Here is a 56,620-nt window from a genome sequence, read left to right as displayed (position 1 = left end):
TTCCTCAGAAGGGAATAGGGAAATCATAAACCTTAAATGATTTTAAACGAACTCAAGAACAAGGCTGAAATGCTCCCCCGAGTTTACAAAAAAGATTTTAAAACCTAAATGGCAAATTTTAGACATAGCCCTGTTTAAAGAATAGTAATAAGGAGTTGAGGACTCGGCTGTGAAAACTCTAGTATTGCCTTTACAAAAAGGTTTTAAAATCCTACATAGCATAAATTCAAAGAAAGGAATATAAAATAAGCTATTTTAGATTTTAAACTCAAGAACAAGGCGGAAACGCTCCTTTGCTCTAGATGTTACTGCTGATGTTAATCTAGGTTTTTCCAATTTTTTCCTTAAACTTTCTGATTTTTGTTATTTAGTTTAATTGTATTAAGATGATATTTCTAGTCGATTACTTCTCGTTTCAGGGATTTTCCAATTTTTTCCTTAAACTTTCTGATTTTTGTTACTTGGTTTAATTCTATAAGATAATATTTCTAGTCAATTACTTCTCGTTTCAGGGATTTTCGCGGCAATTCATTTGTTTTGTGTAATCCCCTTTTCCTAAGCAGGGATTTGAAGGGCATGGGCGTCTGCCTGGCATGCAGAAGGGCCCAGGGCCAATGTCCAAGCTGGATGGATCTATAGCGCGATCCGGCAAAAGGCCACTTCCTGTAACCCTTGGTTTGAAACCATGAGGACTAGCTGCTTGCTTCGTTTTCAAGGGAACGGCCGTAGCTCAGTAGGAGGAGGACAGCTGCTTGGCGTGAAGAAGGTCCCAATGGGGATTCCCTTCCTGAAACCTGCTGCCCGTGGCCTCGCTCGGTCCAGAAGGACTGTTTTGGGGGGACAGGGGGTGGGCAGGTGTGGAGGACTCCCTGGTCCTGAATGGGGTGACTGTGCCCCTGAAGGACCAGGTGCGCAGCCTGGGAGTCATTTTGGACTCACCGCTGTCCATGGAGGCGCAGGTCAGTTCTGTGTCCAGGGCAGCTGTCTACCAGCTCCATCTGGTATGCAGGATGAGACCCTCCCTGCCCGCAGACTGTCTCGCCAGAGTGGTGCATGCTCTGGTTATCTCCCGCTTGGACGACTGCAATGCGTTCTACGTGGGGCTACCTTTGAAGGTGACCCGGAAACTGCAATTAATCCAGAATGCGGCAGCTAGACTGGTGACTGGGAGACCATATAACACCGGTCTTGAAAGACCTCCATTGGCTCCCAGTACATTGCAGAGCACAATTCAAAGTGTTGGTGCTGACCTTGAAAGCCCTAAACGGCCTCAAAGGCCCAGTAGACCTGAAGGAGCATCTCCACTCCCATCGTTCTGCCCGGACACTGAGGTCCAGCTCCAAGGGCCTTCTGGCGGTTCCCTCCCTGCGAGAAGCAAAGCTACAGGGAACCAGGCAGAGGGCCTTCTCGGTGGTGGCACCCGCCCTGTGGAACGCCCTCCCTTCAGATGTGAAGGAAATAAACAACTACCAGACTTTTAGAAGACAGCTGAAGGCAGCCCTTTTCAGGGAATCTTTTAACGTTTGATGCATTACTGGGAGGGGTATAAATAATAAATTTATTATTATTATTATTATTATTTCTGCTCTGTATGGGCAGTTCCCTGTGCTTCTATCCCCCTTAAAACTTCCAGCCATCTTTGCAGCTACAGGTTTCCAGGCACATCCAGACTTCCTCAGAAATTTCGCGGAATTTTCATGTTGGACGGGATCCCACAAGGTCATCCAGCCCAACCCGCTTCAACGCACAAAGCACAGCAACCCGGACACATGGCCAGCCGTGAACTTCCCCGGGAAGTTGTGGTCCAAGGCAACCGAGGGGCACTATTTTGCTGCTCCATAGCGTCCCGGATGAAATTCCTGCCTTGCGGGGTCCGGGGTTGGTCTAGATGATATTTGGAGGTCCCTTTTCCAACTCTACAATTTGCCAAGAGCCTGCAAGCACACCCCCCTCACCATTGCATCCCACAAAACCGAGGTCTTTCACACAAACAGCTTTTATTCCTTTTTTTTAATATAAAAACTTGTTAAAAAAAGTAGTTAGCAAAATATAACCCCCCACCCAAACGAGGAATCCCTGCTAGCAGGAATTGGGACCCACCCACCCCCACCCACCCTTAAGAGTTTCCAGTTTCCTTCATTTCTTAAGGTAAAAAAAGAAAAAAAATGTCCTGTACAAATCTTCCCACTTCAATATACGCAAGACACAAACTTCTGCACAAGTGAAATTTAAGTTTATCCCCTTTTGCACAAAGCTGGGGAAATAAAACAGCCCCCAAACCAACACCCCCCCCCAAAAAAACCCAAATTAAATCAGTCTTTTCTCCGCCACCTTCAAACCAGTTAAAGGTGGGTCAGCGGAGGTGTGTTGCTGAACCCCAAGTAGGGGTGCTGGGAAATGCAGTATTGGGGCGCCCCGTCCGCAGCAGCATCGCATGCCTGCAGGGAATAAGCTGTCATCACGTCGTGGAAATCGCCGAAGGAGTGGTGAAACTGCTGCAAGCCGCCTTCTTGTTTAATCATTGTGGTCATCACCGGGGAGGGCTGGGCGCCGTACGTCAGGGTGCTGCGGAAACAAAGAGAGGGTGTTGGGAGTTGTAGCATCACCTGCTAGGATCGCCTTGCAAGCACGAAACCGCACCGTTGCAAGGGGACAACTGCCCCAAAGGTCATCCATCCCAACCCGCACATTTAAAGCACGCCCGGTGCGCACAAACTCCCCCACGGAGACTCGGGAGCTGTAGTTTCCCCCTACAATTCCCAGCAGCCGGCACAAACACCGACCAATCTTCCCCAGCCCAGCTCACACTTCTGAAATGAAAGAATATTCATACACGTACTTGACACCAGCAGGACTCCCGGGTCCCCCAAACACAGGGGAGGCAGGACTCCTGGGTCCCTGAAACAGGGGAGCCTGACACACAAAATATTTTTTTACAAAGTGCCCCCATGCGCCCAAAAAAGTGGTTTTTGGGAGAGGAGTATTGCCGCCTCCATCCTGGCTAGTAGACCTCTCTTCCTCCGTGGATGGCTCCTCTTTTAAAGCCATCGAGATTATTAGTGGGCACTGTGGCAGGGAGTTCCGCAGTCTGTGCTGCATGAATAAGGACTTTCTCCAGTCTCGAAATCTGTAAATCTCAAGGATCCTGTTTTAACAGGAGGAGGAGCAGGCGAGAACAACATCCGCAGAGGCTCCCAGTGGCCAACTAACCACCCAAGGAACCCCAGATGCCAGTCCCCTACCCCATATACACTATGGGTATTCAGAAATAGAACCTCCATTCTCGGGAATAGTCTACCGCGGCTCTGCTGGCAGGCCTGGTTTTTTTAGTAAATCTTTATTGCTTTAAAATATAAACGTACAACGAAGGTAAGTACATTTTCCTTTGTATTTACTCCATTAATAATAATAATAATAATAATAATAATAATAATACAGTAATAATTTATTTATACCCCGCCCATCTGGCTGGGCTTCCCCAGCCACTCTGGGCGGCTTCCAAAAAAATGTTAAAATACAGTAATGCCTCAAACATCGAAAGCTTCCCTAAACAGGGGCTGCCTTCAGATGTCTTCTAAAAGACTATAATCACTTCTTATAAAGTGATTTCCTCATCCCATGGCTCAAAAATCCCTTGCGGACCTTCACCTTCTCATATATTAGATTATCTATCTAATATAGGCCTGGTTTTCTTATTGCACGGGCCTTCGAAACCCCGGCGATTAAGCGGTCTCGGGCTGCGTGGTGCAATGGTTAAAGGCAGGCATAGAGGCAAACTCAGCCCTCCAGATGTTTTGGGACTACAACTCCCATCATCCCTAGCTATCAGGACCGGTGGTCAGGGATGATGGGAATTGTAGTCCCAAAACATCTGGAGGGCAGAAGTTTGCCTAGGCCTGGTTAAGAGCGTCGGGGGCTTCGATCTGGGGGCGGGGAAGAGACCCGCGTTCGAATTTCACACACTGCCATGAACCTCAACTGGATGTGACCCGGGAGAAGCATTCATAGCACAGCCTGAGCTCCCGGGAGGAAAAAGCCGCTATAACAAATGAAATAATATTAATATATGTAAATAACCTGAGCCCTGAAGCCAAACCAGACAGCAAATTCTTGTTACATCTCCAATATTCTTCTCCAAATGAGCAAGTTTCCCTAATTTGGATATGGCAGAATATATTAAAAATGAATTTAAGGAAATGCAGAAAGGGGGGGAAGGAAGTTTTAAAATGTTCAAATGAATGTAAAATCAGTGAAATGTATATATCTGAAAACTATATTTAAAAAAATAAATCTAATATTGTAAAAAATTGGAGGGGAACTTCTCCAGTTTGTGTGGGAAGGCAACGATGTGGTTTTTTTAAATTAAATTTGTGTATCACCCCATCGCCACGGATCTATATAGTATTGGATGTATTTATTCACTAATTATTATTATTATTACAAGAGCCAGCATGTCAAACCAGGCCCTCGCAAAGACCTGGGTTCAAATCTCCCCACTCGACCCTGAAGCTCGCTGTCGCTGCCTCTCAGCGCCTGTCCTACCTCACAGGTCTGTTGTGATGAAGAAAGTTATACGGCGGAACTCCCTGCCACCAGAGGCAGTGTGGCCATGAACTAGGCTATAAAGGTAAAAAAATAAATAAATGGAACAATCCTCTTTTATAGCCTAGTTCATGGCCACACTGCCTCTGGTGGCAGGGAGTTCCGCCGTCTAGCTTTCTTTCGCCTGCCCTAAATCGGCCAACCGACGGGGTTGGGCTGGATGACCTTTGAGGGACCCCTTCCCAATGCTCACAATCCGGGAGTGTTGTGTTGTGCGCTAGGCTGTGAGGTGGCCATAACCCCAGGAGAGCACCTGCCGGGCCCAGCCCTTCGCCACCTGCGGGGAGAGAGAGAAAGCTAATCCCCCGGGGCCTGTGGGGCGGGACTGCATTCCACGCCAGCCTGTTCTTCCAGTTTTGGCTGAGATCCCCCAAACCTGTCCGGACCTGCCGGCCTGCCTGCCAGCCCCTCCTCACCCAGCAGCCTCCCAGCAGCCTCCCCAGGGGTCCCCGGAATCCGGACCACCACTCTCCATCCTCAAACCTCTGCCCTCTGTTTGTGGGACCCAGGAGTCCTGCCCTTCCTCTGTTTCGGGGACCCAGGAGTCCTGCCTCCCTCTGTTTAGGGGACCCAGGAGTCCTGCCCTCCCTCTGTTTGGGGGACCCAAGAGTCCTGGCTCTCCCCCACGGCACCCGCAAGGCTTGCCTCTCCCATGCCTCCTCCTCCCTCCCCACCCCACATGCCAAGCGGCTCGGGCGCGAGTGCGAGTTAGGCCACCCTCGGTCACGACCTCGGGGGCAGGGCTCCCCTTTGCGTGTCTGGCGCAGGGCAGGGCGATGATGCACCCTGGAGAGCACCCAAGGAGCTGGCAACCCCCCGGGTGGGGGTGGGGGGGCCGCACCCAGATTGCCAGGGCCAGCACCCACCCAGCGTTTCCGGGGCATGACGCTGAGACAGATCTGGGGCAGCAAGCCAGGGCGCTGGGGATCTCTCCAGGAAGGAAGGAGGGCAGCCCCGGGGGGGAAGGCAGGGCTCCTGGGTCCCCCAAACAGAGGGGAGCAGGACTCCTGGGTGACACCAACACAAGGGGGGCAGGACTCCTGGGTCCCCTGAACACAAATGGGCAGGGTTTTATTTCTTTGTAAAGGGACATTGGGCAATCTGGGTTCTCAACTAGGGTGGCAGCAAAGGCGGCGCATGGAATTTTAAATCATCTTTTGTAGTCTATTGTTATTTCAACTTGTTTAAAGTTTCGAATCACAGTTCTTTTTCTGGCTTGATCTCCGCTTTCAGGTTGCTTTGGGGCTGTATCTTTTTTAAACAAACAATCTAGTGTTTAAATTTTATCATTTAAGGTGGGTAGGGACTCTGCAAAAAATCCCTTCGTTCTCCCCACAAAAAACCCACAGAAGTTTTTACCTTGCCCTAGAAATCTGGAAGCAGATGTGCGGAAAGGCCCCTCCCTCCTCTCCCCCCTCCGGAGAACCCAGGTGTCCTGCTCTTGTAACACAATCAGCAGCTGAAAAGCTTATCTCCATAGATGACACTTAAGCCAATTCCGGAAAATCTGCCCCCAGCACAGATCTCAGAACTGAATCCTGGACCGCAGGAATTTAGCAGCCAATTGCAGCAGCCTCTGGGCAGGCCCAGCTCTAGTGAGGAACTGCAGCAAGGAGTTCCCCTGTTCCCCATTCCAGATAGAGACGCAATTTAAAGAAAAAAAATCACATTTTTTTGGTGATGCGAAAAGGGGCGCTTAATTTGGAAAAACACAAAACCTGATTTATGAGCCGGTGGTGGTGCACAGTGGTTAGAGCGCAGGACTAGGACCTGGGAGAAGACCCAGATATAAATGAAACTAAATAAATAAACGGGAGGTTGTTTGTTGCACACGTTAAAACATGCCTGCAAATCGGAACACGGGATGGGATTTCTGGCTGGATAGGAAACCAAACAGGGAGATTTTCTCTTTTTCTCCCCCTCCTTCCCTTCGGTGCTTTTGTAAAGCCAGAGGAAGGCTCTCTCGCACGTTCAGCTGAAGGCAAATCCAGGAAGTCCGTTTCGTGAGAAGCAGAAAATGGTCCCGATCCACCAAGCTTCCTCCGCAAGGAAGCACGCACAGGATCGCAGCCCCCACCCACCCACAAAGCTGGAAAGGACACTGCGGAGCTTACTCGCGAGTAAGCACGCACAGGATCGCCTGCGAGGAGTTTAGAAGGGAGGGAAGGTTTTCGCCACGAGAAGCTCCAAATGTGGTCCAAATTATTTATTGCGTTATTAGTCGCCCTCATTGCGATGCATCAAACCAAGCCTTGATCCGAGTAGACCTACTGAAAGTAACCGAACCATTTTCATTATTTTTAATGGGTCTACTCTGAGCAGAAGCGACTGCTTGATACAACCCAGGGTGGTGAACTGGCGTTGCTGCCACTCGAAGTCCAAGTGCTTCCGTGAGTCTACTTTTGAGTAGAGACAGCACTGCACGCAGCCCCTTGAAACTGGACATCGCTACCCCCGAGGCCTCAGAGTTTCAATGGGTTTACTCCGAGGAGACCTTCCCAAACTTCTCGCTGAAATGAGACCAAATCTCGCTCCGAGCAGGACTAATTGCGCATAGAACCCATTGACATTAAAGGACACCACTAACTCCCTAGGTGCAAGAGCTTCAATGCGCCTACTCCAGAGTAGGGCTCACCTCCAACCCACTGCAGTCTACGGACGTTTCTACCCTAAATCTAAATAGCTTCCTACTCACGAGTAGGACTCACCCACAACCCCACTGAAATCTAGGACATCGCTACCTGGGGTCTAATGTTCCCACGTGTTTACTCCGCTTTAATCAAAAGTTTTTTTAAAAAAACGCGTCTACTCCGAGTAGGACTCACCTACAGCCCATTGAAGTTAACGGACGTTGTTTCCCAGGGTGTAAAAATCCAATGCGCCTCCTCCCGAGTAGGGCTCGCCTCCAACCCGCGGAAACCTACGGACGCGGCGACGCAAGGTCTACAGTTTCCACGCGCTTACTCCGGAGTAGAGCTCACCTACCACCCAGTGGACGTCGTACGCCCCTTCCAACCTCCAGAGGGTCTACTCGCGAGCAGGACCGAACTCGAAACGTCCCTCCCTGCGCTCAAAGCGTCCCGAGGGGTCTCCTCCGAGCATTACGCACCACCACCATCCCCAAGCCGCCCATCCCCGCCGCGCGCCGTCGGGGCTGCTCTTCTTGCTCACCTGTAGGGCGCCGGGGATCCGGCCCCGTAGCCTCCTCCTCCTCCGCCTCCGGGTGCTCCTTGGGCGAGCTCGTAGGGGTAGCAGGCGCCCCTGCCGTCGGGGGTCCCTCCTGGCGCGGCGGCGGCGGCGTATGCGCTCCAGGCGCGCGTCTCGGCCGTCGGGGCGCACGGAAAGGCTGCTGGCGAGGCTGCTGCCGGTGCGCCCTTGTCCCGTGCGCGCCCGGATCCGCCCTTGCGCCGGGGCCGGTACTTGTAATCGGGGTAGTCCTTCATGTGCAGAGCCCGGAGGCGCTTGGCCTCGTCCACGAAGGGCCGCTTCTCGGCGTCGGGCAGCAGTTTCCAAGCGGCGCCCAGGCGCTTGGAGATCTCCGAGTTGTGCATCTTGGGGTGTTCCTGTGCCATCTTGCGCCGTTGCGCGCTCGACCACACCATGAAGGCGTTCATGGGGCGCTTGACTTTCTCCAGGGGGTCCTCGGGGGCAGGAGGAGGAGGAAGAGCCCGAGGGGCAGCAGCAGGGATCGGGGCCCCTCCGGGCTCTTGCTGCAGCGGAGCTTCCGCGGGGAAAACGGCGAACATCTCCTCCTCCTTTGATGGGGGCGCGCCGACTAGAGGACCTCGGGGGAAGCCCGCCGGCCGGGGTAGAAGCTGCAAACAAGACGGCATGGACAAAGCGCAGCGCCGGGGCTTATATAAGGGAGGAGGGCGGGGCTTATATAAGGGAGGAGGGCGGGGCATAGTGGGAGACACGCCCCCCTCAGCATCGGCCACGCCCCTCCCGGTTTTAACTCCTCGCTCGCCCTCCAATTTGGGAAGCTCCATCCGTTGAACTGTTTTTAGAATGAATTGATTTTAGAATGCTGTATTATTTTACTGTTGTTAGCCGCTCTGAGCCCGGCTTTGGCTGGGGAGGGCGGGATATAAATAATAATAATAATAATAATAATAATAATAATAATAATAATAATTAGGAGGCTTTGTCCTAGCGCGGAACCTCTGTTTCTCTGAAATAGGAGCGAATGTGGGGGTGGGCAAGAGTGCCTCTGAGCACGTGCAGAGAGAGAATGAGAATGAGGCGGTTCCCAAGCGCGCACAAGCTGGCGGATCAGGCCAAAATAGCAAATGAAGTTCGCAGGCTGCATTTCATTGATTGATTGATTGCATAATTATTTAGTTGGGTTTTTTCCCTTCCAAAAAGAACTCAAAGCGACTTCTCTTTGGGGCCGTAATTGTTGGCGATCTTCTTTTTTAGCGACTGGTGTTTTGTTTGACTGCATGCTGTGGTCAGACGCCTGGGGCAGTGCTTTTATTTCGATAAAAGGAAAGCAGCCGAGAAATTATTGAAATGGCAATGATTGAGAAATAAGCGTGCCCAGGACTGCAGTCATTTTTGTAGGATTAGAGAGGGAGGGAAAAATCTTCCTATTCCGCAGGGGGTTGGACTAGATGGTCGCTGGGGTCCCTTCCAGCTACACCTTTCTATAACTCCCTCTCTCTTTACATCCCTTGGAACTAGCAGGTCTGGATTTTTTTAGGGGGGGAAAAGGGGGAGAGAGAAATTGTTTGCCGCCTCCCAAAATCCACAGCAGGCCAATTCCTTTACTAAGCCAACCAAGGAAGAGAAAAAACTCTGCCTGGGTGTTAAAAAGTCATAAAAGTCTGTGCACTGGTCTGTCTTAAAAGGGAGCGTAGGAAGAGATAGAGGCCTTAATTGATTTGGCCTCTTGGAGGTGCCAGGAGGGTTCGGATTTCACCCAGGGATGAAGATAAAAGCAAAAATCTAATTCCCCCCTTTTAAAATAAAATAAAATCCTGGCAGCATCTTCTGCCTTAAGAGAAAAAGGCAGGTTACCTGTAGCAGAGGATAACAGTATGTTGTTGTTGTTTAGTCGTTTAGTCGTGTCCGACTCTTCGTGACCCCCTGGACCAGAGCACGCCAGGCCCTCCTGTCTTCCACAGTTTGGTCAAACTCATGCTGGTGGCTTCAAGAACACTGTCCCACCATCTCGTCCTCCGTCGTCCCCTTCTCCTTGCGCCCTCCATCTTTCCCAACATCAGGGTCTTTTCCAGGGAGTCTTCTCTTCTCATGAGGTGGCCAAAATCTTGGAGCCTCAGCTTCAGGATCTGTCCTTCCAGTGAGCACTCAGGGCTGATTTCCTTCAGAATGGAGAGGTTGGATCTCCTTGCAGTCCATGGGACTCTCCAGAGTCTCCTCCAGCACCAGAATTCAAAAGCATCCATTCTTCGGCGATCGGCCTTCTTTATGGTCCAGCTCTCACTTCCATACATCACTACTGGGAAAACCAGAGATTTTATTATACGGACCTTTGTTGGCAAGATGATGTCTCTACATTATAGAGTAAAACAAAGCCATTTTCTTTTTTTCTTTCTTTCCCCCCTTTTTTCTGTCTCAAATCCTTTATTATTTTATTCACATAATATACATTATTAACAACGTACAACTCCAAAATAAGCAGACAACAAAATCGTATGTAACAAAACCATAAGTCTCATGTTTTCATTTACACTGATCTCCCCTCCAATACCTTTACTTGATATTTCTTGCTGTTTTCTGCTTTCCTTATAGAATCTTTATAAAAATTTAAATCTCTTAAATCCTATACCAGTCTTTAACCATTTCAATTAACCCCTTCACCTCCCTCCCCCGCAACCCAGTACTTCCCTCCACCTGTGTGAGATCTCTATCTACTATTATTTTTGTTATTATTGCATTATTCACTTTGTTATTCCATCCTTGATATATTAATATCCTATCTCCTTTTAAACTTTTAAAAGCCATTTTCATATTAGCGAAGTCAGAGATTGATTTTAGTTACGTTTCGAAACTCATGAGGTAGCTTCGCCTAGTGGTTGGAGGCAACGCTCCCTCGAGAGAATCGATCCCCGAGTCCAAGCGGTATAAAACCTCCTGATCCAGCTCTGCATCAGGAAGAACTTCCTGAAAGTAAGAGCTGTTTGGCGGACTCTCCTTCCTCGGAGGTTTTTAAGCAGAGATTGAACCCTCATCTACCAGGGGGTTGGGCTAGATAGCCTTTGGGGGTCCCTTCCGACTCTATGATTCTGTGATGCAGCTGGGGCAAAGGCCTCCAGTTTTGCTGCTACAGGTGCATAATGGTGTTTCTCCTCTCTGTAGTGCTCTCACCAGTCTCTCTTCCTCTGGTTGTTCGTTTGGTGTGGGCCTGTTTTCCTTTTGCACATTTTGAACGGAAGGGCACCACATTCCGCAAGTCGTCTTCTTCTTCTTCTTCTTCTTCTTCTTCTTCTTCTTCTTCTTCTTCGGCCATCCCTCGTAGCCGAGTAAGATTGTCTTCCATAAACACAGTTTTAACAATCAGTCTGTAAGTGACTGTGAAGACCAATTCTGGACCCACACATCCTTCCACAGTGGGGACATTGGTTTCCGGGCGGGAGTCCATTACGGTGTGGATTTGCCAAGCGTGCCTTCCTCTTAGCACGTTTCTCCCTTGCGTCCTGCGTTCGAGTGTCTTCAAAGCCCATGACACCTTTGGTAAAGGCTGTTCTCCAACTGGAGCGCTCGCAGGCCAGTGTTTCCCAGTTGTCGGCGTTTATACTACATTTTTTTAGACTTGCCTTGAGAGAGGCTTTAAACCTCTTTTGTTGACCGCCAGCATTGCACTTTCCATTTTTAAGTTCGGAATAGAGTAGTTGCTTTGGGAGACGATAATCAGGCATCCACACAACATGACCAGTCCAACGAAGTTGATGTTGAAGAATCATTGCTTCGACACCAGTGATCTTTGCTTCATCCAGTACGCTGGCATTAGTTCACGTGTCTTCCCAAGGGATGTGTAAAAATTTTCAGAGACACTGTTGATGGAATATTTTGAGGAGTTGGAGATGGCGTTTATAAGTGGTCCATGTTTCACAAGCAGACAGTAAGGTTGGTAAAAAAAAATCCACTAGCACCTTAGAGACAAACTAAGTTTTTATAAGGGACGCAGGTGGCGCTGTGGGTTAAACCACAGAGCCTAGGACTTGCTGATCAGAAGGTCGGCAGTTCAAATCCCCGCACCGCACGTCAAAGTGCAAGTAGATCAATAGGTACCGCTCCGGCGGGAAGGTAAACGGCGTTTCCGTGCGCTGCTCTGGTTCGCCAGAAGCGGCTTAGTCCTGCTGGCCACATGACCCGGAAGCTGTACGCCGGCTCCCTCCGTCAATAAAGCGAGATGAGCGCCGCAAGCCCAGAGTCAGCCACGACTGGACCTCATGGTCAGGGATCCCTTTACCTAAGTTTCTTATTGGTATGAGCTTTCATGTGTGTACACACTTCTTCACAGATACACAGGTTGGTAGTACAACTGCTTTGTAAGCAAGCATTTGGGTTTCCCTGCACACCCGCCGCTTCAGTCAGGAGAAAGCCGCACTCGCAGAGCTCAGGCGATGCTGGATTTTGGCATCAGTGTCGGCCCTTGTGGAAAGATAACTGCCCAGGTAGGAGATGTGATCAACATTTTCCAATGTTACACCATTGAGTTGGATTTGTGGGTAGACATCACCGAGGATAATGGCCTTATTTGTGAGTCTTTCGCTTTAAGGTCTCCTCCACCTGCAGGCCTGATGCCATGAAATCTTCATTCTCTTCCCCCCTCAGGGCGAGTTCACAGGGACATCAGGAAGAAATTACCTTGCAAATGGAAGTGAATAGCCTCCCTGGAGCCAGCTGTTAGGGACAAAAGCCGGGCATTTGAGCAAACTGCAGCCTGAAGGAGGAATGTCCACAACCGAACCCTTTCCCAGTTTGGGGGTGGAGATGGGAGGCGGAAGGGAAAGACTCTGGGCAGAGTAAAATGGGAGAAGCTTTTTGCTAGATTCCCTTTAAAAATCAACAAAAACTCTCAGATAAACAATTAAAAATATTTTTTCCTTCCAGTAGCACCTTAAAGACCAACTAAGTTAGTTCTTGGTATGAGCTTTCGTGTGCATGCACACTTCTTCAGATACCTGAAGATATCTGAAGAAGTGTGCATGCACACGAAAGCTCATACCAAGAACTAACTTAGTTGGTCTTTAAGGTGCTACTGGAAGGAAAAAATATTTTTTGTTTTGACTATGGCAGACCAACACGGCTACCTATCTGTAATTAAAAATATATTATTATTATTATTATGGGAAGACTTTATAATTTATCTTAGAGACCACTGTAAGCAGATGGAAACATAAGCAGGATTGCAGTAACACTTTTAATGTAGCAAGTACTATGGAGACAATGAGGGTTATATAATATAGATTTATTATTGGGAAAGATGCAGTAGAAAAGGTTTAATAAAAGGACCCATGCAGGGGAGGGATCTGAAGGAATCTGTAAATGCGGATGTGAATGCTAGTGTTGTTATAATTATATACTTGTAAAACCAAATACAAACTATCTGTCTCATATATATATATAATTATTATGTTATTTAATATAAATTTATACATTCCTTGATTGCAAAAAGAATAGACCCACAAACCTCAAAGCGGTTTGCAAAAAGATAGAAGAAGAAAAAAATTTGCAACAATACTTTAAAATGTACAGAAAGTTAAAATTACTGCAACGGATCAAGCAGATGGGTAGGCTTGTCTAAACAATAATGTTTTTTAGCAGGGGCTGAATAGAGTGCCCTTGATATCAACAGGCAGGGAGTTCCATAGTGCAACTGCCTCAAAGTTAGATTTCCAATCTCTTATACGCAGCCCCAGAACCAATATATCAAAACAGATCTGCTTCCTTGGCCAATTCACTGAGAAGTTCAACTGCAGTGAACTTTTGCTGTAGCTTCTAGCCAGACCACTGGACACCGGTTTTGTCATTTATTTATTTTTGGATCTGAGAGCGGTACCTGCCCCTTCCAGCTTTCAATCAATAGCACCACCTGCCTTTGCTCCAGATTCCCTTTGCAAACCAAGAAGCAACGGCGACCCCTCTGAGCATGTCTAGAGTGCATTTTGCTCATCCAGTGTGGCGTAAGAGTTGGAGTTCGGCTAGGACTGAGCAGGGACGCGGGTGGCGCTGTGGGTTAAACCACCGAGCCTAGGACTTGCCGATCAGAAGGTCGGCGGTTCGAATCCCTGCGACGGGGTGAGCTCCCGTTGCTCGGTCCCTGCTCCTGCCAACCTAGCAGTTTGAAAGCACGTCAAAGTGCAAGTAGATAAATAGGTACCGCTCCGGCGGGAAGGTAAACGGCGTTTCCGTGCGCTGCTCTGGTTCGCCAGAAGCGGCTTAGTCATGCTGGCCACATGACCCGGAAGCTGTACGCCGGCTCCCTTGGCCAATAAAGCGAGATGAGCGCCACAACCCCAGAGTCGGCCACGACTGGACCTAACAGTCAAGGGTCCCTTTATCTTTTTAGGACTGAGCAGACGCACCCTGCTGCCCCAAGGAAGGCAGCTCGCTTTGGGCTCAGTCCCTCCCAGCCTGAACTCATCCTGCGTACCAGATGGAGCTAGTAGACAGCAGCCCTGGACACAGAATTAACCTGCGACTCCATGGACAGAAGTCGGGCGACCATCTGTCAAGGACACTTTAGCTGCGATTCCTGCATTGCAGCGGGTTGGACTAGATGGCCACTGGGGTGCCCTCTCCAACTCAACAGTTCTCTGCTTCTGTGAATAGTGTTAGATCTGACATCCTTCCCAGGCACCAGCTGGACAGGGAAGCCTCATTGGCCGTATAATCTGCTCCCAGCTGCCCTGCTGCACTTTAAATTGCATTTTAACCTGTATTTTAATCCCCCCCATCTCTCTTTCCCCCCTATTATGTTTTTACTGTGATTTTATTGGTGTTAGCCACCCTCTGGCCGCGGAGGGCGGGGTATAAATAAAATTTATTATTATGCAATGGCCGCAGCTCAGACTTTGGTGGCAAAGGGGTGGAAGGAACAAGAAGCCCCGACAATAACAGACTGATATTACGAGCTGCAAGAATTTGCTGAAATGGCGCAGTTAACAAATACCCTGGGAGGCAATTCAAAACAAAAATCTATGGGAAAATGGGATAGATATAAAACACATGTTCAAAAACACAGTAAAGGATCGCTGTCTATGCCAGCATTTGATTGACGTTGGAGTGAGACTGAGTTGAGAAACAAGAGCACATATTGATATAGGAATGTATTAGATAACATGTAAAGAAATATAAAATAATAAGAGCACATTCATTTGTAAAAAAGGAATATACAACTGGAAAGACAGGAAGTCTAGTGTGTTGGTATGTATATGATTTTTGGAAAAATTTGTTGTTTTTTCTTCTTTGTTCTTACTTTTTTTTGTTTCATTTTCTTTCTAGGTATATAAAATTTGTCTATAATTTTTGTATACGCGTTGGAAATTATATTATAGTAAGTCCTGTAATGTAATATGACAAGGTTTACCGATGTAATATAAGAATGTTAATAAAGAAGGCTGATCGCTGAAGAATGGATGCTTTTGAATTCTGGTGCTGGAGGAGACTCTTGAGAGTCCCATGGACTGCAAGAAGATCCAACCTCTCCATTCTGAAGGAAATCAGCCCTGAGTGCTCACTGGAAGGACAGATCTTGAAGCTGAGACTCCAAGACTTTGGCCACCTCATGAGAAGAGAAGACTCCCTGGAAAAGACTCTGGGAAAGATGGAGGGCACAAGGAGAAGGGGACGACAGAGGACGAGGTGGTGGGACAGTGTTCTCGAAGCTACCAGCATGAGTTTGACCAAACTGCGGGAGGCAGTGGAAGACAGGAGTGCCTGGCGTGCTCAGGTCCAGGGGGTCACGAAGAGTCGGACATGACTAAACGACTAAACAACAACAACAACAACAATAAAAAAATAAAATGCTGGGGGGGGAATTATTATTATTATTAGGCAGGCAAGATGGTCTCTGCCTGCAACTTGGAACTCAAAGCAGCCATCAGTAGGCAGAGCATGACGGCAGTTGCAGTCCGTCCGTCCCCCCCCATAAAAAACCTGCAGGACAGGCCTAGTGCATCCTGCTGTTGCTTCAAACATTGATGGAGATTTCCTCCCCTTTCCCAAAAATGTTCCACCTGTTTACACCTGCCTAGTTTTTCCTCCCGCCCCAAACTCCAGGAGTGCTGTAATCCTCTCAAAAGCCCTGATAGGGGAGTGTTTGAATATTCATTTTTGCTGCAAGGGCTTAACAGCCTCATTAGCAAGTGAAGAGAAGGTCGTTCCCAGGGGTCTGGCCCACCTGTCTTAAGTTTGATGAGCCATAGGCTTTTTTTTTGGAAGGGCTGGGGGTTGATTTTAAGCCCTGACTTTGAGGAGGAAATGCCTTTCCTGTCTATGCGATGCAATCGGAAATCTTCCACCCGCTGGAAAAAAAAACACCCCTGAGATTATTATCATTTTATTGCATTTCGTAGAATCTTAGAAGTGAAGATTTGGAATGCAGGAATCTCCACCGCCTTACAAAGGGGGTCCATTCCAGGGTCAAAGATCTCTCAGCATCAGAAAGCTTTTTCTAATGTTTAGTCGGACTCTCCTTTCTTGTCCTCTGATTCTGTGGTTTGGGTCCTGTCCTATGGACACGGGTGGCGCTGTGGGTTAAACCTCAGAGCATACGACTTGCTGATCATAAGGTCGGCGGTTCGAATCCCCGCGATGTTGCTCAGTCCGTGCTCCTGCCAACTTAGCAGTTCGAAAGCATGTCGAAGTCGTAAAGGTAAAGGGACCCCTGACTATTAGGTCCAGTTGTGGCCGACTCTGGGGTTGCGGCGCTCATCTCGCTTTACTGGCCGAGGGAGCCAGCGTACAGCTTCCGGGTCACGTGGCCAGCAGGACTAAGCCGCTTCTGGCGAACCAGAGCAGTGCACGGAAACGCCGTTTACCTTCCCGCCGGAGCTCCTGGTGGAATACAGGGTCAGATTTAAGGTGCTGGTTTTGATCTTTAAAGCCCTTTACGGCCTAGGACCCTCGTACCTACGGGATCGCCTCTCCCGGTCTGCCCCACGGAGAGCCTCAAGGTCCATAAACAGCAACACCCTAGAGGTCCCGGGCCCCAAGGAAGTCAGATTAGCTTCAACCAGAGCCAGGGCCTTTTCAACTCTGGCCCCGGCCTGGTGGAACTCTCTGCCTCATGAGACCAGGGCCCTGCAGGATCTGATTTCTTTCCGCAGGGCCTGTAAGACAGAGTTGTTCCGCCTGGCCTTTGGCTTGGAATCAGTTTGATTCCCTCCCCCTCTTTCTTTTTTCCTTTCTCCTCCTGTGATGAGGCTGCATTTTAAAGCATTTTAATCTTGTTTTTAAGTTGTATTCATTCAAGTTGTTTTTATTATTGCTTGTTAGCTGCTGTCACCATCTGCAATGATCATGGAGCCCCAGAAAGTCAAATCTCTCACTGCCTCCATTTCTTCCCCTTCTATTTGCCAGGAGGTGATGGGCCCAGTGGCCACGATCTTCGTGTTTTTGATGTTGAGCTTCAGACCATATTTTGCGCTCTCCTCTTTCACCCTCATTAAAAGGTTCTTTAATTCCTCCTCACTTTCTGCCATCAAGGTTGGGTCATCTGCATATCTGAGGTTGTTGATATTTCTTCCGGCAATCTTAATTCCGTCTTGGGATTCATCCAGCCCAGCCTTTCGCATGATGAATTCTGCATGTAAGTTAAATAAGCAGGGAGACAATATACAGCCTTGTCGTACTCCTTTCCCAATTCTGAATTTTACCCAATTTTACTCTCATTAGCCTTTTACAATAAAGCAGTTTCAGGGGGGGGGGCGAGTGGAGAGAAAGAGCCCAGCCAAGGATCAGAATCTGCCCCAAAGGTGAGTCATTCAGGTGGTACCAGGAACTCCACCCCCCAAAAATAACATGTCCCTCCACCCCACCTGCAGTTTCTGTCTTCTGAATGCGCATTTCTGTGATACTGGAGAGACTGGGGTGGGAAGAAGGGAAAGGGTGGGTCTAGCCCCTTTCTCCTTTACCTGCAGACTTACCTGTGGAAGGGGGGGGGAGAAAGGAAGCTGGGAGACTTGCAGGCCAGAAGGCTGATCACCGAAGAATGGATGCTTTTGAATTATGGTAAAAAGGTAAAGGGACCCCGACCATTAGGTCCAGTCGTGGACGACTCTGGGGTTGAAGCGCTCAACTCGCTTTATTGGCCGAGGGAGCCGGCATACAGCTTCCGGGTCATGTGGCCAGCATGACTAAACCGCTTCTGGCGAACCAGAGCAGCGCACGGAAATGCCGTTTACCTTCCCGCCAAAGTGGTACCTATTGATCTACTTGCACTTTGAGGTGCTTTTGAACTGCTAGGTTGGCAGGAGCAGGGACCGAGCAACGGGAGCTCATCCCGTCACGGGGATTTGAACTGCCGACCTGGAGGATAATTGGGTGAACTCTCCCTACCTTGGATCAAATCTACGCTTCCAGGTGCCATAAGAAAGCTGCAGAGATAGCGCAGGATAGTGCGCACCCTGGAAATGATCTCTTTCAGCTTCTGCCTTCTGGAAGAAGGTACAGGGCTATAAAGACTAGGACTAGCCACCCGAGACCTTGCCAACAAAGGTCCGTATAGTTAAAGCTATGGTTTTCCCAGTAGTGATGTATGGAAGTGAGAGCTGGACCATAAAGAAGGCTGATGGCCGAAGAATGGATGCTTTTGAATTCCGGTGCTGGAGGAGACTCTTGGGAGTCCCATGGACTGCAAGATCCAACCTCTCCATTCTGAAGGAAATCAGCCCTGAGTGCTCACTGGAAGGACAGATCCTGAAGCTGAGGCTCCAAGACTTTGGCCACCTCATGAGAAGAGAAGACTCCCTGGAAAAGACCCTGATGTTGGGAAAGATGGAGGGCACAAGGAGAAGGGGACGACAGAGGACGAGATGGTGGGACGGTGTTCTTGAAGCTACCAGCATGAGTTTGACCAAACTGCGGGAGGCAGTGGAAGACAGGAGGGCCTGGCGCGCTCTGGTCCAGGGGGTCACGAAGAGGCGGACACGACTAAACAACAACGAGCCAGAGTGATGTATTCCAAGCCCCGTCCACTCTTTCGCACCTGTGTAAAATCTGCCGCGATTCCAGCAGACAGGACCCGAACCCATGGATTCAACTGAGATTCAGGCAAAGCATTAGGGCAGGGGTCAGCAAACATTTTCAGCAGGGGGCCAGTCCACTGTCCCTCAGACCTTGTGGGGGGCCAGACTATATTTTGGGGGAAAAAAGAACGAATTCCTATGCCCCACAAATAACCCAGAGATGCATTTTAAATAAAATAACACATTCTACTCATTTAAAAACACCAGGCAGGCCCCACAAAGAACCCAGAGATGCATTTTAAATAAAAGGACACTTTCTATTCATGTAAAAACATGCTGATTCCAGGACCGTCCGCAGGCCGGATTGAGGAGGCGATTGGGCTGGATCAATCCCCCCCGGGGCCTTAGGGTGCCTACCCATGCATTAGGACTTTGCTTTCAGACAGCAAGAGCCTTTGGGTGGGCTCTCCATCAGGGATTCTTCCAATTCTGGAGTTCTAGGTGTGTCAGGATGACAGCGGAGCAAAGGATCTTTCCAAGACAGCGCCAGGATGAGCCCACCCAGACTGTCTCATTGATTTGTTAATATGTGTACCAGAGATATTTTCCAGCTAGAGGGCCGCCCCCCCCTGCTTTCCTCCCCTCCTTAGGCAAAGGAGCACCACCTGCAAATCTTACCTTTGTAAAGGCACCGGCAGGTGCAATTTGAGCCCCGCAAGAGTGTCAGTTTTGGGACACCAGCCAGGGAAAAGCAGAAAAGCACCCCAGGAAAGGCAGAGATGAAGGAACGTCTCCGAGGGCTGCACAAAAGCAGCCCATCCTGCCTTGTGTGTCGGACTAGGACCTGGGAGGTCTGGGTTCGAATTCTGACCCTCAGCCGGGAAGCTCCCAGTGGATGACTGCCTGCCTCGTGTGATTGTTGTCTATATTTCTATGATCCTTTCCAATTCTACGATTCTGAACGTCAGCCATGGGGCCCTCCTTCCCAGACAGCACTCGTTCCAGAAACCACCAAATTTGGTCCTTCCGCAGGTAAGCCGTTAAGTTAGCCAGACTTCTCGTCCACCTAGCTTGGGGAATAGCCTCTGTCCCTCGCACAAATATCCACTGGAATGCCAGGAGCCGCTGGGCGTGCGCAGGATGAAGGCTGGGCCGGGACCCCTTCCAAACACTCCCCCCCCATCTCACCCCCATATCCCCATTCCGTGTGCAGAGGCTGTAGACGTCGGACAAAACCGCACCACCAACTTTGGCAAGACTCGTCGCATTTTATTGAAGGCCTGAGCAGCAGGAGTCACCGGCCGAGGGGGGCTTCGTTCTCCGTAAGCCGCCCCCCACCGGGCAGAGAGAGAAGAGAGACAGAGAGAACATGGCAGGCAGGACAGAAAGCAACCTTGGTATTTAGGCGTTGTTGTTTTTTTCAAGAGTTGGGTTTTTTATTCTCTTTTTAAATACTGTACAGTGAAAAATAAATAGTCTCAACCGTCACAGATCAAATCCCCCCTTTTCCCCCACACACAAACACACAAACTCAAGGCAAGCCGCGCCAGGAGCGACGTTGCCACGTCAGCTTGCGCCCTCAAAGCCTGGCGTTTTCCTCTCTTTTTGCTGTTGTCTTCCACAGTGTTTTTAGAATCAAAGGGGGGGGGAATTAAGAAAAGGATTACTGGTCTGGGGTGGGCCTACAAAGCAGGTGCCTCGCGTCTCCCGTTTCTCCCTAGCAGAGCACCTCCTCGCCCGTCTCCTGGTTTGCAGAAGAGGGCCCTACCTCTCCGTGGCCAGAACCCCCCCTTTGGGGTGGGGAAAGGGGCGCACAGCCCAAAACAACCTCAGGACCCCTCTCTGTGCCCTGGGCGGGCCAGACTCCCTGCTTCGCTCTCCCGGACGTGACCTCGCCTTTGATTTTTCACTAGTCAAAGAGGAAAGGGAACCAAAAAACACAAGAGCACTCTTGTGCTCTTGTGGTGTGTGTGTCTGTGTGTGTGTGTGTGTGCATCGTCACTAGAAGGCACAGGTTTCTCTCCCCCCTCTCCTTTCTCCAGTTTTGAAAAGCCAGTTATTTTTTTATTTTCTCTCTTCACATTTTTGTTTCTAAACAGAAAAAAACTCTTATAAGTCACCAAAAACAGATGCATGTTAAGTCATAGTAGTTTTCCCCCCTACACTGTGTGCGCCTCTAAGAAAAGGGAAGGGGGTACGAGCTCAGGTAGCGTCAGAGATCCCCCACCCCTTTGACATAACAAGAGGGCAGAAAAGAAAAGAGAGGGGTTTTGTTTTGAATTTTTCACTGCCCTGTCTGGCTGCCACTGCTGAAAGCTTAACCAGGATGTGTTAAGAGCTGTGGTAAAGAAGAGTATCCCATCTTTGGCAAGCTTTTAACGAGCGCTAGATCATCATTACCTTGGGATTCGGGTTGATTTGTTTCGTTTCGCTTTTTTTTTTAAATAATGGTTTTGTTCTTAAACAAGAGACTGGTGTGGTGTTTATTTCGTTTTCTCTTTAAGATGTTGCAAGCAGGTGGAAAGTAGGGATTGTTTTCGTTTCAGAGGAGGGTTCGGCCGGCTGCGACTTGGGGCAAAGGCCCCGCACGCATGCGAGATTAGGATACGCCGTTCACCAGGGCAGCCACCTCCTCGCTGGCGGCGGCATGCTCGCCGTTCTCCGTGGGGCCGTTGACAACCTTGCTGGTGGTCTCAACCTGGAAGAGAAGCCACAAAACGCAAACCAGTGACCCCCTTAGCAGGCCCAGCAAACATGGGAGAACCGGCCTAAATCGGTTTATCATTTCCAGCAAGAAATACAGTGGTACCTCAGGTTACAGGCACTTCAGGTTACATTCACTTCAGGTTACAGACTCCCCTAACCCAGGGCAGCTGTTTATCAGCTCCACCTGGTACGCAGGTTAAGACCCTACCAGAGTGGTGCATGCTCTAGTTATCTCCCGCTTGGACTACTGCCATGCGCTCTACGTGGGGCTACCTTTGAAGGTGAACCAGAAACTGCAATTAATCCAGAATGCGGCAGTTAGACTGGTGACTGGGAGCGGCCGCCGGGACCGCATAACACCGGTTCTGAGAGATCTGCATTGGCTCCCAGTACGTTTCCGAGCACAATTCAAAGTGTTGGTGCTGACCTTGAAAGCCCTAAACGGCCTCGGTCCTGTATACCTGAAGGAGCGTCTTCACCCCATCGTTCAGCCCGGACACTGAGCTCCAGCGCCGAGGGCCTTCTGGCGGTTCCCTCATTGCGAGAAGTGAGGTTACAGGGTACCAGACAGAGGGCCTTCTCGGTAGTGGCGCCCACCCTGTGGAACACCCTCCCTTCAGATATGAAGGAAATAAGCAGCTATCCTATCTTTAGAAGACATATGAAGGCGGCACTGTTCATGGAAGTTTTTAATATTTAACGCTGTACTGTTTTTAACACTTGATTAGGAGCCGCCCAGAGTGGCTGGGGAGACTCAGCCAGATGGGCGGGGTATAAATAAATTATTATTATTATTATTATTGTTAACTTTGCTTCAGGATGAGAACAGAAATCTTGCTCCGGCAGCAGTGGGAGGCCCCATTAGCTAAAGTGGTGCTTCAGGTTAAGAACAGTTTCAGGTTAAGAATGGACCTCCAGAACGAATTAAGTTCTTAACCTGAGGTACCACTGTAGTATCTTTATATTTCTTTCATGGTGACAATTTTTCTTCAGCTACGGTGTTTATTTCTTGGACGGAAAAAATGGTTCTTGAACAGGTGCTGAAACCTTACTTAAAAATAAAAAAATAAAGCAAAACGACTATTTTTTTTAACACGTTTAAAATAAACTTCCCCCAAAATGGCTGTTCTCTGACTTCTCAACCATCTTCTTCCACACTCCGTATAAAAAGGACATTATTGCACCTGATCAGAACTTCACAGAGGCGTCAAGATGGCGCAGCATCAATATGCAAAATGCAGTTTCACCATCACAGGCTTCCCAGTCTGGACTGAGGAGCAGGGTCACAGAAGCCTGACCAGCCCGAGGGCGGCTGCGGCAACAAGCCCGAATTGGTTTCTCTGGCTCCCCGCACCCCAAATATTACAAAGAAAAACCTCTTGCTGTTTTTCTCAGAAGCTGCCAGGTTTGTGTTCCAGGTGCCCCAAACTGTGGAACACCCACACCCACACAGCCTTCTGGGCCGCGAGGCACAAAGCTCTCCAAAACCCTGCCCAAACACGGCCTTTGCTCACCTTCTGCTTGGGTGCGTTGTCCTCCGATGACTTCTCTCGGCTCTCTTTGCGCGGTGGGTGTTGACGGCTTTGAGACTCTGCTCGGGAAATGTAATCGGCTACGGTGACTGTTGGCGATGGGGAAGGGGGAAAAGACACAAGGTCACGCACAGAAAAAAGCCCAAGCAGGTGATGGCGCAGAACTTTCCCCAGAGGAAGAGAGGAAGGCCGAACGGCGATACCTTGCTGGCGGTCCCGGCTGATGGAGCCGTCCACACGGTTGCCGCGGTTGCGTCGGCGCCTGCTTCGGTTCCGTCTCTGCGGTTTAGACTCTTCCTCTGGCGGAGAGAAAAGGCAGGGCGGACTCAGGAGGGACAGGAAGGCTGCCTGTCAACCTCAGCGACTCCCAAGATTTGTCATTCCTGAAGTGCGGTGGTTAGACTAGATGACCACTGGCAGCCCCTTCCACCTCCACAGTTCTGCTATACTTTTACAGTGGTACCTCGGGTTAAGAACTTAATTCGTTCCGGAGGTCCATTCTTAAACTGTTCTTAACCTGAAGCACCACTTTAGCTAATGGGGCCTCCTGCTGCTGCCGCGCCACCGGAGCACAATTTCTGTTCTCATCCTGAAGCAAAGTTCTTAACCTGAAGCACTATTTCTGGGTTAGCGGAGTCTGTAATCGGAAGCGTCTGTAACCGGAAGCGTCTGCAGCCCGAGGTACCACTGTACAGTGGGGCCTCGGTCATTGAGCGCTTCGGCTTTCGAACGCAGACAACCTGGAAGTGAATGCTTCCATTTTCAAACGCGCCTTGGAAGTCAAATGGCTTCCAAGGTCCGTTCCTCCATTTTTTCAATGGATTTTGCGCCTTGGTTGTTTATTGTTTCGGATGCTGAACGGTCTTCCGGAACAGATTACGTTTGACAACCGAGGTTCCACTGTACAGTGGTACCTCGGGTTACAGACGCTTCAGGTTACAGACTCCATTAACCCGGAAATAGTACCTTGGGTTAAGAACCTTGCTTCAGGATGAGAACAGAAATTGCGAGGCGGCAGCGGGAGACCCCATAAGCTAAAGTGGTGCTTCAGGTTAAAAACAGTTTCAGGTTAATAGACCTCCAGAACGAATTAAGTTCTTAACCCGAGGTTCCACTGTATTCTCTTTCCTGGGTAGTCACAGTCAGCTCAGATCCCATCAGCTTACATTAATATTAACGAAATATTATTATTTCGTTAATAATAAAAATAACTCTCCCTTTGCCCTAAGGACCCTGGGTGCGTTACAGCATCGAAACACGGACAGTATTAGAAACAGTTTACAAAAACTTATGAACACAAAAAGAAGGTGGGTCTTAAAAATATACCCCTCAAGTGTCAAAGGCCAGGCTAAAGAGGTGCGTTAAGGATTTATGGCCCCTTTCGTCTCATTGACAACGGAACTCAACTGGCCAAACGTGAGCAGAATCAGACCCTCAGTTCCAGCCACCACAGGTGCAACTTTAAAAGCAAAGTAGGCACTTTGAGGAGCAGCACTGGATTTATTTATTTACAAATATATTTCTATATTGCCGTGTTGTAAAAATGTGTTTACAGTGGTACCTTGGGTTAAGTACTTATCATTTGTTCTGGAGGTCCATACTTAACCTGAAACTGTTCTTAACCTGAAGCACCACTTTAGCTAATGGGGTCTCCCGCTGCCGCCGCGCTGCCGGAGCACAATTTCTGTTCTCATCCTGAAGCAAAGTTCTTAACCCGAAGCACTATTTCTGGGTTAGCACAGTCTGTAACCTGAAGCATATGTAACCCGAGGTACCACTGTATAGCCATTTATCTCATAAAATTTGTACGCCTCTTGGTTGCAAAAAAACCAACAACCTTAAAAGCAGTTTACAAAAAGATAAAACAAGTTAAAAAAAAATATTGCAGCCATACTTCAGAACAGGAATAGGGAAGTTTTCAGCAGGTATTTAAAAGCTGGCGGGGAAGGCAGGTAGGGGCCTGCCCCACCAAGAGAAAGAGCCCACAAGCCTCATCTTTCACGTCATTCTCCCAACTCCTAGCTCTTCCTGATCCCCACAGCCTACGGCTGGGAACGGGCCTGCCCCACCCTCCACTCACCCAGGCCGTTCTCGTTGACAGACATGTTGTTGTCCGACTCCAGGCCTCCGTCCATCATGGTGGCGTCTTCATCAGTGCGGCGTCGGCGGGACCGACGTCGGCGGTTGCTGACGGGCTGCGACTCGCTGGCGTCCGTGTCCGCGGTCTGGTCAGTTTCGGTGTTGTCCAGCAGGCTGTAAGGGTTGCTGTCGGGGTCTTTCAATACTGCAGAGGAAAGATGCCGCTAGTCAACTGTCTTTGTTGCGCAAGGTGGCGGGGAGGTCAAAACTTGATGCCCGCCCCCGCGGCCCGCCTTCCCGAGGCTGGAGAAGCAGGGCACCAGGCTTAGCGGAAGAGGTGAAAAGGCTCTGGGGAAGGGTCCTAGACATAGCTGTCAAGCGTCCCTTATTTGGGGAGACAGCACTTATCCCAGCGCCGTGTCCCACTGCTGTCCCTTATTGATCCATGTTCCTTAAATTTCCCAGGTTTCAAAGGAAGCAGCTCCTCTCCCTCCCTGCCGGCCAGGGAGGAGGGAGGCTCCAACTGTGTTGCTTGGCTGCCCGGCCCGCCCCCCTCCGGCTTCCTCTCATAAGCCTCGGCCCCTGGGAACCCCTTCGCACTGGGACTGGCGGGAGCCTCGGGCCCTTCCGCCGCCACCCTCCTCGCGGCCGCCGAACTGAGCGTCTCTGCCTGGGGCCTCCCCTCTGCCCGTCACCGCCACTAGGCCGTACTGCGGCTGTGCCGCCAAAGGACCCGAACGAGATGGGCAGCCTGGCATGGTCTATGAATTGCTGAGGAGCCTTGAGAGGAGAGCGAGGGCAACCATAGAGAAAGCAGTTCAGAGAGAGGAGGAAGAGGAGGAGGCAGAGGCGTGGGCAGGTGTTCCAAGGGCTATAAGGGAAGGACCGCAAACGCTTCTCCCATAGATCTGTAGTGGTAGACTAGCATAGATGGTCTGATCTGCGGGTTTACTTTGGGCGCTATTTCCCCCCCCCTTCCTCCCGCCCCACCTGATGGAATTGAGAGCTGCAGATGGAGTACGAGAGAAAAGGTACAGAACTGCAGCAGCATCTTCGTAGCTTGGACTTCGTTTTGCGCAAAAAGTGGTTAATGCTTGTAGTTATTTAATTGCAGTGTTTCATCGGCTGGTGTCTTGAGCAGCAACCTCTGGAAACGAAGGGCTAAAAACCGGCGCTGCTCTCCAAAATTATCTGGTCCCTTTTAACTGGTTGACTAAAATCCCTTATTTTGGCTACCGGTCCCTTATTTTCAAGGCTGCTGCTCCCTTGTTTTCAAATCTGTAAGTTCACAGCTATGGTCCTAGAGGCCTCCCAGCTCCTTCCCAAAGCTGGTAAAATGCGAAATAGGCTTTGGGTCGGAGGCTGGAGGACTCTAGGACCCTGTCAGAGGGTCCTCACACTGCCTTCCCAAAGCCTTGCTCACCTGGCTTTGTGGGGGGCAGTGTTAGGGTGTCAAATGTTCCAAAAAAAAAGGCCTCAAAGGCTACCACATGTTAGACCACCCTGTCCTAGGCCTTTGTCCTAGGAAATCCAGAGCTCAACAGCCACTGATGGGAGGGGAGGTGTCTTTAGGCTGTTCACCCACCAAGTCACAGCAACGCTTGAATCCAGCTGGCCACCCAGCCCAGGAACATCCTGCTCAAGGTTTGGGACACAGGAGTGATGGAGTGTGCCCGCTTTCTGGCTGCGGGGATCTCAAAAAGGCTTCCGCTTCTTTCGTACCTGAACTGATGGAGGAGCTGTTGTACTTGCTGCTGCCTCCTCCACTGCTGCTACTTCCACGAGGCGCCGGAGCAGGGCCCCGTCCCCGCCCCACCCCTGGCCGCCTGCGGTTGTCCTCCGGGCGATGGTCACGGTCACTGAGCGGCGGGCACTCGTAGTCCTCTCTCTTTTCCGACTCTGTTTCCGAAGCGTTGGACACATCCGAGTTGGTAGCTAGGGAGGCGAGGTGAGGAAAGAGGGGGGCGCAAGTGGGAACTTAAGTGGTGGGGCTTAGAGCAGGGGCTCCGGCAAGCTGCTCTCAGCAGACACCCCACCCCTTTTTGAGTCTGGATGCTGCAGGTGAACCTGTGCAGCAGGGGAAAAGACTGCTGGCGGCCTAAATCGGTTTATCATTTCCAGCAAGAAATACAGTGGTACCTCAGGTTACAGACGCTTCAGGAGACTGCTTGCCTCCAGGCAGGAAGTCGCACTCACTGTTTCATTTAGCAAAACCTCTAACTCAGGCTTTCTCAACCTGTGGGTCCCCAGATGTTGTTGAACTACAACTCCCATCACCCCTAGCTAGCAAGGCCAGAGCTCAGGGATGATGGGAGTTGTAGTCCAACAACATCTGGGGATCCGCAGGTTGAGAACCGCTGCTCTAACTGCTTTACAAGACTCTAAAAGTATTAAATGTCGAAATATCCTAAATACCGTAAAATTTCCACAAATGGAGATCAGCATGCAGCAAATTTGCCACAGCAAGCAGGATAAATGCTCCTAATCTTCAACATAGGCAAATGAGTTTTTAAAAGTAAAGGTAAAGGACCCCTGACAGTTAAGTTCAGTCGCAGACGACTGTGGGGTTGTGGCGCTCATCTCGCTTTACTGGCCGAGGGAGCCGGCATACAGCTTCCGGGTCATGTGGCCAGCAGGACTAAGCCACTTCTGGCGAAACCAGAGCAGCGCACAGAAACGCCGTTTACCTTCCCGCCAGAGTGGTACCTATTTATCTACTTGCACTTTGGACGTGCTTTCGAACTGCTAGGTTGGCAGGAGCAGGGACCGAGCAACAGGAGCTCACCCCGTCGAGGGGATTCGAACCGCCGACCTTCTGATCGGCAAGCCCTAGGCTCAGTGGTTTAGACCACAGCGCCACCTGCGCCCCAAATGAGTTTTTAAGAGATGCTTAAAATGTCCAACAGGTGGAGCTTCCTGAATCTCTTACGGTCGCGAAGGTGTCCCATAATTGAATGGTTGTAACCATAAAGGCTCGCTTCCATCAAGTTTTCAGGTGGCAAGCACACTAGCTGAGGCAATGCTTGCACAACCACGTTTCACACAGAGCAATGAACTTGGTTGTCCACAGAACCTCCCCACCCCAGGTAGAAGATATTCATTCCCAATCCAGACAGGGGCACCACTGAACACACTCACAGGTAGTTCGCTATCCTGATCCAACAGCCAGCACCGGGCACAAGAGCTTCTTCCCAAACTGCTAACGTTCTGCCCTCCAGTTGTTCTGGAGCGAGGAGAGTGGACCTGTTCCCACTCATTGTCTTTCCTGCTTCCAATGCTATACAACTGATTTGAGGTTAAACGGCTGATTTGGTGAGATGCGAAACTGATTTGATGTTAAATGGCTGATTTGGTGGGATGCTAAACAACTGATTTGATGTTAAATGGCTGATTTGGAGGGATGTTAAATGGCTGATATGGTGGAATGCTAAACAACTAATTTGATGTTAAACAGCTGATTTGGAGGGATGTTAGCAATGTGATACAAAGAGCTCTTCCACGTGTGCAATCCCCAGATATTCTGGGCACAGTCCTTTGCCACCAGGAATATAGCAGGCCTCACCCAACTCACCATAGCCAGAGTTGGGTCCCCTGCGCCCACGGCCGCCGCGCCCACCGTAGCTGCCCCCGTAGGTCCGCGTGCCGTGCAGGGAGGAGGAAGTGCTCTCGTCCGTGGTGTAGCCGCCCCGCTCCTTATCCGACCGGTTGGAGAGGGGGCGGAAGCCCAGGCCGATCTGGCGCAGCTGCTCATCGATCTGCAGCCGCTCCAGGCGCAGCTGCTCCACCTCCTAGCAGGGGGAAGGGGAAAGGGGCTGAGAACAAGGCCCCAGGCCACCCCCACCCCCAGTCAGGGAGGAGCCAAGGGCCTCGCAGAGAAGGAGGGAAGAGTGTCTGTCTGCTTCAAGAGTGCCGTGGAATTTACGCCGGCCGTCTCTCAGCAGCGCTTGAAAAAAGCTGGGGGAAAGTCGGGCAGGAAGGACACAAATGGTCAGGACTCTTCCAGGGCCCCCAAGCGCCTTCCCCAAAAGAACTGCACAAAAGCATTCAGGGGGCACCCCAGCTACACCTTCTGGACTTCACTCATTTTATTTGTATGCCGCTTTCTATGCCCCCCCCCTAAAACCACACACTCAAAGAAAACAGGACTGCAATTCAAAACCAAACAGTGCAAAATGAAATTTTATAACCATAGTAAGTATAGTAAAGGTAAAGGGACCCCGACCGTTAGGCCCAGTTGTGGCCGACTCTGGGGTTGCGGTGCTCATCTCGCTTTACTGGCCGAGGGAGCCGGCATACAGCTTCCAGGTCATGTGGCCAGCAGGACTAAGCCGCTTCTGGTGAACCAGAGCAGCGCACGGAAACGCCGTTTACCTTCCTATTTATCTACTTGAACTTTTTGACATGCTTTCGAACTGCTAGGTTGGCAGGAGCAGGGACCGAGCAACGGGAGCTCACCCCATCACGGGGATTCGAACCGCCAACCTTCTGATCGGCAAGTCCTAGGCTCTGTGGTTTAACCCACAGCGCCACCCACGTCCCCAGTAAGTATACTAACATACCCCAAAAAACCAACCCCAAAAATTCAGTGCTGTAAGCAATATCCAGCACCCAACAGCAAAAATAAAAAAGGAGATTGACAGTTTCCCCTTGGTCCTGGAAAGACCTGTCCTGTGATCTTGCTCAGAGATCTGCAGCAGATTCCAAGAGGAAGGAGGAGGGGTAGCTAGAAAGCTGCCCTCCCATGATGCTGATCTTTAAACATCAACATGTCAGCACCTGGGGGGGGGGAGGCAGAGGTCCACAGAACCGGGCGGCAGTTCCAACATTCTGCACCTGTGTCCCGAAATGGAGGGGTCTGGCGAAGATGGCTCTGGCCCCAGGGCGATGGAAGCAGGCTTGCCCTGTGGCCCCATCCTCCCTCGCCACAGCCCAGGAGAACCACACCAGCGGCCTTACCTGAAGGTAGGAGAGATGGTACTCCAGCAGCGCCTGCGCATTGCTGATGTTCTCCCGCGTTCCCACAAAGATGAAAGGGACCATCCCCTGGGGAAAGGAGACAGGGAGGTTGGCAAAGAGCGGGCACCTTTTACCCAGGCAGAAGACAGAGAGGTTACCAGGGCTGCCAGCTTTAAAGCCCATTAGTCAACGTTCCCCGCAGAGGCATCCCAGTTAAACCAAAGGGATGACGTTTTGTGCTCTGGGAAAGCAGAGTTTCGACCAGAGCGGGACAGAGGGCAGGCCCGTGTGAGTTTGAGAGGGAAAGATTATCGGGATCCAAGAAAGAAAGCAAGAAAGAGTCAGAGACATACATTTGGTTCTTGTCCAATGTCTGTGTCTTGGACAGCTTTAGCCAGGGGACAAACTGGACCAGCCAGCAAGGACTGAAAGCAGACAAACGCAGATGTGATGATTTGATGGGGCGTGGGATGTGGGCAAACGTGGGACACTGTGGCTTTGAGAAGAGACGGAAACCTGGGGCTTGGGAACTGGGGCAGGGGACCCACACAGGAAGAAGCTGCTGCTGTGGCTTCTCCGCTCGGCAGCCCAATTTACCTCCTCCCTGGGGTTCTTCTTGTCATTGTCGCCTTCCACCCGAACTCGGACCACGCCGGATTTGTCCACGATCTCCTGGATGACTTTGCCGTTCTTGCCTATCACTTTCCCTGCAGGGGGCAAATGAAGACGGGGAGTTGAAGGGCGTGCGCAAATCAAGCACACACAGGCTGATAGCACGATGCTCTGCCGCCTTAACTCTATGTCCCTAGCGCCAAGTCACTTGCAAATTGGCACCATAGTGCCTTGGAGGGGGACAGGTCAATGGATGAGGAAACCCACTAGTAAACAACACCTCCATCCAAAAAAGAGCCCCTTTTTGCACACACACCCTCGTACATTTGCACTCGTTGCCAACGACAGGGAAGGAAAATCATTGATGGCCTTCCCTTCTTTGTTTGAGGAAAATCTATGCAACAGATCTTTGCTTGAGAAACAGCTCTGCCAACCAGATTCCCAAGTGTCTTGGTCTGAACCTTCCCCTGCATGTCTTGTGCAACTAAATCCTGGGTTTTCTGAAGCAGAATTGCTGCAACTCAACTCCCAAGCAAACTCAAAGCTAGCACTGGCTTCCAAATCTGGTTTCACAAACATAGGTTTTTGTGAAGGGAGAGAAAGAATGGGAGGCTCCATCAGGTTTCGTCCTGGAGCTAGAAAACTGCCTCACTCACCGACTAGGTTCCGAGGGACTTGAACAGAGTCTTCGGAGAATTCGAGGAAGCTCCTGGCCTGCTTGCAGGCTTCCGGGGTCTGCGGAGGAGCAAAAAGGAACAGAATGCCAAGCATCTCAACACACAATGCTGGTGGCTTGCGAGGTTTTAGGCCACCAAGGCTGCTCAGGCCTGACATACTGTTTGCAGATCCTCCCACTGCACAGCCACACGCCGGGCCTTTCTCCCTCCAGGCCAAAAGACCCCGAAGTTTGTTCCTCCTCAGTTAAAGCCGCCTTGCTTACCAAGCCCCACAACCAGAGTTTCCGGCCCCCCTCACAGGATTCATTTATCAGGTGGGTCTTTGTTCCTTTTCTCTACACACCAGCACCAAGCGAAACGAAAGCAGCCCAGCCCACCTCCCAGAAGTCTAGAAGCAGCCCCGGCCCCTACCTCCCCGTAGATGCGGAAGGTGCAGGTCTCTTCGTCCAGCTCAATGGCAGTGACGCCCAGCACTTTCCGGGCCTGCTGGATGTTGGCCCCGTGGGTTCCGATGGCCAGCCCCATCAGGTCCTCCCGCACCGTGAACTCCTCCTGGAATGCCGACGCCAGCTGCTTACTCGTCTGGGGGGAGAGGCAGAGGCACGATGGGAAACAGCCCTCAGAAGTTGCGTGAGTCCCACCTCTCTTTTCAAGCCTGGGCCCTCACCCCCCACAAAAGGCCCAACATTCAGGCCAGGCAGCCACGCTTGGAGACAGAGCAGGTCTTATTAGACTGGATCAACTAACGCTGGCACATGGGTCCTGAATGGGGCAACTGTGCCCCTGAAAGACCAGGTGCGCAGCCTGGGAGTCATTGTGGACTCACCGCTGTCCATGGAGGTGCACGTCAGTTCTATGTCCAGGGCAGCTGTCTATCAGCTCCACCTGGAACACAGGATGAGACCCTTCCTGCCCGCAGACTGTCTTGCAAGAGTGACACATGCTCTAGTTATCTCCCACTTGGACTACTGCAATGCGCTCTACGTGGGGCTACCTTTGAAGGTGACCCGGAAACTGCAACTAATCCAGAATGCGGCAGCTAGACTGGGGACTGGGAGCGGCCGCTGGGACCACGTAACACCGGTCCTGAGAGATCTGCATTGGCTCCCAGTATGTTTCTGAGCACAATTCAAAGTGTTGGTGCTGACCTTTAAAGCCCTAAAGAGCCTCTGTCCTGAATAACTGAAGGAGTGTCCCCACCCCCATCATTCTGCCCGGACGCTGAGGTCCAGTGCCGAGCGCCTTTTGGCGGTTCCCTCCCTGCGAGAAGCAAAGCTACAGGGAACCAGGCAGAAGGCCTTCTCGGTGGTGGCGCCCACCCTGTGGAACTCCCCCCCCCCCCGCCCAACAGATGTCAAAGAGAAGAACAACTACCTGACATTTAGAAGACATCTGAAGGCAGCCCTGTTTACGGAGATTTTTAATATTTAATGCTGTATTGTTTTTAACACTCGATTGAGAGCCGCCCAGAGTGGCTGGGGAAACTCAGCCAGATGGGCGGGGTATAAATAATATATTATTATTATTATTATTATTATTATTATTATTATTATTATTATGGCAAGCTTGTGACTTTCACAGAACGCTGCGCCCACAGCTGGAGGCAGAAGCGTGCTTTCCAAATACCAGCTGCTGGAAACCGCAGGAGGGGAGAGTGGCTCTTTTGGCTGGGGTCCTGCTTGCAGGTTTCCCATAAGAGGTACCTGGCTGGCCAACTGGGAGAACCAGATGGGCCTCTGGCCATCTTCTGGCATCTGTATCTGGCAGGGAGTTCTCCCAAACTGAAACACTGCATTGTCCAGCACTGCTTCGCTTTTTAGAAAGGCACCCTTCTGCCTCCCCGCTTTGCACTCCTGTCCTTCGGGCCCAGGATGGCAGCTACTGTCAGCTAGTCCTGAGCCAGAGACTTCTCCGCTCCTGCACTCAGGGGGCGCTGTGGCACTTGGAGGGTCCCCCCCCTCTCTCACCTCCAAGTGTTTGTTGGCCTCCTCATTCCGGGACATGAGCATCAGCTTAGTCCGGATGCTGCGCAAGTGCATGTCGCCCAGCAGAGACGCCCTCTTGACGGTGGACTCGTTTGTGGACTGCAGGGAGAGAGAGAGAGAGCAAAGGTTAGTTAGGCCGCCATGTGCTGGCAAACCAAGAACACAGGTGAGCCTACGACACAGAATCGCCCCACCAGGTTTTAAGGTGTTTAGTCTAACAAGAATTCAAGCTGTCAGTTATCCTTTTCAACTCTGGCTCCGGCCTGGTGGAACGCTCTGCCTCATGAGACCAGGGCTCTGCAGGATCTGATTTCTTTCCGCAGGGCCTGTAAGACAGAGTTGTTCCGCCTGGCCTTTGGCTTGGAGCCAATTTGATTCCCTCCCTCTCTTTCTTCTTTCTTTTCCTTTCTCCTCCTGCGATGAAGCTACATTTTAATATTTTAATGTTGTTTTTAAGTTGTATTCATTCCGCTTGTTTTTATTATTGCTTGTTAGCCGCTCTGAGCCTGGCCTTGGCTGGGGAGGGTGGGGTATAAATAAAAATTATTATTATTATTATTATTATTATTATTATTATTATTATTATCCACCCAGTTAAAATTAAAGGAAATTTAACACGGAAACCACAGGTCCTGGAGAGGATCATTTCCTCTGAAGTGAGAGAACTCCCCCACTCCACACTGGCCATCCTGGGAAGATGCCCTTTATCATGTCCCAAGCGCAAAACGAGAAATCCTTCACAGGTCTGGACGAGAAATATGCAAGAGCTACACCAAGCAGATGTAGAAGTTGCAGTTGCGCATTTAGCGGTCATCTGCAGTTCCTGCCACTAGAGGGGAGTGAAGAGCCGCACAGGTTCCGGCTCTGAGAACAAGTCCCAGGCATTTTCCTCCCAACTTGGTTCAGCTAAGCAGGCAGACGCCACCCCCGGAACAGAGGAGGAAGACCCTTACGAGAATGACGAGCTCACTGCTAGTGGAACTGAGGAAGATGCAGTTCGCGCTCACAGCTTTCTTGAACTCCTTGTGCACGTTCTCGTTTGAGCAGCTGCGAAGAGGAAACAGAGGAACGGTAAGAACCTTCCGAAAAGTGTGGACGCCAACCTGAGATGCTGAAAGTTCAGGCTTCCACATGCGGTGGACCTGTGAATCTGTACATGAGGTTTGGAGAAAGGTTTTACAAGAGATCTCTGAGATTGAAGGCAGCCCAGGGAGTCTCGATGCCAGGCTACGTTTACTACCAACGTTTGAGAAGGACGGTGCAGAACTAGTTTGTAAAACTCTTGTTATATATTTGTGGGCTGAGACTAGAATGACTACTGCCCAAGGATGGAGAAATGCAGTGAACATTTCCCTTCACATTTGGTTTAAGAAGGCCTTAAAGGTAAAGGGACCCCTGACCGTTAGGTCCAGTCGTGGCCGACTCTGGGGTTGCAGCGCTCATCTCGCTTTCCTGGCCGAGGGAGCCGGCGTCCAGCTTCCGGGTCATGTGGCCAGCAGGACTAAGCCGCTTCTGGCGAACCAGAGCAGCGCACGGAAACGCCGTTTACTTTCCCGCCAGAGCGGTACCTATTTATCTACTTGCACTTTGATGTGCTTTCGAACTGCTAGGTTGGTAGGAGCAGGGACTGAGCAACGGGAGCTCACCCTGTCATGGGGATTCGAACCATTGACCTTCTGATCAGCAAGCCCTAGGCTCTGTGGTTTAACCCACAGCGCCTTACATATTGCTTATTCAGAAAAGTTGACTCATTCAACAGCGCACCTCCTGAAACCTACTTCCCTTCTGTTAAGAAGCTCTTAGGCTTCTTTCCCTTCAGATGGAGCAAATGTCTGTACAGTGCAAGCAAAATCAATCCCAGGCAGATGTGGGCTGATAGAGATTTGAATCAGAAAGAATGTGGATTTGGCAGACAAGCTCCCCCTCTCCCACACACAGTTGTTGTTGTTGTTGTTGTTGTTAATACCACACCCATATGGCTGGGTATCCCCAGCCACTCTGGCGGATTACAGAATATATAACATAATAAAGCATCAAACATTAAAAACTTCCTGATACAGGGCTGCCTTCAGATGTTTTCTAATAGTTGTGCAGTTCTTTATCTCCTTGGCATCTGAAGGGAAGGCGTTCCACAGGGAGGGTGCCACTACAGAGAAGGCCCTCTGCCTGGTTCCCTGTAACTTGGCTTCTCGCAGGGAGGGAACCGCCAGAAGGCCCTCGGAGCTGGACCTCAGTGTCTGGGCTGAGCAATGGGGGTGGAGACGCTCCTTCAGGTATACTGGGCCGGGGCCGTTTAGGGCTTTAAAGGTCAGCACCAGCAATTTGAATTGTGTTTATGTTAACACTCACGCCTCCTTGAGATCCTCTGGTACCGCAATGGTGACTTTGAAAAAGCTGCACTTGGTGGCCACTTTGCTGGGGTTGACAGGCCGCAGCCGCTCCAACGTGACGATTTCATTGTAGATGGCATCGCAAGCGGCGTATTCTATGACGTAGAACTGCAAGAGGAGGACGAGATCAGAGGGAGCCACAAAGAAGGGCCCAAAAGAACTGCAGTTATGTTCTGCCTTTAGAGCTGTTAAGCCTAAGTAAACTCAAACAGGAGGGGAAAAGTGAATTCTAACTGCACACTGTGCCTCTGGGAAGAAAAAAACCCTGGAAAACTCTTCCACGGGGTTAGGGTCACAGTCCCCCCCCCAACTGCAGGTTCCCCTCCCCCCTCTGGATGTAACAGTCTTCCTTGGAAATGCAGAACGAGTTATGTTCACACTAAGAAACCCACTGAACACTGCTGCTTGAGGGAAGTGGAAACTTTCACGCCTGCATATTCAGGCTGGCTTACGAACCTGGAAGTTTGCTTCCTCTCATTATTTTTATGTACTTGAAAAAAATTATACTCTACCTGTTCCCATCGAGTGAACTTAAGGCAGATTACGACAACCTCACAACAGCACGTCACAGAAGCATCATAAGAACATCTGCATTGCAGCACCGTCACTATTCCGCATTTTGGCCCATGGCGCCCAGATGCTCTGGGAGCCAATCTGTGAGCATTTGCTGTGCACATGGGAGAGCTCCTACCATGTGCCGGCGAGGCGGAAGGTGCTCAGCTCATTAAATGTGTTAATGCTGAGAGGGACGGGCCGCTCTGCCCCCTCACTGAATGCCCGGGAATATTTCAAGGGGGGTGTATTTTGTTCAATACTTACATCTCCTTTCATCATTCGAACCCTGGCCAGCCACCAGCCACACGGCTCATGCTCATTGGCTCGGGAATAAACCTAAGAGGACAGGGAAATTCAAGTTAGGGGGCCACCCTCCGCTCACAGCAGCTGCCTACTCACCCCCCACCCCCAGAAGGGTGCAGAAAGCCTCTTAGCAGCCTTCACTCACCTCCACCTCATCCCCTTCCAAAATCTCCTTGCTGTAGTCTGCAGGTGGGGGCAGCCGCACGTCGCCGAAGGGGATTTGCCTTTCGGGCTGCCAGCTGCGAAGAGGCAGAGAGTTATTCCAGGTGACAGTAAGGGGAGACCAGCTACCCGTCAACACACAATGTTTCTTCACAAGCTATGGGAGGTGCTTGGGGCTAAACAATACCAAGGGTCGAATTTTGCACAGGTGAAAGCAGCAGGGACCTTGGGTCAACACTGGCACACGCCCCTCCCACCAATTCGGAATGGCTGCTTCGTAGAAGCACACTCCAAATTTCCCCCTCCATTCCTAACAAGCTATTCTCTTCTCTAATGACTCAGCAGCATGCATCGGACAACGGCAGCCGGCCTGAACTCCCCGCCCCCCCCCGCTACTAGCAACATGCTTTTCCAACCACAATTGCACCTGCCAGAAAAAAATCCAGATCCCTGGCTGCACACGCACCTAGGAAATCAAATGTATCACCTTGTGGCTTTAATTCCACACCCCCCCTTCCACCAGAGCTATGGAACGCTGGCTCTTAAATATTCAACGCTGGCTCCTAGGAACCACAACTATTTGGCGACGCCGCTGGTTAGACATAAAGGCCACAGTACCATAACTTGATGGGGGTCAAAATAGTTTAGAGGCAAGGAAGCCTGCTAAGAGCATGCAAGCGTTCTTGGGGAGGGGAACAGAGGCAAGATGAAAGAAATGAGGGGAGGAGAATGCAAGGACAAATCCCCCACTCAGGAAGCACCACAAGGAGGGCTGGAGACTGGGGCCGACAGAGAGACACTTGGTGGGTATTTATAGCCCGCCCTGCCTCTTGCAGGGAGATCGTGCTGCGGCTGTGCTCCGGCCCTGTCAGAGCACAATCCTGGGAACTGGCCATGGTGCTGCAAGGCTGCCTCGTTAACTGCAGCGGAATTAGGCAGCATTTGCATACCACCGCCACGCCCACACCACCCTGGGTGGGGAGACGGAGGCGGCCAGACACAGCTGCTGGCAGGCTGCCAGCCTCCCTCTGCTCACTAGTCCCTTACTGGCTGACAACCAGAGCCGCAAACTCGGGCGGCCTGTCGGCGAGAGCCCCGGCAAAGCCAGCACCTGCTCTTCTCAGAGAGCAGGGCCAGAAGCTCCGCCCACAAAGCTTTTTATTTTTTCCGGGCGGGGTGGGGTGGGGGAGCAGACGGTGGCTTGACTGCAGCGCCTAGAGGCCAGGGCGGCTTCCCTCCTTGCAGCTGTTGCAGAGACACCTGTCTCCCTGACGCTTCAGCTGCCGAGGAAGGACCTCTGCGAGTGGCTCAAACCTCTCTCCTCCGGCAGACGCTTCTGGCTTTCTGCTGAGTCAGGAATTTCAGGCACTTTCGCCTCCCCACCCCTCCAATAAGCACCATTTAAAAGCAAACAAAAAAAACCATCCTGTTGCTTGCGAGTGCTAAGGTTTTCGCTGTGCAATAAGCTTTTCCAGTCTGCACGCAGAGATCTTTAGGAGGGTGGGGCTGGGGTTCAGCCCCCCTGCTCCGTAACTGCTGGGGGATCGGGGCCACCACCAATGCTGTGTGGTGCCTACACAGGTGGGGGACAAAGCTAGCAGGCATCCCCGCAACCTCCTGTCTCCAGAGTCAAATGAGGGAGAACAGGGTTAGGGGTGTCTGGCTCAAGGGAAAAGAAGATTGAAGATGAAGAAGGGGGGAAGCCCAGACTGAGGGGGAAGGAACCACCTTTCCCACTTACCTGGGGTGACCAAACAACTGTGTGTGCTCCGAGGGGTGGGAAGTTCCTGACATCATATCCTGCAGGGACCCCCCAGCCAGAGTGAGAGAGCTCTGTTGCGCTGCTGTATTTGGTAGCCTGGGGGTGCCTAGTTTGATACAGCAGCTGGTAGACAGGCAGTGAGCTCTTGGTGGGGAGAGCAATCTAGCCACTGGCAGGAGTTGCTACAAAGCAAGAACAGAGCTCCCTGTTTCTTCCCCTCGACCCAGCTGCCACCAGAGTGCAAAGCTGGGGGGGGGGGAATGGCAAGCGTTTCCTGGGTGAGGTTAAATAGGTTGGAGTTTTTGTTATTAAATATACCAAGAAAAAAGCACACCGAGAACTCTGGCCAATGTAAGTTTCAAAAGTGGGAATGGTCCCTACTCACAAATCAATAGTCAATTGTAACAAAAACTAACCCATTCATATGCATATCTTTATGAGTTTGAGTTTGTAATCTCCGTATGAGTTTGTAATCCTTCTCAGAATACATACTTTTGAATGGATTAGTTTTTGTTACAATTGACTATTGATTTGCAAATAATAATAATAATAATAATTTTTATTTATACCCTGCCCTCCCCAGCCAAGGCCTGGCTCAGGGCGGCTAACAAGCAATAATAAAAACAAGTTGAAGGAATACAACTTAAAGACAAGTTTAAAATACAACATTAAAATATTGAAACATTAAAATATTAAATAGGGACCACTCCCACTTTTGAAACTTATTTTTTCCAGAGTTCTTGGCGTGCTTATTTCCTGGGTGAGAGCAAGGGGCATGGGTTGGGGGCCAGCGACTGCCTGCAAGAATATTATTTCAATTTCCTAGGAGCCAGCATGGAGCTATAGGCACCAGCCCCACACAGCATCCATATCACAAGGTGCCAGCTTCATAAGTCTAGGCAAACAAGCCCAGGTCAGTGGGGTTTCCTTGCCAGAGGTGGCTCTGAGCCAGTATACCAGGGCTGTAACCTCATCATACGATGGACCTCAAGGACACAGGGCCAGCCGCTAATTCCCGTGGGATGGAAAAGGACGGGCCGATCTTGGCCTGCCAGCTCTCTGACAAAACAGCAGAGAAGGGTGCAGCCAGGCCACGCCTCTTGCGGACACTCACTTGTTCTCGAAGGATATCGTGACCGAGTCTTCGTGGACATCTTTAACAAAACCCTGGAAGGGAAGGAACAGACAAGAGACACCGCGTTAGCACCACAGCCGGCAAGTCCCCAAAGCTCAATGCGAAAGGGGCAGTGCTGGCTGAGCAAAAAAAAAGGAGCCCTGCAGAAGGAGCCACCACCACCAAGCCACTGCGTCCCTCGACTGGGACCAGTGGACCCAAGATACCAAACAGCCAATGCAAAGCAGCAACGTGGAAAGGGAGACTTGGCAAGAGAAGAACAGCTCTGCGGAAGCAAAGGTCGGAGCTTGGCGACATCCCCCAAAGACGTGATCCTCTGAGTCACTGGCCCCTAAGGAGGCCTAGATAGTGTGGAATGGAACCTGAAAGCCTAACCAGGTGTGGCATCGCCTTCATCCTGTTCCCACAGTGGCCAACCAGGTGCCCACAAGCAGAATCTGAGCACAAAAAACCCTCTCCTCCTTCCTGTGGTTTCCAGCTGCTGTCTCCAGCTGTGGAGACAGACCACAGCCATTGTGGCTAGTAGCCACTGATAGCCTCCTCCTCCTCTTCCATGAATCTGTCTAAACCTCTTTTAAGGCATCTATGTCAGTGGCCATCGCTGCCTCCAGTGGAAGGGAGTTCCATAGTTTTAACTCTGAGCTCCATGAAATACTTCCTTTTACATGTCCTGTTCAGGAAGACACGAACTTCTCTCTCCTTCTCTCTCATACACACCCCCACCCTGTCACATTTCAATACAATACAAAATCAATACAACCCAGGTGGTTAAGAAAGCCCAACATAGACTCCGTCTCCTCAGAGAATTGCCAAAGAACAATGTCAATCAACATTTGATGATCTCCTTCTACCGGTCCACAATAGAAAGTGTCCTTTCATACTGCATCACAGTGTGGTACGCTGGTTTGACATCAAGTGATAGATAGGAAGTGCCGACAGAGGGTGGTGAATACAGCACAACATATTATGGGCTGTCCCGTGAATCCGGTGGATGAAATAGCGGAAGATCGTTGCCTCAGGAGAGCGAGGAAAATTCTCAGGGATGATTCACACCCTGGCGGCACTTTCTTGATCTCCTGCCCTCGGGCAGAAGATATATAGAAGCATGATTAGTCACACCAACCAGGTAAAGAACAGCTTCTATCTGTGGACTGTTAGGCTGCTGAATGAAAAGATAACAACAGGGAAACTGACTTTTGGGTTTGGTGGGTGTGCATCAGTAAACGAGGGGAATTAAGACTAAGAGAGCTGAGTCGGGGGTGCTCGTGAAATCTCACTGTATACAAGTTGTGCAAGTGACAATAAAGTAAATGGCCTCGGTCCAGTATATCTGAAGGAGCGTCTCCACCCCCATAGTTCTACCCGGATACTGAGGTCCAGCACCGAGGGCCTTCTGGCGGTTCCCTCAGTGCATGAAGCCAAGTTACAGCGAACCAGGCAGAGGGCCTTCTTGGTAGTGGCACCCGCCCTCCCACCAGATGTCAAAGAGAACAACAACTACCAGACTTTTAGAAGACATCTGAAGGCAGCCCTGTTTAGGCAGTAATATTTGATGCATTACTGTATTTTAATATTTTGTTGAAAGCCGCCCAGAGTGGCTGGGGAAGCCCAGCCAGATGGGCAGGGTATAAATAATAAATTTATTATTATTATTTCAATTTACTCCTCCTAAAGCACATTCCCTGCCAGACTAGCCAACACCAGGCAGCTAGCTCATGACTCCTCCTTCAAAGAACACACGGCAGCTTCCTTTCAGCGCTCAGGAGCTCACATACTGCCAGGCCTCTAGGTCAGATGGCACTTTGCTTCTGGGGCAGAGGACCCCACTCTTAGCCCTCACTCAAAGCCAGCCCCAATCTGCCCATCCATTTTTTAATCCCAAAGCAATGCAGGGCTGCTTGGGATCAGGGAAAGGTGCTCAGTGGGACAGCCGTTTGGGAGGAAATGCCCGATTCCCTGGGTGCAACCCTCTATTCACTTACAGTGCTACCTCAGGTTAAGTACCGTATTTTTCGCTCTATAAGACGCACCAGACCACAAGACGCATCTAGTTTTTGGAGGAGGAAAACAAGAAAAAAAATATTCGGAATCTCAGAAGCCAGAACAGCAAGAGGGATCGCTGCGCAGTGAAAGCAGCAATCCCTCTTGCTGTTCTGGCTTCTGTGATAGCTGCGCAGCCTGCATTCGCTCCATAAGAGGCACACACATTTCCTCTTACTTTTTAGAAGGAAAAAAGTCAGTCCTAAAGAGCAAAAATACGGTACTTAATTCGTTCCGGAGGTCCGTTCTTAACCTGAAACTGTTCTTAACCTGAAGCACCACTTTAGCTAATGGGGCCTCCTGCTGCTGGCGCGCCGCCGGAGCACGATTTCTGTTCTCATCCTGAAGCAAAGTTCTTAACCTGAAGCACTATTTCTGAGTTAGCGGAGTCTGTAACCTGAAGCGTCTGTAACCCGAGGTACCACTGTACTTATTTACAACATGTATAACCCGCTTTTCCTCAAAAACCCAAGACAGTTTCAAGATTAAAACCTGAACGGCCTGGCTTGCACCAGGATTGACTTTTGAGACATTTGGTAACACTTGTAAGTGAATGTTTTCTGGAGTTGCTAGGAAAAAAAGGGTCCAACAGACAAATGGTTAGCCTGGTTAACGGACACAGATGGATAAACATGTGGGGGGTGACATTTTTGAAGGGGAAAACCACGCTTGGATTAATAATTGTTTTCTGATTTAGGGAGGCCAACTCCATCCCTGAATACAGGCTAAAGTATTCCACAAACATTCTCTGCCACAGCCTTATCCCTCCAGGCGTGTGGCTTTTAGAAGACGGGGTGCAGCCATGCCCCTGCCTCTCTCTTCATCTCCTGCCGCCCACAACACAGGACATTTGGCACTGCCAGGGTGGGGAAGGGAGGGCAGCCACAGGGCTGCAATCAAGGGAGGGAGGCCTGAACATGTTCTGAGTTTGGAGCGTGATGAGGGCAGGGCGAAATGTCCTGCATGTCTAAAGGGTGATGGGAGGAACAGGTGTTCCTGGGGACAGATGTCTTCTCCGCCAGCTGCTCCGCTACAAGCAAACAGCCACGCGTCTCCTTCCCAGCTCCAGAGGAAACCGGCTTTAAGCGGAGTTCACTGCCCAGTAAGCAGTGCCACTATTCCAGCACGCACAACTCACTGGGACAGAGAAAACCTAAGCTGGTCATCTCGCCACCCAACCAGCGCCTGTTGGAGACAGCAGAAAGGAGTTACCTCTGGTTGGAAGAGGCGGCCTGCATATATCCTTGACTACATGGCTGCCTCCAAAGACTCCTTTCCTCAACAGCATGCTAAAAATCTCTCTCCTCCTCGTCCCAGGACCTGGTGACCTCTTTGGCAAGTCTGGATGCTACCCGCAATTGGATCGCCCCAGCAAAATACTCCTGCAGGCCCACATGGAGTGCGTAATAAAAGCCCACTGGATCAGGCCAAAGGCCCATCTCAGCCAGGACCCTGTTCTTCCAGAGACCCACCAGTTGCCCTCTCCCTTCTTCCCAGAAACTGCGGAGGCATAGCATAGCTTTCATGGCTAACAGCCATCAACAACTCTCTCTCTCCTCTATGAAAGTGTCTAATCCTCTTTTAAAGCCACCTGGCTTGACAGACATCCCTAGCTCCTGTGGGAGTGAGTTCCACAGGTCAACTATGAATTGCATGAAGAAATACTTTTATTCGTGTGTCCTGAATCTTCCAACACTCAGCTTCAGTGGATGTACACGGCAAGAGGGAGGGAGAATAACTTCCCCTCTTTGCTCCCTGTCTATCAGTCTAGTGGGTGCATCGGAGGCCGTAGACACAGTCAACAGTTAGCCTGGCCATTCAGAGAGCAGCGAAGAGGCAGAGGGAGCACCACCCAACAAGGACCCGCAACCGTGATGTGGGCAGGATCAAAGATTCTGGAGTCTTTGTGAACTACTCCATGCCTGCCCTCTCCCACAGCCTGCAGAGCTCCAAGAATCCCCTTTAAAGCCCTGCTGCGCCTGAGGCTATATACGTCTCCAGGCCAGCAGAGAGAATCTCATTTATCATTCATTCAGCACAGATGGATCAACCCCCTTCATTCCATGAGGCCAGCACACAGGAACATTTATATCTCCCACGTTCCACACCTCAAGCCTGGTCTACCTGCCCTCTGGCTTTACGCAGCTAGGGCTAAATTAAAATTGCAGTGTACAACCTTTGCAATGCTTGGGACACCATGTCAAAGAGTTTCAAGGAACCCCCCCTTTAAAGTTTCAAGCCCTCCACGCACACAAACCGCTTCCATTCATGAGCAACTCTACAACTTGAGAACCCCTGAATTTGCAGAGGATAATTTTACTCTTTGGTGGATCGCTGTACAGCAGCCGGACACTAAAAATTCTCGTTGCTGCTGCTGCAAGCCATATAGCCACTTTCCGCTAGGCCGTCTGTGCACAACTTATTGGACATGCAGCGATATTCCACAAGCATTCTCTCCTGCGGGGAACATGTATGCAAAGCTGCTTGCATAAAGTATTTTCAGCCCCAAACAGGGTAAAATACAGTGGTATCTCGGGTTAAGTACTTAATTCGTTCCAGAGGTCCGTTCTTAACCTGAAACTGTTCTTAACCTGAAGCACCACTTTAGCTAATGGGGTCTCCCGCTGCCGCCGGAGCACGATTTCTGTTTTCATTCTGAAGCAAAGTTCTTAACCCAAGGTACTATTTCTGGGTTAGCGGAGTCTGTAACCTGAAGTGTCTGTAACCTGAAGCATCTGTAACCCGAGGTACCACAGTACTTGAAATCTCAAGTACCAGCATGAAACTCCAGGCACCTGGTCAGCCAGGACTCTCCCAGATCTAGCACAACATATCCAATACAGCCACATCTGACTTCAAAAGAGGAAACACCTTGAAAAATTAGGGATTGTTATAAGCAAGGCTGCAAAAGGGAAGTGAAGACGGTCAAAGCTCTCTAGAAGGTGTGGAGGTTGATCTGAGCCACAGTAACAGAAGTTCAGCTACAATGCAGAATGTAGATCAAGAAAGGTACCACCAGGGCCAAGAAGATGCCAGCGTGGCTAACAAGCAGCATCAAAGACTGAAGCCTTGTCCAAGTGAACACAAACTCTGGCAAAAGAAATGCAAGCAGACAATAAGGGATGCTTGAAGAAGAAGAACTGAGGAGCACATCACTAAACACATTAAGACCAACAATAAACAGTTATTCAAAAACATTAGAAATATGTAGGAAACCAGCTAGGGAGTTAGTGGGTCCTTTGGACGACAATCAAGGAGATTACAGAGTCCATTCTGTGCACTTGTCCTTGCATAGGAAGATGTGGGGCAGGTCCCGGTGCCTAAACTAACTTTCGCAGGAAAGAAATCTGAGGAACTGAGGTGAAGAGGGGTCACAAGAGATGAGGTTGTAGGACTTAATGACAAATTAAAAGCTGAGAAATCACCAGGTCCAGATGGCAGCCGCCCAAGAATTCTTAAAAGAACTGAAACGTGAACCTACCAACCTGCTACAAAAAAAATATGCAACTTATCCCGAAGTTCAGCCTTGACACCTGACGACAGGAAAGTGGCTGCTGTAAGACAAATTTTTTTAAAAGGGATCTAGGGAAATTACAAGCTGGATAGCTTAAGAACTATGAAAAGCTGGTGGTAAACATGTTCTTTGATAGTGTCAACAAGCACACGGATTTTCAAAAAGCTACCGCTAAAAGCCCTCACCCAAAAGGCCTCATTAAACTCAGCAGTCATGGGATAAGAGCAGAGGGACCCTTTGGATCAGTAACCGGTTACAGAAGAGGAAACAGAGAGTAGGAATAAACTGATTGCTCTCCTCATAGAAGGATGTAGAAATTGGGGTCCCCCAAGGGGTAGCAGAGACATCACCTTGCCAACAAAGGTCCGTATAGTAAAATCTCTGGTTTCCCCAGTAGTGATGTATGGAAGTGAGAGCTGGACCATCAAGAAGGCTGATCGCCGAAGAATGGATGCTTTTGAATTCTGGTGCTGGAGGAGACTCTTGAGAGTCCCATGGACTGCAAGAAGATCAAACCTCTCCATTCTGAAGGAAATCAGCCCTGAGTGCTCACTGGAAGGACAGATCCTGAAGCTGAGACTCCAAGACTTTGGCCACCTCATGAGAAGAGAAGACTGCCTGGAAAAGACCCTGATGTTGGGAAAGATGGAGGGCACGAGGAGAAGGGGACGACGGAGGACGAGATGGTGGGACAGTGTTCTCGAAGCGACCAGCATGAGTTTGACCAAACTGTGGGAGGCAGTGGAAGACAGGAGTGCCTGGTGTGCTCTGGTCCAGGGGGTCAGGAAGAGGCGGACACGACTAAACAACAAGGATTGGTATTGGGACCTGTGTTTTTTCAGTTGCTCATAAATAGTCAAGAGTTAGTGGTGAGCCGTGAGGTAGCCAAGTCTGCTGATGACACAATTTTTTGTGGAATTGCAAGGATCTACAAATGATCCAGTAGGGCCCTTCTTTTCGTTCTTAGGCATGAGACCTTGGGGGGTAGTTCGATGGAAATGTCAATCCTGCATTCAGCAGCTGCGAAAAAGGCAAATTCCACATTAGGGGTCATTAGGAAAGGGACTGAAAATAAAACTGCCAATATTGTAACAATGATATACAAATTTATGGCAACCGTACTTGGAATACCATGTACAGAAAAGTGCAGTGTGTATGTTGTAGAGCTGGACACGGTTCAGAAAAGGACACACAAAATGATCAAGGCGTTTGAGAAACTCCTCTATGACAAAATGTGAGAATTGGGGGTGGGGAGTGATGACAGAAATGTGTACAATTATGTATGGCGAGAAAGTGGGAAGAAAAATGGTTTTCTCCCTCTCATAAGACTAGAACTCGGGGACATCCGATGAATCAGATTGTTGGAAATCTCAAAACAGCAAAGGAAAGTACTTTTTCAAACAGTGCATAGTTAGAGCCAGTGTGGTGTAGTGGTTAAGAGTGGTAGTCTCGTAATCTGGGGAACCGGGTTCATGTCTCTGCTCCTCCACATGCAGCTGCTGGGTGACCTTGGGCTAGTCACAGTTCTTTGAAGTCTCTCAGTCTCTCACAGAGTGTTTGTTGTGGGGGAGGAAGGGAAAGGAGAATGTTAGCCGCTTTGAGACTCCTTCCGGTAGTGATAAAGCAGGATATCAAATCCAAACTCTTAAAACTTTGGAATTCACTCCAACAAAGTGATGGCCATGAACTTGGGAAGGTTTTAGAAGAGAATTAGACAAAAGGCTATCAATGGCCACTAACCATGAGGGCTACATTTTACCTCCAGTATCAGAGGCAGCAGGCCTCTTGAACTACCAGTTGCTGAGAATCACAAGTTCTGTTGCACTGGGCATCTGGTAGGCCACTGTGACAACAGGACACTGACTCAGCTGGGCTCTTATGTTCTTAGAACAACTATTACTTAGTGGAAGTTAAAACTTAACAGGATGTAGTCAACTACCAGTGGCAAGGCAATACCGCCATGTGTATTACTGCCTACAATTGATATTCTGTCAACATGCAAACTCTGTTTAAAAAAGAAAAAAAGGCCAGCCCATTAACCTTACTCTTATGCTCCAGGTAGAGTGACAACCCTGTTATTTTACTCTAGCCGGAAACAGCAACGTTAGAGATGTTCTACAAAGGACCACCAGGAGTGACTGGCGGGGAAAAGCTCACCTTTCAAATTCTAAGAAATAAGGTCTTCCATGAAAACCTTTGGGAGGCCCAGGAACACACAAAAGAATTGATTTGTGGCTTGTGCATTTGAAAACAAAGATGGAGTTACAGTAGCCAAGGAGCTGCAGAAATCTCCGAAGAGAAAGCTGCTGAAGTCGAAAGGAGGAAGAATATGGGCAAATTGTATACTTCAGCTTGGAAGTTAGTTAGCATACCCTCCCTCTATGGATGCAATTCTATAAAACGGGGTGTGGTGAAGAATATGCCACTCTCAGGAGGAACGTGCAGTCTTTAAAATCCTGTTCAGAAGCCCAGCACCTTTCCACAGAACAACACAACGCTTGGCTCGAGTAGAGCGTTCCCACTTTCTCCTCATTCAGCTTTCTCGCAAGTCCACTGGGGCACAGACAGCTTCCGGCAGCAGCCCCCACTTAAGCAGTTGCAAGGGAGGTGCATGCAAACAAGAACTGCTGGAAGGAAGGATCTAGACAGCAAGGATTCCTCAATGAGAGACACCAGAGATGTAATGCTGCACAGATGCTTGTTGTACACTTGCTCCCCAAGCCATTTGAGCCAGTTACTTAAGAGTGGATGTTTGCAGAAACTGACATCACCTGAGTCCCTAGGAAACACAGACTGCCTTTTACCAGGAGACACTATTGGGTCTGCAAAGCCCAGTATACTGACTGCTCTTACTGGCCCCAGGGCCTAAATGTATTTTCTGTCACCTGCGGCCTGATTCTTTTAAACGGGGACATCAGGGATTGAGCTCAGGATCTCCTGCATGCAAAAACAGGTGCAATACCAATGGAGGTACGGTTTAAGAACCCCACGTCTCCGGCAGCCCCAGTTTCCCAGGCTGAGAGTCTTTTGAGGACACGTAACATGATGTGTGTTTCCTGGTGGTAAAAATGTTATGCGATAAGGTAGGGTTATGAGTTTAAAAATAAATTACTTGATAAGGAATCTATGGAGATGCCACAGCAAAGAGCACGCAAACAGGCTAAAAATAACCCACTCCATTACGGGAGACGAGGATTAGCCCCTCAAATATTTCTATGCCTTTTATTATTCTTATTACTGTTACTGATTAAATTTGTATACCGCCCTTCATCCGAAGATCGCAGGGCGGTACACAACATGAAAATACAAAATGGGAACACAAAAGACATAATAAAACAAAAACATACCAGAAACCCCCCTTCCACAAACACATTTAAAAGGCCACAGAATGCTAACCAGCCAAAGGCCTGGTTATAGAGAAAGGTTTTTACCTGGTGCCTCAAGATAAGTAATGAGGGCGCCAGGCAAACCTTCACGATTCATGGCCATCTACTGGTTGTGACTCCACTCTGAAGTGGGGAGTCTAAAATTAGCAATAGACAATACACTGAGCCCCCACCTCACAACCTTGTGATTAGGTTACAAAATTCCCCGAGGCCTTTCTAAACAAGCCATCGCTTCCCACTACAGAATAGGGACCAGAGACAAAATATCACTCCTCCACACAGGCCCAGTAGAGCTTGGCAGAATTCAAAATCTCTCATACCCTAGATATCTTGGGCTTCCTCCTTATCTATGTTTGACCCTTCATGTTGGGCAAAGCAGCATTCTTGACAACTAGGTCCAGTGACGATGAAAGCCTCAACTTCTAGAGAGACTGGCATTCCTGTTACCACACTAAAGGGAGAAAAAGCCCTTTTCCAATATGAAAAAAAGGTGTGGATCAGGAACTGACAAGCCCACTGGAGCCTGGGAACAGCTTGTTGGTCCTAATTTAGAGACACTGAAAGTTACTTGGGAAACTCAGGTCTTGCTACAACGAAGAACTGCTTTTAGCCCACTAAAGGTAATTCCACTGAACATGACTGGATGCTCAAAAGCAGTAAACTGCAGGCCTTGAATCTGGAAGGCAGACTGAGATCTCAGCTGGGCCCAGCCTTGCGCAAGCCGGATGGACGATTAATTTCCCATCGGAACTAATCAGGGAAATGCATATAAAGTAACTCAGCATTTTATTATAGCAAGACAGGGTGACAGTAATCCCACTGATGGGAGAGACCCATCACTCCACATGCCTCGTAACATATTTCAAAGCACAAACAAATGAAGTTGTCTCCTATTGCGCCAAACCACTGGCCCTGTATGGTCCATTATGAGACGCAGCAAGGACCAGGCAGAGGTCTTTCCTTCACTGCCCTACCTGAGGCCCTTTTAGCTGGAGATGTCAGGCATGGAACGTGGAACTTAACACTCCCACCACTGAACAGTGGTACTTTCCAAGGGGAGTTTATTTCCTCCCTATTTTAACAGCACCTGCTTCATAAAGATACAGAGTCATTCCCTATAAGGCAGAAAGTTACTTTAAGGAGGGGTGGAACTGGAGTACCTTCCTTATAAATACATTTACTTGCAGCACCTGGGCGGAAGCAGCACTTTGGGAGAGAAGTCAGAAGGAACATGTGTCAGTGCCAATCAAGCAGCAAACAGATACAGTTACAAGATCTCCCATCCTTATTTCCTTACACAATAAAGGAGCACTAAACTCGACTGCACTGTGATATAAATATATTTCTGCCTGCCGGATGGCCGCTGACTAATAGGCTCATGGCATTTCAAGGTACTCTGTTTTGCAGGGAGTACCTTACCAGGAAAGGCAGCCTTTAGAATGTAGGGAAGGGACTCCAAAGATGTGCCTGATAGAGGAAACTAAAATAAAAATAGCAGGTAAGTGCAACATGAGGCTCAAGTGACACAAGAGACCCCTCCTTCCCTCCAGCCCAGCCTGTCCATGAGATCAGGCCTTTGGAAGGGAGCAGAGGCCTTGGTTAAGCTGATTGCAAAGCCATGACATGAGCGCCGCACTGGACTCAACCCTTCTAACCCATAGACGCTGACCTGGCGACCACTTGCAACCAACCCCAGACTACACTCCCAATCCACCCAGTCCCATGATCTGCAACACACACCCAAACCATGGCCCTTCCTCTTAAGCCTGGACGCCCAGGGCCCCCCCCCGCCCTCTGACCCCTTCAACCCCACACCCAGGAGGGGGGGTCTCCTTTGCAGAACCCCGAGTGGCCCTCGCTTCCCCCTTTGCAGGGGCTTCACTTTCCAGAGCCCCCAACCCCACTTTCCTCTTAAGCCCCCCCCCAAAGATGCCCTCCTCCCCCACGCTGGCTTTTGCAAAAGCCACCCCACAGAAGAGGAGTCTCCCCCCCCCCATATTTCAACCCCGCCCCACAACGGGCCCTCTGACCCCTTCAACCCCACGCCCAGGAGGGGAAGTCTCCTTTGCAGAACCCCGAGTGGCCCTCGCTTCCCCCTTTGCAGGGGCTTCACTTTCCAGAGCCCCCAACCCCACCTTCCTCTTAAGCCCCCCCCCAAAGATGCCCTCCTCCCCCACGCTGGCTTTTGCATAGCCCCTAGAAAAGCCACCCAACAGAATAGGAGTCTCCCCCCCCCCAATATTTCAACCCAGGGGGCTACAAAACGTACCGGATTTTTTGGGGGGGGTTGGAGTTGAGACAGACCCCCCCTGCCTCTGGGCTCCCCACCCCTCACCCTGGGGGAAGGCCCGGGCGCCCAGCGTGGCCACCGCCGCCCCCCCCACCCGCCCGCCTCGAAGCCCCTCGCGCCCTCCCCGGGATCTCCATGGCAACCCCTGGGGCCCCGCCCACCCACCCCCGGTCTCCACGGCAACGCCTGTCCCCGCACCCCGGCCTCCTCACCTTGTAGAAGGCCCCGTTGGAGCCCCGCACCTCCACGGGCAGGCCTTCCATGGGCCCCGCGGGGGACGAGGGGGAGGGAGGGGCGGCCGCCGCCAAGGAGGGGGAAGGAGACGGGGAAGCGCCGCCCCGGACACCGCCGCCGCCGCCGCCGCCCCCCCGCGGTTGTGGTGCCGCCGCCGCCGCCGGTGGGGGGATGGGGGCGGGGCGGGGCCCGGCCTCCTCCGGCTCCGCCACCGTGACCGGCCCCCAGCCGCGGCCTGGCGCGGCCCGGACTCCGCTCTCGGCCTTCCGCCTCCTCCGGCCTCCTCCTCCTCCTCCGGCTTCCCCGGCGGCGCCGAGAGCGAGAGAGGGAGAGAGAGAAGGAAGGAGCGGGAGCGCGCGCGCGCGCCTCTGAGGGAGGGAGGGAGGGAGAGCGAGCGAGACCTCCCCTCACAGAGAGAGAGCGAGCGAGGAGAAGGAGCGCGCGCGCTGCGCTCCGCCCCCTCCCTTTCGCCGTGCGTGCCTCTGCGTACGCTGCGTCGGAGGAGGAGGAGCCTTCCCTCTCTCTCGCTCTCGCGGCGGGCCACGCCCACCGCGCGCCGGAGGCTCCAATCCCCGAGCGCCTCCGCTGCCTTCGGCCAATCGCCGGCGAGCGCTCGCGCCGAAGGGCGGGGAACAGGAGGGAGGAGCCTGCTTGTGACTCTTTCTATCTCTCTCTCTCTCTGCGCCGCCGCCGCCGCCGCTCAAACAACTTCTCTTGTTTCTCCTCACGCCCGCCTCCCCTCCCCCTCTCTCTCCCAAGCAACCAATCGAAAAGGGAAGGGCGGGGTTTGCCGAGACGCCAATCACAGCGCTAAGGCGCAGGCGCGGCAGGCTTTCCGAGCGTTGGCCAACCCCGGGGCAGAACTCGAGCGGGTCCCGCCTCTGCTGGCCAATCATATCCCCCCGTCCAGAATAAGCACCGCCCCGCTTCTTAACAGTATTCTCGAACTCGCGGGCGTCTTCCCCTCGAGCGTCGCTCAGCGTGGGGGCCCCGCCCCTCTTCCTCGGAAGTGCCTATCACATGCAGGGTCCCGCCCACAAATCAGGCTCTCCCTTTCCTTGATTGGATTTCTCTTCATGTCAAATCGACAGGGCGGTAATATGAGGGGAGAGGAGCCCTTCCCCGCAACTCGGCCTTGGGCCACGCCTACATTCTTCAGCAGACCAATAAAATTAGACACCCGCCTCCTTGGTCTACGCTTCTCGAATGTCAGTCACGAGAGGCCGGTGCTGCTATCCCGCCCCTTTCCTCAGAGCTGCGGGTTCGCGGCCCTCGCGGCGCTAATTCGAGTTTGAGGGAAATAATGATTATTACTATTAATAATAATACTAATAATTATTATTATTACTATCATTGAAGAAACAAACTTAGTATATTTTACCTCAGCCTTAAACGCAATAAAGACTCTTAGGGTACTCCAGTATGTAGACACCCACTCAGAACTCAATATTAATTATTTTTTTTAATAAATTTTTACACAAATATCTCCAATTGACAATTCCCAATTAACCTATTTTTCTCCTTTGGGCTTCCCTCAGCTTCTCTGACAATCATCCGTATTTGAATTTATTATCTATGCATTCCCAAAATTAATATCACCTTTTAAGATACCTTTAGAAACGTATTTGCATTCTTGCAATATTCCTTATTCTTTCACAAAGCTTCTTGGAAACCCACTAGCCTTGTTTGCTCATCACATACGACTTTTCAAATACTCAGAAAATTTTCCCCAATCCTCAATGAACTTGTGATCTTGTTGATAATCTTATTTTTCCAGTTACTTTGTCCAGTTCTGCATAGTCCGTTAACTTCATTCTCCATTCTTTAAGAGTCAGTAGTTCTTCCTGCTTCCACTTTTGGGCCATTAATATTCTCGCTGCAGTAGTTGCATACTGAAAAACTTTATAATCCTTTCTCTTTATTTCATTTCTTGTCATTCCTAAAAGAAAGGCTTCTGATTTCTTTACAAAATTATATTTCAACATCCTCTTTAACTCACTATATATCATCTCCCAAAACCCCCTATTAAATTATTGGGACTCCTTAATAGTCAAAATATGAGCAAGCCTGTTGAAAGGTCTCTAATAAATCGAAGAAAAATCCAAACAGCACTGTTGTCGAATGTGGGATAAGGCCCCACCAAGAGAGCCACATCAAAATGATGTGAAGCCAAAGATGTTAAATTATTTTTGGTTTTTAAAAAAAAAAGATATTTATTGAAGTTTTACAAAAACATAAATTTAAAAAGGTCATATAAAAAGAAAGAAATACAAAAAAAAAACATAGAAAAATACATGAAAAAGAAAAAAGAAGAATAAAAAGAAATCCATTTTTTGTAACCCTAACTCATTATCTTGTTTCCTTGGCCTCCTCACACCTCCCCTTTTTGTATTCCCATTTAAGTAATCAAATCAGCAAATCCTTACCCTCTTTCGTTTATCTTAACTCTGTATCTTAACATATTATAACTCTATATTTTCATCCATTATCAATTCAATTTTGCATACTCGTGTTAACTTTGTTGCTGATGCCACTTATTTTCAGTCCAACATCATTTTAACATTCATTAATTTTACAGTGTTTCTGCAGATAGTCTTTAAATTTCTTCCAGTCTTCTTCCACCAAGATGTTAAATTATTTTTGTATGCCACAACTGCTGCTCGAATTTTATTAGCTAAGAATTGGAAAACGCAAGAACTACCAACAGTGGAAGATTGGCAGATGAAGATGATGGACCTGACTGGAAGAGCCCGTGACCAGAAGGAGGAGGATTACCAGGAAAAATGGATGAAATTTAAAGACTATTTAGTTAAATATGTTAAATTAATTGGAAACGCTTGCAAATAACAGATAGGCTTAGGATTTAATTAGGTAATGTGGTGAATTAATATGTTTAATACTGAACTGGAAAGGGGGGGGAGATTAAGTGATTAAGTTAATTTTATAAGAATATTGGTTTTGGAAAACCGTTAAAATGATATACACTGAAATTCAACCAGGGGAAAACAAGGAAGTCCCTTAACAATGTTACTAAGTTTGGCTTAAAAACGGTTGAGATTTATGTTTGTTTGTGTATTTGTTTGTTTAAAAAACATTTTGGAAAATCAATGGAAAAAGATTGGGGGGGAAATGATGTGAAGCCAAAACACAAATGGCCGTTTCGCAAGGCAACTTTGCCAAAAGACCACTTATTTCATAACAGACATTTTGGGAGCTGATGTATAAGAGGCAAAGAGGTCCCAAAAATGGCAACTGTGGGACTCTTAAAACCAAATAGCCACAATGTCTCTGGTAACATTTGGAATTTACCTCACACAAAATGGCAGCCATGGACATTTATGTGGCCCCCCAAATGGATCTCCATTATGGTTTTGATCTATGGGCTATTATTAAAACGAGGCTGCGTTTTAAATTGTATTTTTAACCTGTATTTTAAATTGGTTTTTTCCCCTATTATGTTTTTATTGTAATTTTATTGGTGTTAGCTGCCCTGAGCCTAGCTCTGGCCGGGGAGGGCGGGGTATAAATAAAAAAAATATTTATATTATTATTATTTATGTGTGATTCCACAGTAGCGAGTGAGCCAGACCTCTGTCAGACATTCCTGAAGGATGTCTTCAGGCAGGGCATTTGTCCACAACCATTTTTTTTTTAATGTGCAAAATGCCACAAAACCTTCGCTACGTCACCCATATTTTCTCTTCAGAACATCAAATTTTGGTGGTTTCATCTTTAAAAGCCTAACAGCAGGAATTAAGATTGCCAGAAGAAATATCAACAACCTCAGATATGCAGATGACACAACCTTGATGGCAGAAAGTGAGGAGGAATTAAAGAACCTTTTAATGAGGGTGAAAGAGGAGAGCGCAAAATATGGTCTGAAACTCAACATCAAAAAAACGAAGATCATGGCCACTGGGCCCATCACCTCCTGGCAAATAGAAGGGGAAGAAATGGAGGCAGTGAGAGATTTGACTTTCTTGGGCTCCATGATCACTGCAGATGGTGAGAGCAGTCACGAAATTAAAAGACGCCTGCTTCTTGGGAGAAAAGCGATGGCAAACCTAGACAGCATCTTAAAAAGCAGAGACATCACCTTGCCAACAAAGGTCCGTTTAGTTAAAGCTATGGTTTTCCCAGTAGTGATGTATGGAAGTGAGAGCTGGACCATCAAGAAGGCTGATCACCGAAGAATGGATGCTTTTGAATTCTAGTGCTGGAGGAGACTCTTGAGAGTCCCATGGACTGCAAGAAGATCAAACCTCTCCATTCTGAAGGAAATCAGCCCTGAATGCTCACTGGAAGGACAGATCCTGAAGCTGAGGCTCCAAGACTTTGGCCACCTCCTGAGAAGAGAAGACTCCTTGGAAAAGACCCTGATGTTGGGAAAGATGGAGGGCACAAGGAGACGGGGACGACAGAGGACGAGATGGTGGGACAATGTTCTCGAAGCTACCAGCATGAGTCTGACCAAACTGCGGGAGGCAATGGAAGACAGGAGTGCCTGGCGTGCTCTGGTCCAGGGGGTCACGAAGAGTCGGACACGACTAAACGACTCAACAACAGCAACAGCAGGAATCTTGCTGTTTCGATGGGATTCAAAAGTCCTCCACGCAGCGGGAGAAAAAGAAAAACAACACACAGACGCACATGCAAAATGGCAGCCGCATGGAGATTTCATGAATTTGGGCCCTTTGACGACATTCTCCTCAGGCAGTTTGATGAATACGTTGACCATTGCCTTTCACAATATGGCGGACACCTGCTGGCGATCCCATCACCGGAAGAAGTTGCCTCACACCAAAAAGATGTGATTTACCCGTCGTCATGGTAATCCTCAGAAGCTTTTGGTCAAAGTCTCTACAGAGTCAACCTGGCGAGGGGCAAAAAGTAAGGCTGAGGTGACCAGCCCTGACAGCTGAAATATACTTGGAGTCGAGTGTGGATTTCATGCTCTTTATTCAGCTCATAGTAGTGAGGAATGAAAGTTCCCCCAAAATATCTGCTTTATATACATTATTTACACAATGGGCTGCACGTGATTGGCTAATTCTGGGATTCTCCTGTAGGCCATTCAGGTTGCGGATTCACTTCTACCTGGAGCTGGATTGGGTGGCTCCTGCAGACCAATCATGCTGCTGCATTGTTCTAGGACCAATCAGACTGCTGTATTCTGGACCCTATTGTTCTAGGACCAATCAGACTGCTGCATTCTGGACCCTATTGTTCTAGGACCAATCAGACTGCTGCATTTTGGATCCTATTGTTCTAGGACCAATCAGACTGCTGCCTTTTGGATCCTATTCAACTCAGAACATAACAACAGGGAACGAAAGACTAGAAAACCAATCCAGTTGGGCCAACTGCCATGGCTGCTCTCCCAAGATCCCCAGGAACTGTCGCTTTGTGCTCTCCCGCAGAAGAGATCCCTTTACCAAACTAGAGTTTCCTGCTTTGAAACAAAGTTTAGATAATGTTGTGTTTGGTGCGCTCTAGGTTTCATTCATCCATCCATCCAGTCCCTGTAAAGAAATAATAATA

At 49.7% G+C, this 56,620-nt stretch overlaps 2 protein-coding genes across 3 annotated transcripts; both read right to left on the bottom strand.

The window, feature by feature from the left end:
* Window positions 1-2,004: 2,004 nt before the first annotated feature.
* Window positions 2,005-8,393, bottom strand: SOX15 (SRY-box transcription factor 15). Its single transcript, XM_083581584.1, has 2 exons — window positions 7,774-8,393; window positions 2,005-2,565 (listed from the first exon to the last, which is right to left on the bottom strand). Exons 1-2 carry the CDS (start codon window positions 8,346-8,348, stop codon window positions 2,343-2,345), a joined length of 798 nt encoding a protein of 265 aa, XP_083437710.1. The 5' UTR covers window positions 8,349-8,393; the 3' UTR covers window positions 2,005-2,342.
* Window positions 8,394-20,009: 11,616 nt separating this feature from the next.
* Window positions 20,010-51,376, bottom strand: FXR2 (FMR1 autosomal homolog 2). 2 transcript variants are annotated; one of them, XM_083580947.1, is made up of 18 exons: window positions 51,058-51,376; window positions 39,595-39,647; window positions 36,702-36,795; window positions 36,518-36,589; window positions 35,658-35,806; window positions 34,262-34,355; window positions 33,291-33,407; window positions 31,735-31,905; window positions 31,303-31,381; window positions 30,632-30,741; window positions 30,388-30,459; window positions 30,035-30,121; window positions 28,650-28,866; window positions 26,801-27,013; window positions 25,080-25,283; window positions 23,203-23,298; window positions 22,982-23,088; window positions 20,010-21,459 (listed from the first exon to the last, which is right to left on the bottom strand). In XM_083580947.1, exons 1-18 carry the CDS (start codon window positions 51,106-51,108, stop codon window positions 21,361-21,363), a joined length of 2,085 nt encoding a protein of 694 aa, XP_083437073.1. In that variant the 5' UTR covers window positions 51,109-51,376; the 3' UTR covers window positions 20,010-21,360. The 2 variants fall into 2 exon arrangements, with proteins under 2 accessions (XP_083437073.1, XP_083437072.1); XM_083580946.1 differs by lacking the exon at window positions 30,388-30,459.
* Between the last annotated feature and the right edge of the window lie 5,244 nt (window positions 51,377-56,620).

Source organism: Podarcis filfolensis, assembly GCF_964270895.1.
Source record: "Podarcis filfolensis genome assembly, chromosome: 13".
Lineage (NCBI taxonomy): Eukaryota > Metazoa > Chordata > Lepidosauria > Squamata > Lacertidae > Podarcis > Podarcis filfolensis.
Note: the sequence above shows the minus strand (reverse complement) of the source record. Positions and strands in the feature narration are given on the sequence as shown.

What these genes read in the sequence shown, in the direction of transcription:
- SOX15 (XM_083581584.1), bottom strand. Translation starts at nt 8,348, where the DNA reads ATGTTCGCCGTTTTCCCCGCGGAAGCTCCGCTGCAGCAAGAGCCCGGA. An exon ending in GGATCCCCGGCGCCCTACAG is followed by an intron (nt 2,566 to 7,773) that starts GTGAGCAAGAAG and finishes TTGTTTCCGCAG; the next exon opens with CACCCTGACGTACGGCGCCC.
- FXR2 (XM_083580947.1), bottom strand. Translation starts at nt 51,108, where the DNA reads ATGGAAGGCCTGCCCGTGGAGGTGCGGGGCTCCAACGGGGCCTTCTAC. An exon ending in CCAACGGGGCCTTCTACAAG is followed by an intron (nt 39,648 to 51,057) that starts GTGAGGAGGCCG and finishes CTTCCCTTCCAG; the next exon opens with GGTTTTGTTAAAGATGTCCA. An exon ending in AGAAGAACCCCAGGGAGGAG is followed by an intron (nt 30,460 to 30,631) that starts GTAAATTGGGCT and finishes GTCTGCTTTCAG; the next exon opens with TCCTTGCTGGCTGGTCCAGT.